Source organism: Benincasa hispida, chromosome 9 (assembly GCF_027475165.1).
Source record: "Benincasa hispida cultivar pf3 chromosome 9, pf3_genome.v1.1, whole genome shotgun sequence".
Taxonomy (NCBI): Eukaryota; Viridiplantae; Streptophyta; class Magnoliopsida; order Cucurbitales; family Cucurbitaceae; genus Benincasa; species Benincasa hispida.
This window is the reverse complement of record NC_143486.1, coordinates 21,043,641-21,115,729: the sequence shown is the minus strand read 5'-3', so window position 1 is coordinate 21,115,729 and position 72,089 is coordinate 21,043,641. Positions and strand designations below refer to the sequence as shown.

The window sequence follows — 72,089 nt, the reverse complement described above, 5'->3', positions numbered from 1 at the left end:
CCGCATGACACACGTGGGGCAAGCCAAAATTAAAGTAAGTCGCTAGGATCAACACATAAATAAATGGCCGCAACTCTGCTGCCAAGTAGGTATGAGTTTAGTCTGAGAAAGAGCGTCTTGCTCGTAAATGGATGTCCGCATGACATGTGGGGGCAAGCCAAAACGAAGGCGAGGCAATTAGATCAGTGCAAGGTTAGATAAAAATAATAATGTCAAAAATATGCAAGGATAAAAATCATTTAATATCCCAGTGAAAAAAAAAAGTTTTTTCTAAATAAATCATGTGATGTCCTAGAATCTAGTAAAGTCCTTTTGAAGGTTAAACTTGCAGTCCCTAGATTTTAGAAATATTTTAAGAAGAGACTTGAATAAAAATTAAGGAAATTTTAGTATATAGGATTTGAATGAAGTATCCTTGAGAAATCTAGGAAAAGAAATTGTGGTCGACTTTCTAAAGAAAATCTTTAGCTTATGCTTGAGGACAAGCATTGTTTAAATTTAGGGGTGTGATAACAAGTAGAAATGCACGTTATTACAGTGCTAAGTTATTAAACAATGCAGGTTTGCATTGATAAAATATATAAGATTGCGTCCAAAAAGTATTAAGTTTGTAACATTACGGTCGCATGCGTTCATCGCATAAAAACAACTTTTGTATTTTTGTGCAGAATCTGCGTTGACACAAAGCAAAAAGTGCGATCACAAGAAAGTAACGGTCGAGTGCAGCGTTACCGCAAGGCTTTTCGGTGATTTGTGCTCGCAAACATCTACTCAAGAATTATTGCCGCATAGAGCCGGCGCAACTTGGTGGGTGCATTTGGGTGAAAAGCATAATTAATCACGATGGGACAGAAAGTTGATGACGGTCGAGTCCGAATTAAGTTGGCTAACGATAGCAAGTACACTCAGCTTTTCGGTGACAAATATTCGGCGCATCAGACAGAGAATTAAAGCCATCCCATCAGTGCAATCATAAGAGAGAAGATGCCTTTCACCCCGAAGCTCTATAAATACCGAAGGCAACCTTCAGAAGAGAAGTTCGGACAGTTAGAGAATTTTCCCTTAGATAGAATAGCCTTGTTCATAGTTTTCCTTTTATTTAGAGAGCAGAGCGAGAGAAGGGAAGAGACACCAGAAGATCGCTCAGGGCAACTCGAGAGAGAACCCAGAGGCGTAGAAAAGCAGAGAGCGGGCCGACTCTCGCGAGAGAGAGACTATCTTTTGAACAGAGTAGAAAAGACAGTATAAAAGCCTTAGGAAGCAAGAGATTGCTACCAGTCTCTTTATTCTCATCTTGCATTGTTATTTTGTATTTCAACTTTATATCTATACAATGGAACTTATTTATCTACATTTGTTCACTCTCTTAAAAGCACGCATGAGTAGCTAAATTTATTGAATGGGTTGAGAAGAATTAAGCTAACATGACCTAGGACCTTCATTGCATGTGATTATCTTGTTTTATGCTGTGCCCAACACCCCTTTAGAGTTACTCGAGAGAGAGTCTAAAGAAAGAACCTAAGACTTGAGAGAGCTAGGTTAGAATCTAGACTCGAGAGAGCAAGATTAGATCTGCATAAGTAAGAGATAGGGACTTAGAGATAAGCTTTGTTTTCCAACCTGCATCGAGAGATGATATTATGTGGTCGCCTTATTTATGTGTGTCATTGTGTCCTCGCATAAATAAGAATAGAGGCTTATGTGTAGTTCCTATAGACTCATCACATATATAGAATGCGTTCTAGTATTAGAAGCCGTAGCATTTGCGTCGAGAGATGATTTGCTATTGTATGTGTGTTGCATGATCGCATAACATGAACGTATCCTAGGAAGTGTTACTCGAACCCCTTCTCAACCCATTCACCGCATACTCATCACATATTCCGTATTATCAACTCTTTTCATAACTCAGCCGCATTCGTTTATTTTATTACCGCAAACAACAACCCAAAACAACTATTTGATTTCTTGGTTACCGCAAAGTCTTCTTGAAAATTACTACCGCATACTGTTTTCTCTAGTCCCTGAGTTTGACCCTGGACTTACCAGGAAACTCAGTGGGGTTTATACTTGGATTCCGCTGAGAAAACTTGTTGCTCAATGCATTTCCATCACCGCATTCCATTCCATAATTCCATCACATAAAATAACGCATCAGGCATCCTATGCAATGAGTTTCCATAAGACAAGATTACGAAATAGTCACTTTTATTATATAACGTTGTTTACTGATAAGACTGGCTATTTCAAATCGATGACCTAGGTAAATCAATCTTAATTCTGAGCTAACTATGAACTCTTGTTTATTTGGAATTATCCTTTAATCTGCATCGATGAGAGTGACTCAACATCACCGACTCAATAAGCCTCCCACTTTAGGGGTAAGACTGGGTAGATAGCTAGGGACATAGTCCTGCAGATAGGTTGTTCTCTTGAGTGCTGACTCTAGGTCTTAAACAAGAGGTCCCGCCATTTTTAAGACCTGAGAGGGACTCGGTTTGATAGTTGGATCACACACCAATTGTTCATTAAAGGATTAGTAGGACTTAAGGTGCAAGATGCAATTACAGGGGTAAAATGGAAAATTTGATCCAGTTATAATTACGAACAACCTGTGAAGTATCAACTTACTAATCATGGTTAAATCAAGTGGACGAAAATATATCTACAGTGACGAGAGTGCAGCTACTAGGCTTTAGTGGAGTGTCCCGGTAGTTAACGAATGTTGATTAATTGGGTTAATAAGTTTAGCTGGTTAATCTCAGATCGTTGGAGCCCATGATTTGTAGATCCATTAAGTCCCCCTGCTAGCTCATAACGGACTAAACCTTGGAACAGTATGTGAGAGAATTTGAATCATTCAAATTAGGTTTATGGAATTATTAATTATAAACAATGTAGCTAAAACGTTTAATTATCTAATTAAAAGGATTTGAGAGTTTAAAATATTTAAATATGATTTACATATTATACATGAATAGGGATTCATGTTTGAGTTTGGCGTTGATTATTAATTTAATATTTTATATTAAATTAATTTTATTAATTAACTTGTTTAATTAATTATTTAAAATTAATTATTAGAATTAATTTTATTTAAAAATTGATTTTATAAAAATTTTATTTAAAATTAATTAATTAAATTAATTTTAATTCAAATTCAAATTCTTTTTTAGTTGATTTTGGAAAATCAATTTTATATTGAAAATGTGGTTAGTGGGTTTGTCCCATTTTTTTCCATATTGAAAACCTAATAATTTTACTTATTGTGTGGTGAATTTGGTGTCAATTTTATATGCAATATGACTGCATTTATTCCCCCTATAAATTGAGTGGAAATTGCTTAAACTTTTTTTTTCATGCAATTTGAATTTTAGAAGAAAATTTTTTCTTTACAAGTTTGACAAAACACACATTCAATCTCAAATTCCCTTCAATCTTACTACAATTGGGATTCCACAATCTATTTTAATTCAAAGAATAGCAGGAAAGACTCTTTCGGTTGTCCACAAATAGTGCCTAATGAGAAATCTTGAAGTGATTGCTTTAAAATTGGAGTTCTAAAAAGCTTGTAAATTCTAACCCTAATTCTATGTTCTTGAACATGCATATTTGTTTGCTAAAATTGATGTAATTAGAATGTTTAAGATCCTAATTACTTTTGCATGTTAAATGTTAACACCAACAATGGGTATCAGAGCATGATTTAAGCACTCAATTTACGTTAAATTTTGCTTGGTGGGTGTTTTTCATGAGATGAATGCAATGGTTGCTAAAATGGATACATTACAGATTCAACATGTAGATTTTCCTTCATTTATGTTGTATTTCTTGTAATTGGCTCCTTGTTTATGGGCCTTAATGTGTGAAGAAGGGTTCATTAATTTGTTAAAGTCATTAGAGTTGAAATTAGGCTGTAATTGGAGAATATTTGGAGCATGCGCATTAGGATTTGAAGTTGGTTTTTGCTTCTATCAAAAGGCGTCACGACACTGTTCTTTGTCTAACTCAGAAACGTGCGCGCACGAGGATCTGGTTCAATTGAACCTGTTCAGCTGGTTTTAAGCCCTAATGGTCCGATTTTCCTTATTTGTAGCCTTGGAGGTCTGATTCAAGCGTTCTTCAGCTGGTTCGAGCCGATTCGAATGTTTGGGAGTGGTTTAGAGTAGTATGTGATTTATTATTGTAATAATTTAGGTGTTTGCTTGATTAGGATGCTAGAGCTGGTCAATTCTAGTGTGTGTGTAATTAATTATGCATTATGAATGTATGTTTTAGTTAAATAAACTTGTTTGTTCATAAAGTATGCCATGTAGATTTAAAATCCCACCATAGGAAAACATGTTGCATCCATTGAAAGTATGTTGTAAATGTTATAATGTATAGTATGCATGTTTAGGGTTTCATGAGATTTTAAATGTGTGAAGAAAGGTTTATAAATTTGTTAAAGTCATTAGAGTTGAAATTATGTTGTAATTGGAGAAGATTTTGAGCATGCGCATTGGGATTTGAAGTTGGTTTTTGCTTCTATCAAGAGGCGTCACGGCACTGTTCTTTGTCCAACTCAGAAACGTGCGCACACGAGGATCTGGTTCGATTGAACCTGTTCAGCTGGTTTTAAGCCCTGATGGTCCGATTTTCCTTATTTTTAGCCTTGGAGGTCTGATTCAAGCATTCTTCAGCTGGTTCGAGCCGATTCGAAGGTTTGGGAGCGGTTTAGAGTAGTATATGATTTATTATTGTAATAATTTAGGTGTTTTCTTGATTAGGATACCAGAATTGGTCAATTTTAGTGTGTGTTCAATTAATTATGCATTATGAATGTATGTTTTAATAAAATAAATCATGTTTGTTCATAAAGTATGTCATGTAGATTTAAAATCCTACCATAGGAAAGCATGTTGCACGTATTGAAAGTATGTTGTAAATGTTATAATGTATAGTATGCATGTTTAGGGTTTCATGAGATTTTATATAAGTTGTTATATTAAATTATGGAATGTTGATGTATGTTATAGATTTGTCTAAGTTATAATTGTTATAAAATGAATTAGACATTTAAAATCTATAACAAAGATAAATGCATGCTCACCCAGAGTTGAAAAATAACAACTTGTTTTAATGATTAAAATATGTTGTTATCTTGTAAAACTTTTGTTATAATTTCACTCGACAAGATCTTGTCTAATGCTTGAGGTACTTAAGTTGACGATTTATAGAACACCTATTACCTGGGAATCAAACTAATTCTTGAGTCTTGTTAACCCCATTTTATGAGCATGCGTGAGGGATGTGAGATAATAAATGGTTTATTACTTAGATATCGTAGGTTAAATCCAAATATAAACGTTATACTTGGATGAACACCTAAACTTAGGATATATTTATTAGTCAGAATATACCTGAGTAAATATATACCCAAAATTGTTTAGAATACTTTAGTGGGAGATTAATAATATATATGATATATTATTTTTAGCTCTCACGTCCCTAAGAATCCATAAGAGTTCACACTGAGATTCATGCTCGGCTTTTTTTCGCTTTTACCGCAAATTCTCCATTTGGAAAGTGTTTCATGGGTCAATAGCAAGGTGAATAGGGAAATTAGTTCATAGTAAGTGGGAGAAGAAAATGTGTCAATATATCCTGCGATCTCTTCCATTAGGTTGCACCGTGAGATTCATATGTCTCGCCTACGTGTCGTTTTTAGGCGACCACCCATTTGAAGGGTTGTGATTTGAGGATTGGAACACCGCAATCTCCCGAAATAGATAGGGTCTTTTAATTTCATCTTCAACATTGTCTGCCCCTTGGTAGCTTACTAATATCGTTCTTTGAGATATGAAAATGAAGGGTTATACTTACAAGAGTTACTAAGTGTTAGTAAGTCCTTGACCGAAAAGCGATAACTAAATACTATAGGAATAAGAGTAATTATGGTATTAGTATTTAGTCAAAAATGTCTTCATTTAATGAATGAGAAATTGACTACTCCTCGGAAGGAGTTATTCTAATTTATCTGAAGCCAACAGTTGTACTAATGAACTAGTCATTCTGAAAATATAAACAAATTCTTTGTCAGAAACTACTAACACTTAGTAATTCCGTAAATACTTTTTCACTAAAGAAAGACATTCTTGACTAAATACTATCTCTAGAATAACTCATATTCCTATAGTCATTTAGCAACTGTTTTTATCAGAAACTACTAACACTTAGTAATTCCGTAAATGTAACCCTCCATTTTTAAACCTTAGAGATCGGCCCCAATGATGCTACCGAATTGGAAAGTCAAAGTTGGAAAACGATCTAAGAAATTCTATCCATTTCTAGAGTTTGAGTTGTTCTGAATCCTATGTTACAACTCTCCGAGGGGATAGTTATTGTTAAACGACTAGCTAGGGCCACTTAAAGCTAAACAGTAGGCGCAACATGAGAATCTCACGGTCCAAACCAGCAAAAGAGACCGCAGGACTCGTTGACTCATATCCTTCACCCATTTACTATGAACTACTTTCCCTATTCACCTTGATCTTGACTCATACAAATACTTTTCAAATGGAGGCCACTGCTAGGGTGACACGAAGGGTCGTATGAATCTCACGACATGAACTTTCTAGAGACGTGAGATTTGAAATCAATATATCATATATTTGATTTTACATTGAACAACTTCCCCTCATTCACCTTGATATTGACTCATACAAACACTTTTCGGATGGAGGTCATTCCCAGGTGACACGAAGTGTCACATGAATCTCATGGTGTGAACTTCTTAGGACGTGCGAATCAAAATCAAAACATCATTTTTTTTATTTTACTGTGAATAACTTCCCCTATTCACCATAATCTTGATTTATGTAAACTTTCCGAATGGAGGTCACAATCAGGGTGACACGAAGCGAAACATGAATCTCGATTGTGAACTCTTAGGGACGCGAGAGCTAAAAACAACATATCTTATATGTTATTAATCTCTCACTGAAGCATTCTAATAACATATCATATGTGTTATTAAATTCCCACTGAAGCATTCTAACAACATATCATATATGTTACTAAACTCTCACTGAAGTGTTCTGTTTGGCTTTTTGGTAAATCTTTACTTAGGAATATTTCGGCTAATTAAACAACCTAAGTCTAGGTGTTCATTCAGGTATAATGTTTATATTTGGATTTAACCTGCGATGTCTATGTGATAAACCAGTTTTAAAACCTCACATCGCTTACGTATTACTCATAAAATTGGTTAACAATGCTCAATTTTTCAGTCATAATCCCCAGGTAGGAGGTGTTTCGTAGACCGTCAACTTAAATACCTAATGACATGCAGAAATACATGTCATCTTAGGCCTTTTATTTAGAATTATGAGGGTTGTTAAGCAGAATATGCGGCAATTATGTGTGGAATTCATGAGAAAATGAGTTTGCGGCGTTCAGCATTAAGAATCTCGGCTAACCCATTATTATGCATTATTATGCGTTCAATTGTCTATTTTTGTAGCTAATGCAGGAAGTGGATGCAAACGCGGAAGCTGGGCTATCACATAGACGACCGCATGTGGAGAAACTCTCCATCGCAAACGCGAACGCATACGATCAATGCATGGGTGTTGCGGTAATCAACCGCATGCGTCCATCGCATAGGAGTTGCGATCATCAAGCGATTGCGGTCATCGTGTAGAAGTTGCAACAATCAAGCGAATGCGGTCACTACACGATTGCGACTACACGATAACCATAATAATGGGATGAACGCAAGGTTGGTGGAATGAAGGCAGCAATGCATATCCCGAGAAAACCAAAAGATGATGTTGACATTTCACCTACCACGCCGTTAGCAGCAGAGATTCAGAAAAGGACCAACGCACCGTGAATGTCAAAATCAGAGCAGGTCCATTAATGTTGTCGGTGATCAAGCTCTATAAATAGAAGCCGTTGAGCAGAATTCAAATGATCCAGGGTTTTTCGCCTGAGGCCCGCCTTAGGGCGGATCCCTGTGATCCAGACTAACGTATGAGAAGAAAGCTTGAAAGTTCTTCATCTCCTTCCTCCATTCCAAGTGACGACCGGAGCCTTCGTCGGAGTTAGATCTTGAGAGATTTAGCTCCACTGCCCATCCATGGTACCACCGACAGCCCTGACACACATCTGCTAGAAGCAAGTCATTGCTTCCAGCTTGTCATTTCATTTTCTCTTCTTTTCTTATATTGTATTGTATTACATTTTGGATTAAGAAATTAATATATTGTGTGTTCAATGCATCTCTATGTTTCCTTCTATTCCATCTCCATCTTTCTTTACTTTGCATTGCATCACTTAGTGAGATTGCTAGAGTATCACATACTTAGTCATGCGGATTAGAGATATGAAGCATGTGGCAAACCACTGAGAGGTGTGTATTGTGCGAGTGTGTGAGAAAACCTTATTTGCTTAGTGTGAAGCTGTAGCAATGCCTGTCTATAGGCGGACGCAACGCTTGTCTATGAGTAAAGTCTGCAACAACTAACTGTTCGGGAGGGTAAGTGGTTGGTCCCATTAAGCAATGTAAACAAGTATTCACTAGAGATAGGAATAATCTTACGTCAACCAAGTTTATGCGGTTGCCTTGTCATATGAGTGCATCATTCATCATTTAGGCATACTTGGAAAAGTAGTCTAAAAACCAAATCTAAGACTCAAGAGAGCGGACTGGAATGCATAAGCAAGAATGGGGAACTTAGGAATAAGCTTCGTTTGCTATTACACAACGTATGAACCCTACAGAGAGGATACTGCATGCATCCAAGAAGTATGATATGGTGGCAGTATGCAGTCATCTCGACTTTTTGCATACACATCGCATACGTCCTAGATTTAGGCTTTAGTGTGTGTAGCATGATCGCATAGTTTGCGTTGGTTGAGGTTGCCCTTGTGGTCAATCTTAAGGGTAGCGATGAAGACATCCCCACATATCTATTTTCCATCCATTTACTACACAACAACAGTTTTCGTTTCTCTACTTCTCATTCATACTTCTCATTGCGTTGTCTTTTAGTTAGGAGTAAGAGTAGTATTAGCTTATACCCTTCATCATTCTTTTATTCAACCGCCGCATACACATCACTGCATAGCATTTAGGTACAAGTCTCTGAGTTCGACCTCAGATCAGCCGAGAAACTTGCGTTTGCATTATACTTGGCGTGAACGCAAGAAAACTTGTGACAGGAACGCATGGTCATTGCATACATTCGTTAACGCATAGTTTCATTCCAACGCATGACCACCGACGCATGATAATCAATGCATACCTTAAGACATGCATCGCATATTGCGTTCACCTAATTTTAGTCATCAAGTCTTTGACGGCTAATAATTTTTCGTCACCAATACCCCCAATCTTAGATAAGATCATATACCAGTTGAGTTTGTTACCAAAAGTTTTATAAGATAACGACCTATTTTAACTATTAAAACAAGTAATTAGCCTACGTGAGCATGCAACTTATCTTTGTTGTTGATTTTAATGTCTACCCAATTTTATAACAACTTATAAAACTTTAGACATGCTTTTACATCCATAACATACATTAGATACATTGTGATTTAATATAACACTTATATTAAAACATATGAAACCCTAAACATGCATACTATATATTATAACACCTTATAACATACTTTCAATGCATGTAACATGCTTCCTATGGTGGGATTTTAAATCTACATGGCATACTATATGCACATACAAGATTTATTTAATTATAACATACATCACATGCATAAAAAATTAAACACAAACTGATATGGTTGTTAGTTTTGGCATTTTCAAGCAAACAAAAGCCTAGATTATTACAATAATAACCAAAACTAGCTCTAAAACACTTCTGGACCGCTCGAACCGCCCTAAACTACACCTGAACCTCTCGAACCGGACCATCAATGCTCAAAATTGGACTGAACCGGGGAAAAAACCATCAAGTACCATTGGGCATCGAGTACCATCGAGCATCGAGTAATCGAGTAATCGAGTAAGCCATCGACCATGAGCATTAAGTATGCCATCGAGCATGAGCATCAAGTATGCAATCGAGCATGAACATCAAATATGCCGTCGAGTATGAACATCAAGTATGCCGTGGTTGAAAAAACTAGTTTCTGCTGCTCGACCTTCTTCATTTCTTTCTTCAATTACAACCTAATTGCAACTCTAATGACTTCAATCAAATTACAGACACTTAATCACACATTAAGGCCCATCAATCAAGAGCCAATTACAAGAATTACAATGTAATTGAAGAGAATTTAATGCCAAAACTCAGAAAAACCATATCAGTTCACCATTTTCATATAACTTATGAAAAACAGGATCATGCAGCGAAAGAAAACAGGATCATTAAGCTTTCTAATTCCTTAATTTTGAAATCAAAATAAGCATGTTTATGGGGTATCAAGAGGGTTTTAACACATATCTTTGAAGATCCTCTTCAAACACGAATTTGAGCTGTAATCTTTTCCAATTGAAGTCGTGGACCACCACTAGAGCTTCTCTACTATTCTCTAGGAGTCTTAGATTGAGTTATGGGACTCAGAACAAGCTTGAACTTACGGAAATTGGAGGAATGATTTTCTGGTTTTTCAGCTTGTTGAAGAACAACTTCTTCAACTTTTAAAAACTCAACAATTCAACAACTACATGTTCTTTTCCACTCAATCAAGAGTGGTTTTACTACATGACTCTCATGCAAATTAATCACTTGAAGTGATTCCAGCTACTCCTTAAATTTGGTGGTGGAATTGTGTGTAAGAAGATGACTAACCTTCTTGCTTGAAAGTGGGAAAATCCCACATTGGTATTTTTCTCATTTTTCAATTTCCCTTTTGATTTTGAAATTGATTTTCAAAATCAAAACATTTTCCAATTTTAATTCTTTAATCAATTTTACAAAAATTAATTCAATAATCAATTTTTCTAATAAAATTAATAATTAATAATTAATTAAACACAAATCTATTAATTTAATATCAAATATTAAATTAATTTATCACCAATTCCATTACCATGAATCTCTATTCATGAAATTAATATTTAAATCATATTTATATATTAATCAATTCTTCAATTACATTTAATTCCAAAATTAAACATGTAATTATATCACATATAATTACTAATTCTCTTAATTCGAATTTGAACGTTTCAAATCAACTTATCACGCTATTCTAAGGTTAATTTCATCTGTGAGCTAGTATGGGACCTAATGGACCTACAGATCATGGGCTCCAACGATTCGAGATTAATTGGCTAAATTCTTTACACCGAATTAACTCCCATTCGTTAACTACCGGGTCACTCCACTAAAGCCTAATAGTTGCACTCCCTTCACTGTCCACTCGATATAACCATAATTAGTAAGTTAACCATTCACAGGTTGTTCGTAATAACAACTAGGTCAAAAGGCTGTTTTACCCCCGAGATTATCTCTTGTTCCTTAAGTCCCACTGATCCTTTAATGAACAATTAGTTTGTGATCCGATCATCAAATCGAGTCCCTCTCAGGCCAATGAGAGGGTGGGACCCCTTGCTCAAGACCCGGAATCAGCACTTAAAGGAACAACCTCTCTACTATCCCTGAAAGCGAGTATGAGGGAATTCCGTTCTACACCCTATGTCCCCAGCTATCTACCCGGTCTAACCCCTGAAATGGGAGGTTTATTGAGTTGACGCTATTAAGCCAACCCTTACCTATGCAAATCTAAGGATAATCTTGAATAAACAAAAGTTCATAATTAGCTTAGGATTAAGATCAAGTTACCTAGATCATCGTTTTGAAATAGTCAGTCTTAAACAGTAAACAACGTTATTAAGTAAGAGTGACTTATTTCTTGATCCGATCTTACGCAAACTCATTGCATAGGATGCACTCACTCCTCACATCACCATATAAACGAATTAGGATCACTTTGTTTGTAGCAGTTTACAACTCCTTATAACAACTACAGAGTGAGCCGCATCCGATAATGTTACCAGAATAAGGCACTCAACCTTATTCGTACACTATAGATCATTTTGATTATTTACTCGAACTCGATTCACTTTTATATCTCCACATAAAGTTCAAGTACTCATGTAATAGTCACGGATCTTTTAGTTTCTTAGATTTATTTCTAAAACGAAATAAGCAATCATATATTCAATAATAACTTTATTGATTTACAAAATGAGTTTATTATTTACAAACCACGAGTTTTAGGGCATAAAACCTAGAACGAGGCTTACCTATATATATATATATATATATATATATGAAAACCTTAATTTCTATTAAATATATATATATACACATATTTATTTATATCCTTTCCTTTCCCTTCACATAAATATATCACCCAAAATCCAAATATATATATATATATATATATATATATATATATATATATATTCTTTTCCTTCTTAACTCAAAATTCAAATTAAAATAATTAAATTTTAAATCTCAATAATTCAATATGCCCCAGATAATTAAGTTAATAAATTCAAATTTAATTAACTCAACAAATTAACTCAATTTTGGGCCTCAAAATTCTAAAATATACCTCAAGTAATGTATGGTAATTATTTAAAATTTATCTAAAAATTTACACATCACAACTTGGACATTCCTTCATGAATCACACCCACATCAAAAAAGAATTAAAATATTTTAAAAAAGAAATAAAAAAAAATTTACTCAATAAATTAAGAAAATTCTTATAAGTAAGAAAACTCCAAAAATATTTATATTAATAGTAAAAGAAAAAATCAAAAATGTTTTTGAAATTTTAGTAGAATGCATTAAAGATGAACACTACCCGAAATGTATCTAACTACTTGTCTATGGTGACGAAATGCATTGAAAAGGGTTCTCTAGGGTGACGAAATGCATCTAAATACTTTTCAACAATAAAATGGTGAAATATTTTTCGTAATAATGTAGTGTATATAAGGTATTGGAAATATTCCTGAAACTCTTTCAATTTTCCATATACTCGTGGAATCTGCTGGTAGCCAGGTGTACGGATGTGTCGCATTCATTCAGTGACATGTTAACCTCTCCTTTCGGTTTTTTCCGGGACCGCATGATCTGCCACGTGGACCAAAAATCCCCTTTAAAATTGACGCCGTCTTCATCTCCGATTTAAACCGCTTCACAGCCAAGAAAACCAGCGGCGGCGGGAGACTCTTTCCGATGGCGACAGAGGAGAAGCCAGTTATAGTGATCGGAGTCGACGACAGCGAATACGCAACCTACGCTTTGGAGTGGACACTCGACCACTTCTTCGCTTCAACGCCAAATCCTCCGTTCAAGCTCGTCGTCGTCTACGCCAAACCGTTTCCCGACATCTTCGTCGGCGTCGGCGGACCTGGAAGTAAGATCGATCGATATCGCTTCTCTGTGAATAGATTTAGTTTCAAATCGCTGATCGTTGATTTATGCTTGGTTTAGCGACTTGGTAGTGAATCCAGAAATTTGTAAACAGTGATTGTAGGATCGGCTGGAAGTTACCAGTTCCTGAACGAGGATTTGAAGAAGAAAGCTGCGTTGGTCATTGCAACTGCGAGAGGAATCTGCGAATCCAAATCGGTAATTAACAGGATCGAGTTTAATTGCTTGATTATGAATGATATAAATCGAAATGGAATTAGAATAGAATTCGATTATAAATTCCCGAGGAATTTTGTGTGAGTTTGATCAGTTTATTGGATTGATGAATTGGGAATTTGGAATGGAAAATTGCAGTTGAATATTGAAGTGAAATATGAGGTGGATGAAGGAGATGCTAGGTATGTGCTGTGTCAAGCGGTGGAAAAGCACAGGGCTTCAATGCTGGTGGTGGGAAGCCATGGCTATGGAGCTGTCAAGAGGTACTTTGTTTAACCCCATTTTAGAGGGAAAGAAAAACAAAAAAATGAATGTGGAAGCTAGCCTAAAAGCTAACTCTATATATACTTGTGAAAGATTTGGTCTCTAAAAATAAAACATACCTTCTCACAGGCGGCTCAGGAGCCGCCACGTGGCTCATCTTTATGGTGCCAGGTGGTAACCCATATCTTTTTTTTTTTTTTTTTCTCTGGCTTTACACGATTTTTATGATTTTTATTCTCTTCTTTTCACAGTTATTTTCCTTTCTTTTCTTTTCTTTTCTTTTCATTTACATGACAATGGTATTTATTGTTTTTTTAATCATTGACAATATCACTTTTGATTTTAAATTTGTATATATTTTTTATTCTCTTTTCTCATTTATACATCACTAATTATTTTCAATTAATCGATTAAAATTTTAAATTTTAAAACAATAAGGTGAAAAATATCTTTATAAGCTAAAGAACGACAATTACATAATCAATCTTTATATATATATATATATATATAAATTTTTATCTTCTTGTTTATTTTTATCACAATATAGCCTACAAAACAACATAAGAAATATGTTTCATAACAAAAAAATAATAATAATAATAATAATAAATTATTTGAACAATATCAATCTTATTTTAAACCCTAAACATACTGCATAATATCATTTATTTTCATAAATAAACAAGCAGGCAAGATTTTTGTAAATTCGAATCATTCAATCGAGATTTTCAAAATCATTTATTTCTTAATTCTTCTCCTATTTTAGAGTAATTGAGAAGTCTAATTCAAATGAATTAACAACGAAAGTCGATGAAATTCTCGATTGAATTAGAAAATATATATAAATTTAAAATCAAAATTGATATTCTCAATAATTGATTAGAGAGAAAAAGAAAAAGGAAAAAACCGTGAAAAGAAAAGAGAATCTTAAAAATGGTGTAAGACCAGGAAAAAAGGGAAATTGGTTAGCACATGGCACTATAACGATGAGCCACCTCGCGGTTTCCAGGAGCTGGTGAGTACGTAAGTTCTTCCCATAAAATTTTGCCTTATTATCCGAGCTAATTTATAAACAAAATGCAATTGAACTGTTTACTCCTAAACTCTCCAAAAAGTATATATGTATATATATTCTTACATTTTGGTTGGAACCTGTCCTCTAAGCTTTGAAAAGTTATGAAAATATATCCAAAATTATATATATATAAAAAAAAGGGTTGAAAAATACCTTTATTTAGTATATGAATAAAACTCTTTAATACTTGGTTGAAAAATAACTCTAATTTTTTTTTTTTAAAAAAAAAAACTCATTGAAGTTTCTTGAATTTGGGGGAAAATATCATTGTAATCTCCAAATTTTTACCCTAATTTTTACCCCATTTTTCTCAGCAACAAAACTTCATTTTTAAATATAAAATCTCCAAAATCTAAAATTAAAATTAAAATTTTCCTTTAAAGTTTTTTATATATGACTTATTAACGTGGTTGAAAATATCAACCTCGATAGAAATATGACCCTCATTTTATAGAAATATCAATGGAATTATCGATATCAATGAAAATTTAAGGGAATTTTATGGAAAATTGATAAAAAATTGATAGAATGAAACTTTGATGGTAATCGAAGTGCATTATAATTGACCATTTTGAATTATCATTCTTATAGGGTAAGACAACATTTAAATGTATATGGTAAAATATTTGTGTGAATGATGCATGAGCATAAATCTAACAAAGAAATGGAGAATTACAAGATAATGGAAAGAAAGAAGTAAAAGAAAAATTCTAAAAATAGATAGAGCATAAGAAAAAATGAGAGAAGAAAAAATGAGAGAGTTTGAGGTGAAAAAAATGTGAAAACTCAAGGGAAAATATTTGAATGAAAATATGTGGTTTGTTGAAAACATTTTTTTTAATGGAAAAGGGGAGAAAACTTTAATTGAGTTAACATAGAATTGCTTAAAAAAAATCGAAGTTTCGAGAAATTAGGAAATTTCTAAATTTCTAAATTTTCCCTCATCAAAATTTCGAGTTTATTAACATACATTTAAGTTCTAGGTCATTTCATTATTTTTAGAGAAATAAGATTTATTGATAGTTTTTATTCATATATTAACAATAAAGATATTTTAATAATATTATTATTATTATTTTAAGTTTAAGTTTCCAACAAAATATTTGTTTTTATGGCAATGATATATTTTTTTCCAAACTCTTTTAAGAAGTTTAAGAGTATTTATAAAATTTTTTAACACCGATTGTTCAAAGATTACAATTCTACTACTATTGTTCTTAATTTGGATGCTTTCATATAACCCTCTTGGGATTATCTCTTATCCTTGGTACTTTTTCTATATTATTAATTGAATATCAATGAAGAGTAGTGAGAGGTGATGAGGGTGCTAGATTGTGTTAATCTAGTTGGGATACGCTAGTGCACCCGTGACTAAAGATATCTATTTACTCCACGAAGTCGGGACTTCGTGGGACTCGTCCCGAAAAAGATGGAAAATCCCTGGTTGGAAGGGGAATAGGGAAGGGAGCAATGAAAAATTTCTTCCCGTTGACTAAATGGGGATGGGGAATACATTTTCCGTCCCCGACCCCGATTGCCCACATCTAATGGGAAAAAAATATATTTTCTATATATATATAAATTTACATTATGTGAGTAACATTGAATTTATTTTATTAGTTTTTTTAAATAATTTTAATCGATTATTTTAAAATGCTTCAAAGTTATATTTCTAACTCATATGCTTCGAAATATATATTTTTTAATATTTAAAATTTTATTGTTTTTAAGATCTAAATATGGTTATATTTAAGGGGAAAGTTTAGATTTATAATATTTAAAATGATTCATTTAATATATACAATTTTATAAGGTTGTGACCAAAATTTACCGAATGAATAGATTTAAAAGATATAAATGGGAAATTTTTTTCCCACGGAGAATCCGATCCCTTTCTTGGAATCCTCACCTTGATTCTCACGGAAGAATGGGGAAGTCTTTCTGTCTTTACCCGGTTCCCTGAACATCTCTATTTGTGACCCACAACACGTATCTTTTTGAAAAATATATTTATGAAATTTTTTAAGATTCAAGAATATTCTCGACACATTAAACATTTAAGGTTTTGTTATACAAAAATTTTTGTTGGATAATTATTTGATTTTTAGAAGAAGAATGGTTTACTACACTTCTTTTTATGGTTTTTGATATATTTGTTTGCACATAATTTTGTAAGTTTTTTCACATTTCTTAGAAACCAAGGAATTGGTTTTTGGAAACAAGAGTAAGGCCAGTAGTGAATTAAAGCTTAAATTAATAAATTAGTTAAGAAATAAGATAAAGTGAATGGGGTTGAATTGAAATGGATGATATATATGCAGGGCGTTTTTGGGGAGTGTGAGTGACTATTGCGCTCATCAAGCTTCATGTACTGTCATGATTGTCAAGATGCTCAAAACCAAGGAAGGTTGACTCAGTTGAATGAATAAATCAATAAACCCCTTTTCTTTATGGCTGGAATATGATATGAAATAAACAGTAGCTTTCCATAAATATTTCTCTTTTTTTTTTTCTTCCTTCCTCCTTTGGTTCTTTAAAAAGTATATTGTAGAATTATTCTCTTTTAAGTTAAGTAATGTTGTTCCATATTATACATTTTGCTAAGGTGGTTCTACAATGCCCTAATAGTTAATGCTACAAGTTGTATAATGTTACAGTAATAACATAGCTCAGAATTTGTTACACATATCTTTCTTCACTAATTTTCTTTTTCTAGTGGCCACATCGGCTTTTATCGAGCTTTTTCACCTCAAGTGAAATCATCCCATGGCAGATCTCTTTTTTAGATTTGAGGAACTTGCTATTCCTGCTTGTGGAACAATAAAACTCGAGTTGAATTTAACTGTTCCACGGTAGATTCTGTGATAAATTGATTCTTCTGTGATGTATTCGAGGGAATCAAATTTTTCGTGATGTATTCGAGGGAATCGAATTTTTCGTGGAAGCGTGTGACTGTCATACAATTTGAATTCAATTTATGTACTCTGAAAAAATAGTAAAGAATGCATGGATAAACATACGAGAAGCCTAAGCATGTTTTCTACAGAGGAATTATGGAAGAGAAGATTTACTCTTGAGGAATAAGAATTAAATTCTACGATAAGATCACGAGCAAATTCTCTCTAGAACAACTAGAACTATTCCTCCAAAAAGGATATCATCAGGTAGTAACTTTGTTATTCTCAAGGTAACGAAATTTAAATGTGTGGACTCCAAACGTTTTTGGCAGAGGGAATTTTCTAGGTATGTTGAGAGAGAGATCTTTGAGTTTTCTTGCAAAAAGTAGTGATTTTCTAAAAAATCACAGATGAGAGGAGAGTGTTACAATAACTTCTTCTCACAATCTACCACCATAATTTCCATAAAATGGGGATCTATCATTTATATTATTAAAATGATATAATTTGTATATCATATGGAACATGCATTATAGTCATATTATAATGCAACTCTCTCTTATAATTTTAATAATCACATTCATATTGAATTCTAATCTATAGTTTTTAGATAAATCTTATGTCCATATGCTCACATATTATATAGTTTTAATTATGAATCATATTTATAATTAATTATATATCATAATGTATCCATATACATTATATATTATATTAAATATATTATTATAATCAATTACTTAAATTTTCATAAATAATTTGAACCATTTAAATAACTTTCAAAACAATTATTCCTTATTTTTATCCTTAGTGATCTAACAAGGGAATCTTATGGATCTACAGATTAGAAGTTTCAATGATACGAGATTAATCAATTAAATTCTTTAATTGGATTAATCAACATTCATTAACAGTTGGTCACTCCACTAAAGACTGACAACTACACTCTTCGCATTATATATATATTTATGTATCTACTAGATATAACCAATCAACAGTTAGTTGACTTTTTACAAATTGCTCGTAACTACACCTGGGTCAAAATTATCGTTTTACCTCTATAGTTATAGTAACTCCTTAAATTTCACTGATTCCTCTAATGAACAAATAATTTATAGTCCAACTATAAACTAACCTCTCTCGAGCCAATGAGAGAGTGAAACCTCATTGTTTAAGACTCAAAAATCAGTTATTGAGGGAGCAATTTATCTACTTTTCCTATCTAAGGGAATAAGTGAATTCTATCTTGTGTAGTTGTATTTTCAGCTCTCTACTTGAACAAATTCCCAAAATGGTAGACATATTGAGTTGGTGAAATAGGTCACTCTCACCCATACAAACCAAAAGATTTCCCACATAGACAAGAGTTCACAACTCACTCAGGATTAAGGCCAAGTCATCTATGTTCATCCTAGTGAGAAGTTAGTTTCTACCAGCAACGATGTTATATTGAGAAACTAATCATTTTGTGGTCTGATCTTGTATAAATTTTTTATACATGATACTCCCACTCACATGTCTCCACATGAACCATATGAATCATATCATCTGTAACACTTAAAACTCATGTAACAATTGCACTGTAGGCCATCGGTCGTATCTGCAGTGTCACCAGGATATGACACCCAATCTTAACAATATACTGCAGAGCTTTTAAGTTATTACTTGAACATGATTTACTCGTATGTCTACACATACTATGCAAGTTACATTAAACAACCTTGGATCTTAGTTTATTGGATTGAGTTAATGCTATATAAACGTCAAATAAAATACTCCTTACTTTATTAAATAAATAATTTGTATTTACAAACTATAAACTACAAGATCCATAAGATTTAGGATACTAAGTCCAACAGTATCAAAATCTGAAGATATACCAACTTGTCATATCCCCTCCCAAATTACCCTCTTAAGCTATTAGGTGTGAAGATAGCAAACATCAACCTTTTTATGACATTTGTTATCCACTTGCTTCCTGCGTAATATGATATTTGACGATACATATTTATGCATTTACATGATAACATACAACCTCATAGGCATTCCAAAACTTCAAATAACCTATACGTGGCTCCAATATACATGAATATTTACAAATATATACAACCAGATAGTTTTTTTCTCATTCCCAACTAAAATGTTTACATGCTCGACCATGCCAAAACTATATATGTTTTAAGAAAACTAAGAGAACTTGGGTTATTTGATAACTTGATGCCATGACAGACTGGATTGAGGTAGGCTAACGTTGGGAACTTTTTCACTACTAAACGAAAAGGGAGCATTTAAAAAGAGTAAGTTGGAAAGCCTAGTGAGTGATGAGTTTAAAACAATAATGTTTGTAAACATATATAAGCATTTCATTCCATAAATTTGATGAACATTTCATAAATTCAGAGTTCACAAATCATGCTTAAGAAAATTTACTAACATCAGTGAACCTTAAAACATAATAAATCATTTTCATACTTTCATCATTCAAAAAGTCACATTAGATTTGTACCTAAAATCTTAGTTGAGGTAGAGCAAGGTCAATACACTCAACGTTAATAGCTTTAGCTACTGTCGAATAAACTCAATAAAATCAACGTCGATAACTCTCATACATGCACGCAGAAATGCATCTAAATGGCTTAGCACCCCTTTACACGGCTCAAAGCCTATTTTTATGCCAAGGTGGGTTCCAAAGACCTATATTATACTTATATATTGGACTTCCTGGATACCTTCTTCTATTCTTGATTATCAAGAACCCTTAATAGCATATCTAGGATATAGGTTTGAAAATTATTCTTCACATGCTTAAGCAAATCCATGAACAATCTTTAGATAAAGATCATGAAGAATAAGTTATGTTTCCTTTATAAACATGTCAATTCAGGAATAGGCTATCAAAGCTTAATTTAAATGAATCGTGCTCAAGACATAACATTTTTAAGATAGATCATCAAACTTATAATAAGTAAATCATGCTTAAAACTATTGCATTCTCACTTTACAAACTCATTTTCAAAGAAATCATAGTCATAAATCATGAAAATTAGATTATAACCCTTGGTTACTAGACTATCCCTTAATTCTCATATCCTTCAAATAATCCATATAGATATTCTCCTTAGATTATATTTAACTCTTAAAATATCCTTAGAATCCATACTTAGTCATTTTAAGGCAATAATATCATAAACACGCCAAATTAGCCCTACCTCCAACTTACCAATTTTAATGCTCAAGTAAACGCCTAAAATCACTAAATGACTAAGACAAGGCATTCGGGTTAATTGATGGGCAGCTAACTACACGACAAGGATTAGGTGTGGGTGCTGGGATTGCACACCAGGTAGGCTAATGGGCGGCAACTCATGCACAAGGTATCGAGTGTGCGCAGAGGCAGGATGTGCAAGCATTGGACGTCTATTGTTGTGTACTGAGTGGCTTGATGGGCATTAAGTGTGCAAGCGAGTGAGGCGTATCACTGGGCAAGTGGGCACGTGAATACAATGTTGAATGCGCAGATGGGAGCTGCTGGCTGCACGGATGCACAATGTGCGCAGGCTCAAGGCATGGACGTGCGTAAGGTGCCGAATGTCATTCAATTCATCTTGGCTCCACCACAGCTTGGTTTTTTTTTCAAATTTCAGTCGACAACCCTCTACTCAATTCCTTTTTTTTTCTATTGAAATTTCAATTCATTTTTTCTATCATTTCTAGTCATTTTAAACACAAACTTCTTTCATAAACCTCTTAAACAACTTTTAAACTGACTTACCTTCATATCTGAGCATTTAAATCCTCTCCCATGGCTTAAAATGCACCAAACACTTCATCTTGCTCAATTTTGCTCAAATTTCATACTAGTTGCTGATTTTCTTCAATTTTCATCAACTTTCCGGTCGAATTTCACTATGGCAGCTCTACTTCATCCTCCTTCGATCACTCTCTAGTTTGGTCGAAGAAATTTGAAGAGTGCACGAGTGAATTACAAAAACCGACTCAATCTTTTTCACCTTATTTATACCACCAACAACCACTTCTCTTCCACATTTCAATATTTGCCAACTCATCCTTCCTCTACTTAGCCAACAACTTTTGTTTAGCCTCTTCCTCGGCCACTTTAAACACTAAATAAATAAATAACAACTTCATTTAATTTCCACTAAATTTCATTTAACAAATTGAAACTTCAATCCCCAAATCAATAAGCCTCTCGATACTTCTTTCCATCACTAACACTTAAATTATGACTAATTCCCTTTTCCCATAACCATTCATGCCTAACAACCATTTTAACACATTTCCTTTAATTTTCAACTTAACATTTAGACCCAAAGTGAAAGAACTCTTATTCAAGAGTACCTATAAGCGGAAGCGGATCTTTCCAATTCATTGTGACAGAATTATCGCATATACATTCAAACATGTTTTCATGATACAAAAGGGATCAAGAAAACATACCAGATGAAGATTTCTTCTTCACAGCGAGTCTGAAGCCAACTGTCTACCTCGAACAGTCACCAATCGGATAGAAGGAATCGGAGAAGACAACACCACTTAGAGCCCTCAGTATTCTTGGAGTGAGAATCCAAAGTGTGGGCTTTGTTCGGATTTGGTAGAGGGAAGGAGGAAGAGAAACTGTACATAACGATCAAGCAAGTGGGAGATGCGGTCGTCTATCGCATAGACAATATGCTTGATCGTTTAGGTAAAGTATACGATCGTATAGCAAAAGTAAGCGATCGTCTATACGATCGTGTAGGAAAAGAGTGAGCGATCGTCCAAAACAATCGTGTAGGAAAAACTAAGCGATCGTCTATACGATCGTTTAGTAAATACTGGGAGTTAAACGATCGCTTAGGAAAAAGGTAAACGATCATTTAGGTAATAGCGCGCGACGGTGTAATCGGTATGTGATCGCTTAACAATATCATATATGTAAGCGGTCGTGCAGTCCCTATCGTATAGGCACTGATTTTCTAAATGATGACACTATCTTTTTCACAATACCCGCACACCCCGTCTGCTATTTATAATGCCCTCATCTGTTATTTTAAACGAAGAGGCGCCTTCCCATTTCCTTTATAATCGTCCAATGAATGTGATCTTATCACATTCGTAACTTATAAACTAATATCAAATATTAATTATAATATTTTTTAAGTTAATTATATCATATTTAATTAACTCGTTCAATTATATCATATATAATCGAACTCTCTCTTGTCAATTTGAACATTTCAAATTGATCCAAAAACTGACTCTCAACTTGTATCCAAGCTACCAAGGGGACCTTATGAACCTATGGCTCGAAGTTCCAACGGTACGTGAATAGCTTACTAAACTCTTTAGTCATGATATCTACCATCCGTTAACTGCCAGGTATTCCACTAAAGACCGACAGTTGAACTCTTCTTGCCATAGATGTATTTCTATATCCATTGGATATAACCAATCATTAGTACGATGACCCTTCAAAGATGCTCGTAATTACAGCAGGCCAATTTACCATTTTGCCCCTGTAATTACATCTTCCTCCTTAAATACCACTGATCCCTCTAATGAACAATACAACATAGTCCTATTATGTGTGAACACCTCTCGGTCCATAAGAAGGTGTGTGGCGCCACATCGTTCAAGCACTGAAATCAGCCCTTAAGGGAGTTATCTATCTACTTACCCCTACCTCGAGAAAGGAATGAATTCCATCTTATGTAGCTGAGTTCCCAGCTCCCAAATCAGACGAATCCCCAAAATGGTAGGTTTGAGTCGACGTTCTGGTCGCTCGCACCCATGCAAATCAAAGGACCGCCCTCAATGGTAGGAGTTCCCAACTCACTCAGGATTGAGATCATGTTACCTATGGTCATCCTACTGAAGTGAAGTCTCAGTTATGAACATTGTTATATAACGAAACGTTAACACTTCGTGTTGAGGTCTTATACAAACTCTTTGTATAGGACGCCCCCGCTCGCATGTCCCCTACACGAATGATCAGGATCAGACCATCTGTGACAAGTCATAACACTTGTGACCATTCCACAAAGCGAGCCGCATCCGTAGCGTTACCAGGATAAGGTTTCTCTCCTATATCCATATACTACAGACCATTTTGGTTATCACTAAAGACATGATCCACTTGTATGTCACCACATACATGCTTGAGTCACATACAAATAACCAGGTATTTTATGTTTATTGGTTTGTGGTAAAATCTAAATGTCCAAAGTTAAGTAGTGAAGTAAATATCATTTATATTATACATCATAAGTGTTCGTACAAAGTTGTTTATAAACTACTGGACACGAGACTTTAGGGCACAAACTCTATTCCTTTGTTTTTCTATTGAAATTTCAATGCATTTTTTCTATCATTTCCAGTCATTTTAAACACAAATTTCTTTCATAAACCTCTTAAACAACCTTTAAACTGACTTACCTTCATATTTGAGCATCTAAATCCTCTCAATGGCTTAAAATGCACCAAACACTTCATCTTGATCAGTTTTGCTCGAATTTCAGACTAGTTGCTGATTTTCTTCAATTTTCATCAACTTTCTGATCGAATTTCACTATGGTAGCTCTACTTCGTCCTCCTTCGATCACTCTCTAATTTGGTCGAAGAAATTTGAAGATTGCACGAGTTAGTTATAAAAACCGACTCAATCTTTTTCACCTTATTTATACCACCAACAACCACTTCTCTTCCACATTTCAATGTTAGCCAACTCCTCCTTCCTCTGCTTAGCCCACAACTTTTGTTTAGGCTCTTCCTCGGCCACTTTAAACACTAAAGAAATAAATAACAACTTCATTTAATTTCCACTAGATTTCATTTAACAAATTGAAACTTCAATCCTCAAATCAATAAGCCTCTTGATACTCTTTTCCATCACCAACACTTAAACTATAACTAATTCCCTTTCCCCTTAACCATTCATGCCTAACAACCTTTTTAACACATTACCTTTAAATTTTCAACTTAACATTTAGACCCAAGGTTCTCTTTAACATCTCAACTAAAATAATCGAATTCATCTAGAAATTGGGTAAACGTCGTACATATGAAGTTCAATTTTGAAAAAAAATCAAAACCATGGAAGAACATACAGTATTATGTACAATAGGATAAACAAAATAAAACCTACAAGCATACTTTCTATAGAGGAATGAAGGGAATAGAATAACTTACACTCGAAGAATTACTACTTCTCGAGATTTTCTCCAAAGATCACAAATACAGGCACACCTTCCCTTGAACAGAACAAGAATAACACAACATCACCTTTGAACACCACTACGTGGAAACCTTACTATTCTCTGATAAAGGATAAAGATGTGTAGGCTCTTTAGATTTTTGGAGGAAAAAATAAAAGTAAATTGTAGAGAAGATGAGAGAATTTTCTTGAGAGAGATTTTTGGAATTCCTTAACTTCTGTTCATCCACCCCCTTTGTATTCACAATACAAATGAAGAAGGGATGATGAGGGAGTTAAATAACTCCCCACGTGAAGACAAGAAAAAAAATAACTCTTCTGTAACGGGGAGTTATTAATATTATATAAAACATAATAATAATAATATATAATACTAAATATATAATTAATTAACCAAACCTTTTAATTAATTAACTATGTATTATGCATCTTAATGATATTAAATTGCAATTCTCTCTTATAATCTATAGTTTTAATATAAATCTCATTCACATTAATTTTAACCTATAGTATTTATATGAACCTTATTCATATAAATAAGATTTGAATCTTACTCCGATATTTATCTCTCACATAATATATAGTTTTAATTATAAATTATATTTATAATTAACTATATACTTTAATATATCAATTTATATTAGAATTTATATTAATCATATTAATATAATTAATACCTTTAATTTCCTCCAGAAATTTGAACAATTCAAATTATTCCAAAAACAATTATCCCTTGTTTTATCTTTAGTGAGCTAGCAAGGGGATCTTATGAACCTACAAATTAGAAGCTCAAATGATACGAGATTAATTAATTAAACTCTTTAATTAAATTAATCAACATTCATTAACTGTCGATCACTCTACTAAAGATTGGCAGTTGCACTCTTCGCAGTGTAGACATATGTGTCCACGGATATAACCAATCAATAGTAAGTTGACCTTTCACGAATTGTTCATAAGTACAACTGGGTCTAATTACTGTTTTACCCTAGTAATTACATCTAATTTCTTAAGTACCACCGATCCCTCTAAAGAACAATTACTTTTAGTTCCACTATAAAGTAGACGCCTTTTTGACAAGTGAGAGGGTTGTTGGGATGATGCCCTAAACTCTCGTGTCATGTAGTTTGTAAACACAGTTTTGAATGAACGCTAGTGATGTATAATATATGATATTTTCTTCACTACTTGTCTTTGAATATTGGATGTTTTATTTGCTTCACCACAAACCAATAAACTAAAATCTATGGTCGTCGTTATGTAACTTAAGCATGTATGTGGAGACATACAAGTGGATCATGTCTTAAGTGATAACTAAAATAGTATGTAGTATATGGATATAAGAGGAAAACCTTATCCTGGTAACGCTACGGTTGCGGCCCGCTTTGTAGAATAGTTACAAATGTTGTGACTTGATACAGATGGTCTGATCCTGATCATTCATGTGGAGACATGTGAGCAGGGCGTCCTATACAAAGAGTTTGTATAAGACATGACCACGAAGTGTTAACATCTCGTTATATAATGTCGTTCATGACAGAGACTTCACTTCACTAGGATGACCATAGGTAACATGACCTCAATCCTGAGTGAGTTGGGAACTTCTGCTTTTGAGGGCGGACCTTTGATTTGCATGGGTGCGGTGGCCAGGTCGCTGACTCAAACCTACCACTTTGGGGATTCGCCTGATTTGGGATCTGGAAACTCAGCTACACAAGATGGAATTCGCTCCTTCCCCGAAGTAGGGGTAAGTAGATAGGTTGCTCCCTAAAGGACTGATCCTGGGGCTTAAACGATGTGGTACCACACACCTTCTCATGGCCAGAGAGGTATCCACACATAGTAGGACTATGTTATATTGTTCATTAGAGGAATTAGTGGTACTTAAGGAGTTAGATGTAACTATAGGGGCAAAACGATAAATTGGCCTAGTTGTACTTACGAGCATCTATGAAGAGTTGTCGTATTGTTGATTGGTTATATCTAATGGACACAAAAATATATCTATGGTAAGAAGAGTTCAGCTATCGATTTTTAGTGGAATGCCTGACAGTTAACGGATGGTGGATCTCGTGGCTAAAGAGTTTAGTCAGTTATTCACGTACCGTTGAAGTTTCGAGCCATAAGGTCCCATTGGTAGCTCAATGGATTCAAGTTGAGAATAAGTTTTTGGGTCAGTTGAAAATGTTCAAATTGACAAGAGAGAGTTTGATTATATATGATATGATTGAACTAGTTAATTATATATGATATGATTGACATTATGTATGAGATACATTAATTGGAGGAAAATGGATATAAATATGATTTATATCTAGTGGAGGAGAAAACACTATGGTTTATATGTGATATTAAACTATAAGTTAATGAATATAATATGATTATATTTATTATTTTAATTGGATAATTATAGGATAATTGTGTCCGCCGTCTTCTCTGTAACCGTGTGTTAGTGGGAGGTTCTATTTAGTTTTCGTAACTGAAGAATAAGATAAAAATCGTTTTCATTTTGTAAAAGATCACGTAATTTGCTCAAGCAAAGTGTATACTGCCTAACGCATAGCAAACCAAGAGACTATATGATAGCTCAAAGTTACTACACGATCGTATACACACGCGCCTCTTTGTAAACAATCGTCTAGCGTCGAGCGTTTACTAAATGATCATTTATACGATCGCAGCCTATTATGTACTTTCTTCTAAACGATCAAACATTGTCTATACGATAGACCCTACCCTTCTTCCACTTGCTTGGTCGTTGTATACGATCTTCATTTCCTCCTCCCCTCTACCAAATTCCAATAGAGCTCACACTTTGGATTCTCACACCGAGAATATTGATGGTTCTAAGTGGTGTTGTCATTCCCATTGTTCTTTTATTCGTGTAGAGGCTGTTTGTGAGTAAACAACCGGTGGTTCTGGTGAACGACTGCGTGGACGTTCCAGCGAGAGCGAGAGGAGAAATCCCTGTTCGAGAGAACGAGTTTTGCTGAAGGAGAGTCTTCAACTGGTACATATTCGTTCTCTTATTATTTATTTGTTAAAAGAATGTCGGTAATTTGTAGTATATTGCATATCTATTCTATTATAATGTAAATGCGGTAATTTTGTCACAATGTATTTGGAACGATCCGCTTCTGCTTAGAGGTATTCTTGTATAAGAGTTCCTTCAAGAGTGAGGTGCCTCATTGTTCAAAACTTGGAATTAGCCCTTAAGAGAGCAATTCATCTACTTTCCCTCAAGATGGAAAGGAGTGAATTCTATCTTGTATACATATCCCCAAAATGGTAGGCTTATTGAACAGGTAAAAATCGGTCGCTCTCACCCATACAGATCAAAGGATCGCTCTCATAGACCAAAGTTTACAACTCATTCAAGATTAAGGTCAAGTCACCTATAATCCTAGTGAAATGTTAATCTCTTCAAATAACGACGTTATAAAGAGAGACTAATCATTTCACAGTTCAGTCTTCTACAAACTCTTTGTATAGGATACACTCACTCACATTTCTCTACATGAATTATCAGGATTATATCATTTGGAACACTTCACAACTATTGTAACAATTACAAAGTGGGTCGTCTTCATAGTGACACCAAGATAAGGTATCCAACCTTATCCATATACTAAAGACCATTTAGGCTATTACTTAAACATGATTCACTTGTATGTCAACCATGATCCTGTTTTCTTCCATTGCTTGTTTTTGTATTCCAACTGAAGGATCTCTTACCGAAGAGATCTTACCGAAGAGATCCATGAGCGCGTTCGGATCGCTCCAATTTCACAGTGACCGAAATATAACAATATACATTCACACACACAGTTATGCAAACAAAACTTAATTAACGACATGCTATGAACAAGATATAACAAGGGAGAGAGTGTCATAGCAGTTGAAGACAATCTTCAATCTTCGGAACTCAATGTAGTGGAACCCTCCACTCGATCAACCAACGTCCAGCAGCAGCGTCGACTACAAGAGCACGAACAACACAAAAACACGAACATCGGAGGGATGACACCATCAAAAAAGAGCCCCAGGTATTCTCGGAGTGAGAACCCAAAGTGTGGTCTTTGGTGAATTTGGTAGAGGAAGGAGGAAGCACGGATCGTGTAGGCGATAAGTAAGTGGGAGGGAAAACGGCGCTACCGCATAGCACGATGCTTATCATTTAGGAGACACTACACGATCGTGTAGGTTTTATTGAACAATCGTTTAGAAATGGTATACGATTGTTTAGCAAAATCGGTACACTATACGATCGTTTAGAAAAGCTATCCAATTATGTAGGAACTGGTGTGCGATCGTTTAGGCGCGAGGTAGACAATTGTTTAGACCCAAAGCAACTATCGTATAGGCTCTCGATTTTCTTAAACGGTCATTTTCTTTTCACCAATGCGCTCTTCTCTATTTCTTTTGGATGGACGATTGAACAAGAGATTCAAAATGAAACCATTTCATTTTTATTTCATCGATTACAATAATCAACGTTGCCTCACTAACCCACATCTAAACATGAAAAAAAATGGTTTAATTATCATATAATTAACCGATTAATTAATAATAAATATAATCATATTATATTTTTATCCTATAGTTTGATATCACATATCTACTATAGTATTTTCTCCTTTACTTGATATAAATCATATTTATATATAATTTCCTCCAAAATAATGTTTCTCATACATTTAGCCAATTATATCATATATAATTAACCAGTCCAATTATATCATATATAATCAATTCCTCTTATCAATTTGAACATTTCAAATTAACCTAAACACTGGTTCTCGACTTTATCCAAGCTACCCAGGGGACCTAATGAACCTGTGGCTTGAAGTTCCAACGGTCCGTGAATAGCTGACTAAACTTTTTAGCCACGAGATCCACCATCCGTTAACTGTCAGACATTCCACTAAAGACCAACAGCTGAACTCTTCTTACCACAGATATATTTCTGTGTCCTTCGGATATAACCAATCATGAGTACGATGACCCTTCACAGATGCTCGTAAGTATAGTTAGGCCAAATTATCATTTTACCCCTATAGTTACATTTCACTCTTTAAGTATCACTTATTCCTCTAATGAACAATACAACATAGTCCAACTATGTGTGAACACCTCTCGGGCCAAGAGAAGGTGTGTGGCGCCACATCGTTTAAGCCCCAAAATCAGCCCTTAAGGGAGTTATCTATCTACTTACCCTTGCCTCGGGGAATAAGTGAATTCCATCTTGTGTAGCTGAGTTTCCAGCTCCCAAATCAGATGAATCCCCAAAATGGTAGGTTTGAATCGGCGATCTGGCCACTCGCACCCATACAAATCAAAGGACCGCCCTAAATGGCAGGAGTGTTGAATTATGTCCTAAAACTCGTAGTTTGTAATATCATATTCTTATTCAATAAAGCTGTTATTGAAAATCTTTAGTAAAATTAAATTATATATTCATGAATCAAATAAACTAAGGATCCGAGGCTATTAAGTTTAAGTTTAAATTATATATAGTGACATAAATGTGGATAAAGTTCAAATATATAGCCAAAATGTTCTATAGTATATGAATAAAGTTGGACGCCTTATTCTGGGGACACTATGGATGTGGCCCATTTTGTAGTTAGTACAAACGATGTGATACTAAACTGTTCATGTGGAGATATGAAAGTGGGGGCATCCTATGTAAAGAGTTTACATAAGATTGAACCATGAAATAGTCACTTTTTACGTTCTAAATGCCGTTTTATGTATAAAAATGACTATTTCGTTAATTGATGACCTAGTAACTTAATCTTAATCATGAGCTAACTATGAATTCCTGTTCACTCGGAATTATCCTTAGATTTGCATAGTGAGGGCAACTCATTATCGTTGGCCCAATAAGCTTCCCATTTCAAGGGTAAAATCAGGTGGATAGCTGGGAACATAAGGTGTAAGACAGAATTCACTCCTACCTGTTATAAGAATAGTAGATAGGTTGTTCCCTTTAGTACTTAATCCAGGTCTTGAACAAGGGGCCCCACCCTCTCCTTGGCCCGAGAGGGATTCGGTTTATAGGTTGGATCTTAAACCAATTGTTCATTAGAGGATCAGTGGAACTTAAGGAACAAGATATAGTCTTAAGGGTAAAACGATTTTTTGACCCAGCCGAGATTACGAACAACCTATGAAGGATTAGCTTACTAATCATGGTTATATCATATGAACACAAATATATCTATAGTGAGGGGAGTGCAACTACGGGACTATGGTGGAATGATCTATTAATTAACGAATGTTGATTAGCTCCGTCTAAAAGAGTTTAGACAGCTAATCTCGGATCATTGGAGCCCATGATCTATAGGTCTATTAGGTTCCCTTACTAGCTCATATGGAATAAACTTAGAACAGTATGATAGAATGATTCGAATTATTCGAATTAGGTGAAGACAAATATATGTGATATAGTGGTTGGTTTTCCGTTTAGAGATACAACTTTAACGATTAAATGTGATTTAAATATCAAGAATATGAATATGTTCATATTTGGAAGCTTGGAAATAATGGAAATGGTCAAAGATGTAAAAAGTCAAAGAATTGACTTTTAACTTTGAAAAGTCAAACTTTGACTGGCCTTATATTTAAATGTGATTTGAATTTCAAGAAAATGAATACGGATTCATGCTCGGGAGGTCAAAATTAGTCAACACGAAAAAAACATAAAAAATCAAAATGTTGACTTTTCGGTCAAAATTTGACTTTGACAAAAGGACCATTTTTCCCTTTGACTAAAGTTAGTGGGAAAATCTAAATTTTGTTGGATAGTTCCACTAACAAGATAGTGGACTAGGTGTTGGCTTATAGTGGAGACATCAAGCCCACTTAGATAATGAATTTTGAGGTGTTGGGTTTTTATAAATTTGTTTCATACAATTTTTGCATGGCTTTTTTCTATAAATTTGGGCTTTCAAATTGGATAGAAAACTTTTGCAATTTTGTCAAAACTTGTTTCTAAATTGGGCTGAAAAAAACCCAAACCAAAAAGAAAAATCCTTCTCCTATTTCCATCTCTTTCTCTCTCTCGATTTCTTCATCCATCGGGTCCCACAATCCGATTCTGAGTCCAGAAAATAGTAGGTCAGCTCTAGTGGTTGTTTGGTTCGTGTTCAGGCAGAGATAGAAGCGTTTCGGGAGCTTTAAAGGTAATATTTCAAAAAACCCTAATTAATTAATTTAGGGTTATATGTTATTTTTGTACAATTAGAGTAAAATTGATCCTTTAATCCACTGCGCGTGCCTATTTTTCCATCAAGGAGTTCCCAACTCACTTAGGATTGAGGTCATGTTACCTATGGTCATCCTAGTGAAATAAAGTCTCTGTCAGGTGTTATATAACGAGACATTAACACTTTGTGGTCAGGTCTTATACAAACTCTTTATATAGGACGCCCCCACTCACATGTCCTCAACATGAATGATCAGGATTTGACCATCTGTGACAAATCACGACACTTATGACCATTCCACAAAGCAGACCACATCTATAGCGTTACTAGGATAAGGTTTCCCTCCTATATCCATATACTGCATACCATTTTGGTTATCACTCAAGACATGATCCACTTGTATGTCACCACATACATTTTTAAGTCACATACAGATAACCAGGGATTTTATGTTTATTGGTTTGTGGTAAAGCAAATAAAACAAGCAACTGAGCAAAAATACAAGATGTAAAGTAAATATCATATATTAACAACACAAACGTTCGTACAAACTGTTTACAAACTACAGGACACAAGACTTTAGGGCATCAACCCCAACACTAACAAGGTTGCTGTCGGAGCACGAATGTTAATTGCATGAAGGTGGTATTAAAGTTGGTTGTCGGAGTTTTTTGTCAGAGGTGATTGTCGAAGCCCCGAGTGGGTTGTTGAAGTTGCTCGTTCAAAGGTGGTCATTGAAGGTGTTCTTCATCAGAGTTTATAGTCGGAGGTGGTTGTCAAAGCGTACGAAGATGGTTGGAGTTGGTCATCAGAGTTTGTTTTCGAAGCCTGAAATTGGTCATTAGAGTTGGTAGTGCGAAGGTGGTCGTCGAAGTTGAGTCAACGGAGGTGGTTGTTGAAGTTCGGAATTGGTTGTTGGAGTTGGTCGCGTGAAGGTTGTCAAATCCCAGAGTTGGTCGTCAAAACTGTCATCGGAGGTGGTTGTCTAAGCTCAGATTTCGTCTTCGGAGTTGTCATCAGAGGTGGTTGTCTTCGGAGTTTTCATAGTGGTTTTCGAAGTCTAGAGTTAGTTCCTGAAATGTGACAATGGCCGATGGGTGAAGCTATTGAAAACATTGAAAGAAGGAAGAGTTGGTAAAATATATCAACTCAACTCCACCAACATTTAAAGTTGGTGGGCCAAACAATGAGTTGGTATATTATACCAACTCAACACAACTCATGTTCGTGAGCCAACACCCCCTTACTCTTTCTTGTTTATATTGTTTTATAGTTTAAATATAATTTAATTACATAATATAAAAGGTAGATAACTTGTATTAAAATATTAAGAAAACAATTATAAAAAATTATATTATATAATAAAAATGAGTTTGGATTTATTGTATTGTTTCTATCCTTCAAATATTGTTCAAATTTAATTAATAATGTTATTTGTCATCCGAGTCATTCACTTTAAATAATGTTTGATTCAAATTTAATTTAATTATATCATTTGTAAAGGTGATGTTGACTCAAATCTATTCTAATTATACTATTACGTAGTTATAGTAGTTGTTATTATGTAAAAGTAGAGTGGTCGTAAAATATTAAATTGAAACTAAATGCATATTCATGTTTTAGTAAGTTTATATATGGAAAAATTTTAATGGGTTTCGAATGTATTAAACCTAAAATTTTAAATTAAAATGATACTTATCCATGTATATTGCATATTTAATGGAAAAATTAAAAGAAGAAAAAAGGAGAAACATGTTTTAGATTTTGAAAACAATAAATGAGATGAAAAAATGAGATAGAAGAGAGGAAATAAAATGTTATCAAACAAACCTTTAAAATATCCATAAGTATTTCTATAAAATTTAAACTTCGTGCTAGCTAGTGTTTGATTGACATAAAAACAGTTTTCTTGTTTTTTCTTTTTTTTTTCTTTTTATTTTGTTATTTGATAATTAATTTAAAACAATAATATAAATTAATTATAACTTTTAGCATGTATGAAGGTTGCAACAAAAAAGAGAGGAAAAAAAACTAAGCATTAACTCCAGAACGATGACAACTCAGCATTGTCCCTTTTACTCTACATTAGTAAGGGGGGAAATTAAACAATGTGACAAATATATGTGAATTCAGTATATTTTCACAATAATAATATACAAGTTTAATTTCATAGCACATGTAATATGTCTTTTTTCTCTAATAAAATTATGCCAATTGAGTCGTGTTAGGCTAAAAAAAAGAAAGAAAGAAAGAAAAACGATCACGAGAGTGTTGTACCATCTTTTTTCACGCTAAAATTTTTCTTCCATAAACATTTTTCTAATGCTAATACATTCGAACTATTTTTTTAAAAAAAGTATATTGTGACTGATAAGCAATAAATCATTACAGTAGGGTGAGACCGTTTGTTTTGTAGAATCCAAAATTCTTATAGAATTAGCATTTGGATTATTACCTTTGTTTCGCGATAATTTAAAATGTTTAGGCATCTCAAGAGATTGTACAACACAATTACATATATCCAAATATTGTTAAATATCTGTAAAAATAATACACACAATAATAATACTAATTTCATATATATTCTTTAGTTTTTTTAATTTCATTTCATAATATAATTAACTTTAAAAATCTATTAAAATTATAATAAAAAATTAAGACATTTTTAGTTATTAATTTATTAAATAGAACAATAATAATAATACTAATTTGTAACCTAAAATGTTTACAATTTCAATATAAATATCAATTTTAATTGATTTTTGATAAAATACCAATTAAAAATGAAAATATAAACATACAGTTTCTCCGTGGACCTGTTTCCCTTCCTGAATGGAGATTTTTCGACCCGACTCTGATTGTCCAAAATGGAGACAAGAATGGGATAACAAATCTCCATGGGATGGGATGGAGAATCCCTCCGCCCTTCTCTAATCCCATTAATGAGATAATTTGGCGGAATGTATAAAAATATATGTTCTCATCGGGAAAATTAAAAGGATATTGTCCTTTTAGAAACTATTTAGGAAAATATTGTTGTTTTCAAACTATTTGTAAAAATATTGTTGTTTTTTTTTAAAATAAGTCGAGGGTTGAAAATTCGACCTAGATAGGTTAAATTTTGAACCCTCAACCTTCCTTTCACTTGTACATTGAACTTTGAACCCTCGACCTTGCCCTTCCTAATATTATTATTGAGTCTGTTTAATTATCATTCCAGAGACCTTCCCCTATCATGTATTTCTAAATTTTCATAAGGTCCCCCTGGAATTCCTTCCAAAGCTTGTTGAATAATTTTTACTGATTATAGCAAGTCTGACTAAATAACGAGCTAATGAATCTCCTTCTTTTTGCCACTGAACTTCCCAATCAAATTCGAGAGCGAGATTATGAGAGAGAGCGAGATTTTGAGCGAGAGCGAGAGCGAGATTTTGAGCGTGAGCGTGAGCGTGAGCGAGAGCGAGAGCGAGAGCAAGAGCGAGAGCGAGAGCGAGAGCGAGAACGAAATAGCGAGATTTTGATAGAGAGCGAGAGTACCGTACAAATTTCCCCTTTTTTCTTCATTTTTAATTATTACACATTCCACTTCTTCTTTCTAATCCTTTTTTTTTAATTTTCTATTTTATAAAAACAATTTCTAAAAATATTTTATTATTTTATTTAAACTCTAAAAAGAATAAATTAAAAAAAATAATAACTCATAAAAATAAAAAAAATGTAAATTAAATATCTCATTTATATAAAAATAATTACAAAAATCAATGTGTCCCACAAGGCGGACGTCGTCGATTTCGAGCTGATTGTTGTCGTCGACTTCGAACTTGAGGTTGCTCGGGTTCTTCTTGATGTTTCTCTCGTACCTCTGCAGGCGCTTCTTAATATAAATATTCATTATGCTCTCCACGACCCCAACCATGTCCATGCACGTATGAAGACGAAGGACCAGCCTCTGAGTCATAAAGTCCTGAACCAAATGTTGGCATCATCATCATCGAACTCACATAATTAGTTTGACTCTGCGTCTGCGTCATAGGGGGCAACTCTTCCACATTATGTGCAACCTCATCAAACTCATCCTCTTCCCGAACAGGTTCTCTACGTCTAGGAGCTGGTGGAGGAACAATAGGTATATCGTACATATAATGAATTTCTTCCATATAGCTTTGGTTGTCACTACATATAGCAAGAACCTAGTTTGGATCATTTGCAACCTCACGGAGTCTACTGTTGTTCGATCTTTGTGAATTATAAAACAATTAGACAATATTTAAAATAAATTTAAATTAAAAAAATAGATAATATTCCTTCATTTACCAGATGACCCACAACTGCTCCCGAACGAGTGACGTAGTGCCTTGATATTATTATACCAATGAATATATTCTGGAGTGACATCTGTATCAAACTGTTCAAGAGAAACCCCCACTGCAATAAACCTTGCACAATAGTGCCATCGCACTACCAAATGTGCAACTTTTTCAGACCAATCTTCAGTCATTAAGTCAATATCATGCAGTACGGGTTCAGTATTACAAGGCGATGGGACATTCTACTGAAAATCGAATTGTCTCATCACCCTGTCAGGAAGATGTCACTCACCAATGTGAAAACATATGAGATGACTCATCGTCCGCCATATGTTTTGACCATTCGTACAAAAATTAGGCAAAGTATGCACAATAATTTTGTACGGCTCCCAAATAACCTGAAATACAAAATATTATATTAGAGAATATTAAAGAAAAATATAATAAAAATGTGAATAAAATAATCAATTAGGTTTAGTGTAATGTACCTATTCAGGTTGAAGCAGATCAAACATGTATCTATACTGGTTGGCTATATGTGTGGCTGTCCTAGTCACATAAATTTTGTCTCTCCACCGAAATTTTTAAATTGATAATTTAGAATTTAAATTAACTAGATCAATGATATAAAAATTAAATTAAATTAAAACAACATACCGAGAACCGTAGGCTCGTCCAACTAACTGAGCATCATTAACACGATGTAGTTGTGGAGCCATTGTTGGAAATCGCTCCCAAGCCTATAGTTGCAAAAGTATGAGAGACCCAATTATCTCTCGAACCTCAGGTCTTGTTGCTTTGCATAGTTTTCTATACAACCATGCCAAGCATGCTCCACCCCACGAATACCGCCCTGCATCATGGAGGTTTGCTAACAGTGGCAGGAACATCAAGTGAACAAAATGACTTGATTTATCTGAAAACAAACTTCCACCTATCATTTGTAGTATATATGCTCGCGCATATCTTATAACGGTTTCCTCGTCTGCATCATCTGTGAGCTCACGAAATTGTGTTCATAACCATATTAAACTTAACCTCGATCCTTTAATCTTGTCGGCAGGTGGGGTCGCACCGAGGTACAGTTGACAAACTTCTAACCAGTCATCGTACATCACTCTGGTGACCGGTTCATCGTCAACAGGTAACCCCAACAACACTTCTATATCATGTAGAGTGATAGTGCACTCTCTAACAGACATATGGAATGTATGCGTCTCGGACCTCCATCTCTCGACCAAGGTTGTGATCAGATGCCAGTCCAACTGAATAAATCTTGCCTCTCGACGTCTGCAAGATATTTCTCCAGTAGTACGATCTCGCCATACAACATATGATCGATGAATGGACTGGTCGTACAAAACATCAGGATCAACAGGTCCTAGATTTATCTTGACGCTCCAATGCATCCCTTATTTCTGCTATTCTTTTCTCGAAATTGTTCACGCATTTGAAGAATGTTATCTGAACAAGAGCATTTATAGGCAACATTCAAGCTCCTTTGAGGACTCCATTTATGTACTCTGATAGATTTTTCGTCATCCACCCATATCTGAATCCTCCATCATGTGCTTGAGCCCATTGCTCTAAACTAATATTGTCAAAAAAACTTAGACAGCTCCGATTTATTCCTTTGATATCTTCAATTGCTTTGTTGAACTTTTGAATTTGAAACTGGCACCCGACACGATAAACATAATTTTTCAATGAATTAAATTTATACTTTTTATTGAAGTTGTTGACGATATGTCGTAAGCAAAAACGATGGTGACATTTTGGTCCCGTCCAACCATTTGCTGGGTTGTTCACTACTGTGATTATACCAGCATGTCGATCTGAAATTAAACACATCTCTTCATGTGTTACAATTTCTCTCAGGTGTTTCATACTTAGTGATCTCGAACAAGCCATCATACCGAGTGGTACTGTTCATGTAACAAGTGGCAAGCATTCGGCATTCCATGCTCGATTTTATGGCTGTTTGCTCACATTTTAACATGAACTACAAAGATTTTATTGAGGACTACTATAAATTGTCAATGTTTGCTGAATGTTACTCTCCTCAATTTCAACCTGTACCGCATGAAGATTACTGGATCACGCACCCTAATATGCCTATCTTACATCCTGATCCATTGTTGTTGAGAAGACCTGGTAGACTGAAAAGTTCACGTTATCATAACGAGATGGATTGGACAGAACCAGCCACTCGACAATGATGTGGATTTTGTAACCAGTTAGGACATAATCGAAAGAAGTGTCCTTCGTTACTATGACGGGCTCCAGATAGTTAGGGATTGAATAATAAATAATTTTTTTATTATATATTCATTTTATTGTATATTCAATTTTTTTTATTATAATTTATTGTATATTCAATTTTTTTTATAATAATCTAATTCAATTTGTTGTCTAATGATTATTCAATTATAGTATAATAATCTAATATATTCAATTTATTGTCTAATGATTATTCAATTATAGTATAATAATCTAATATATTCAATTATAGTCTAATGATTATTCAATTATTGTATGATTATTAGCTCTTTTTTCTCTTTTTTTATATATATTTCTATGGAAAGTTCAAATAAAGTGAAGACTCTCGCTCTCTTAGTATCGCTCTCTCCTAAGATCTCGTTCTCTCACTCTCACTCTCGCTCTCTCCTAAGATCTCGCTCTCGCTCTCTCACTCTCGCTCTCTCTGTTATTGCTGTTATTTTTCCATTAATGATTACTAACTTTCATTTCTTCTGGAACAATCACAAACACTTTTTTTTTATTATGGATCTACTACCAGAAACTTAATGCATAATCATAGCATTCAATGTGTATTCCTGAATAATCTCATTTTTCAATTATTCAACCATTTCATTTTACAAGTTCAATGTTAGTCAGATTAGTCATCTCGCTCTCTCCAACATTCTCGCTTTGAATCTCGCTCTCTCCTAAAATCTTGTTTTAAATCTCGCTCTATCCTACTATCTTGCTTTGAATCTCGCTCTCTCCTGAATCTACTTCAGCCCACTTATCTCCTTAATCGCTTTGAAGTTTCGACATGTGTGTAACCTTCGACAACCTAATATACAAAATTTTGTTCGTAGACAATGCTAATTCGGAATTGTCTTTCATTCCAAAGCATAACTTGTATCCATGCGCTTCATATTCGTCTGGAGTTCGCTCTTAGAAATATAGTCATCCCCACCCTCTCAATCCCACAAGCCTCCGTCTAATTCGAAATGATAAAAAATGCATAGGTTGTTAGAAACAGCTCGAGTACACAGATACATATAGTATACCATCTCATTACTTTATAGCAAGATTCGCGAGATTTCCCTTGTCGGGGATTGAAGTTTTGGCCTACGTATTGTTTCCAAGTTTTTCTTTATTCATCGAGTTCTCAACGTTCGACCTCCACATTAGTTGAGTTTTCAACGTTCGACCTCTAGCCTCGAACTCCCAAAACAACAATATTTAGTTTCAAAACAACAATATTTCTCTATAAGTTTTGAAAACAATAATATTAATATTAAAGGTCATGTCCTCATCCATAAAAATATTTTTCTTTTCCATTTAAAGGAAGGAGAACCAAGGTTTTCCTGTCACCTTATAGCTGCAGTTACGTCACGTTGGCAGAGGTGTCAAAGTATTTCATTGACATGTAAGAGGCTTTTCTGTTTTTATGACTGCCTATTGCTGACAAGGCCAGCCACGTAGACAATCTCACTTCCAAAAACCAAAAATCGAAAGGAAAAAAAAAAAGGCGCGGTGGTCTTCTCTTCTTTCCCAAATCAAACCGCTTCACAGAGGAATCAGTTCAATGACGGCGACGGAGAAGCCAGTGATGGTGATCGGAATCGACGACGGCGAATACGCAACCGGCGCTCTGGAGTGGACATTAGACCACTTCTTCTCTTCAACCATAAATCCTCCTCCCTTCAACCTCATCCTCCTCCACGTCAAGCCCATTCCCGAAGTCTTCGTCGATGTCGCCGGTCCAGGAAGTAAGATCCATCGATCAATCATCCTCTTCAATCTCTGCTAATTAATTACTTATTTTCAATTTTCAACCAATAATAATCGACGATCTATTATTGTTTTGGAAATTATATAATCAGTGGTTTTGGGGTCTGCTCCTGGAATATACCAAGTTTTGGACCAGAATTTGAAGAAGAAAGCAGAGAGAATCAAGGAGAAAGCGAGAGAGATCTGTGCGGCTAAATCGGTAGACAAATCAACAAAACGATTGCGTGCGGTCAATTGAATTATTGGAGGCTTGATTAATTGGATGAAATTGCAGGTTTTTGATGTTGAATTCGTAGATGAAGAAGGAGATGCTAGGTATGTACTGTGCGAGGCGGTTAATAAATACGGTGCTTCAATGTTGGTGGTGGGAAGCCATGGCTATGGAGCCATTAAAAGGTACTTTACTTTATATTAAATGAGGATTTTGATTCTTTGAATATCTATTCAAATGGTGTAAATAATTATAATCTTTCGCTAGGGTCCTAAATTTTTATAAAAAAAAACCTTAAATATGAAAGATTAAATTGTAATATTTTAAAACTTATGGATTAAATTGAAACTAAAATTTTATAAATGTTAAAGGGTGTTCAAATGATTTAATAACTCGAACAATTCGGGCTATCCAACCCAAATTGTAAAAATTGGATTGGGTTAGTTTTAATTTTGGATTGGGTTATGTTGAATTTTTTATATTTTTTTCAATTAGATTTTGATATTTAATTTTATGAAATTTTAATTATAGTACGTATTTATACACAAATTTAAGTATTTTAAGTAAATAAAAAATATAATAAAAAAAAAGAAAAGAATAAATAACTCGACAATCTAATTCAATCCAATCCGAATTTTAAGGGTTGAGTTGGTCTAAAAAAATCGTCATAATCCAATCCAACCTATATACATCCCTAATAAATGTAACATTTTTGAAATATTTAGACCAAATGGGTATTAGACCTAAAACTTTTAAGGACGGACAAGTAATTCTCTTTTTAAGTTAAAAGATTTCACTTGGGTTCATTGTTACACAGTATTACACATTAACATTATTCCTTTACTTAAACAATTTTGGGCGAAACTGAAAAAGGAAAAATAATTGTTTCTGTTTTTAAATAATTTGTTAAAATTAGAGGTGAAGCTAAAAATCTTCTTTGGAGCAGCAAAATTTTATATTTCAATATTTTATACGCGGGAAAATTAGCAAAAAGTTTATCTTTTTTTAATTAAATTATTTTTTTTCAAATAGGTTGAACTAAAAAAAAACTCTGTAATAAGGTTTTGGACATATCAATTAAAATCTTTAACTAATATTATATCAATTTAAACGTTAAAATTTCATAAATTATCAATTTATATATTATTTCGTTCAACCAACACCATATGAAATTTATCAATTAAACTCTAAAATTTTTATAAATCAATTTTCGTAAGTCCACCGATTACATTTGAAAATCATTAATGGGTTATCAAATGTGTGTTAGACTCTTTAAATATCGGTTTTACAAAATGGACGATATTAAATAAATTACATGGATGATTCTTATAATAAATTTTGATTAAGAATCTCAATTGATTCATTTATGAAAGTTTAGGGGTTTAACTAATTTAATTATAAGTTTAAATTTTCTCATAAAAACATAATGAAGGAGGTAAATTGATAAACTTATAAAAGTTCAAGATTTAAATTGATATAATTATTAGTTCAGCGTTTAAATTGATACATCCTTAAAGTTTATGGGCATAAATTGATATTTTCCTAAGTTTTTCAACTCTTGATTTTGTATATCTAATAGATTTTTAAACTTTCAATTTGATGTCTAATAGTTTCTTGATTTATTCGACAAAAATTGATAATGTTACTAAACACAAAATTGAAAGTCTAATGTCTTATTAAACAATATTTAATTTTATGTCGAATATATTTCTTAATTAAAAAAAAAAAGTTAAAACTATGGCAAGGATATAACTTTTTTTTTTTCAATACATTTTGGTGTGTACTTAGGCTATTAGGTATAAGCACGAAAGTTCATTAACTGTACTTTTTCTTTTGAGGTACAACATAGAGTTCGAAAATTCAAACAGAGACTTCTTGATCCTTAGCATATTTTTTTTGTGTTAGGCTCAATTTGACAAAATTATAAAATTGTTTTTTTTAATCTTTTATATAATTTTATCTTAATTTGGGAGAAATCATGATTTTGTGCAGGGCGTTCTTAGGGAGTGTGAGTGATTATTGCGCTCACCATGCTCCATGCACCGTCACAATTGTGAAGCCTAAACCCAACACCTGAATAATAAATAAAATCCCAAGTTAAGTTGCTTCTTAGTATATATTATAAATAAAATAAATGCATATTTCTTTACTCTTTTTTCCCCTTTCTTTGAGAAATATATCTTTGTAAATTATTTAGAGTATGTCTATAATAATAATAATAATGAAGCAGCTGGTCAAGGTTTGTTGAATTCAGTCAAAATCTTAGAATAGCTCAACTTGAATAAAATTTGTACTATTAGTTCTCGAGATTAAATGTTCAATTCTCTCATCCACATAATTTTTTAAAAAGTAAAATATTGATATACATATACAAACATTTTAGAACTATATTGAGAAGGGCGATTAAAATGAATAATGTACCAACATACTTTAAAAGAATTCAAATCTTTTAAGGGAGGGGTAAAACATGGTAGAGGAAATAATTTTAATTTTCAAAAATCAAAATAAAAAATTGAATGGTTATCAAACTAGGTTTACATTAGGAGTGTAAGTGGGCCAGATTTTGTACAGACGTTAACCGACCTGACCCGTTTCATTTTCGGTATGAAGCGAGTCGAGTTAAATGAATCTCAAATTTCTATCTTTTCTTTCAAAGTTAGTTCATTTTGCATATAGAGGCAGTGAAGTGATTTTCAATTTCGGGTCTAGAGGTGGTAAAGCACTGAAGTGATTCTGAGTGTGTCAGGGATAGACTTTAAGGATGTGATGTCGGTTGGCAAAAAACCTTAATCTAACTTAACTTAGCTATTTGGTTCATCAAACTAGGGACCTAACTGAACCAAATCTTATTTTGGTTCGGTTCGATTTCATTCTAATTTTAATTAAAAAAAAAAAAAAAAGTAACCATAACTTAACTAGTTTGGCCCATTTGGTTCAGTTTGAATTTTGGCACTCCTAGTCTAAATTGTAACCAAACGAGGCTTTAAGAATTAATTAGACACTAATTTTGAGTTTCTAACTTTTTGGTGGATAATATATACTTCAATCAATTAAGTTATATTCAAGTTGGCTACCATATATGAAATTACCAAAGACAAAATGTGCTACACAAGTTTTAAAGTCTACTTGGATGCGGTTAAAAGTTAATATTAAAATTTAATGAGTCATCATAGGTTGCCCTAGTAGTTGATAAGAATCATGCAAATAATAAAGAGTTTAGACAAAATGAATTAAATTATAGTTGTGAACTTTAAAGAGTTATAATATGTTTACAACTTTAATTTTGAAAACATAAATTTGAAAGTAAGGAATTAAATGGAAACGAAATTGTGTTTTATGATTTCCTATATATGTTTGGTAGCAAATTCTGAAATTAGATTCTACTCTAAACAATTGTATAAATTGTATTTCATGATTTCATATATATGTTTGGTGACAAATTCAGAAATTAAATTTTACTTAAACAATTGTAATAGTATTTATAACTTTATACTATATCTATAAATCATAAAACTAGTTGGAGTTAATAAATATTAGGTTGACTCTTAAAATATTATTAATTAATTTAAGAACATGTTTATGTAAGAATCTGTATAATTATTATTTTTGTAGTATTATATAATTTATAATACATTATATAATAAATATTTTAATTTAAAAAAAGGAATTGAGTTTATAATATGTCAGACGGTATTTCTAAGAAAATTTGCTATGAGCGAAAAATTTAGAATGTGTAATTGTAGGTATGTCTTTAATATATGAAAATTTGTGGATATGACAAAGTCATCAAATTTGATGTTTTGTTTATTTTGTATTACGATTTTGCATTTTTAACAAATCTCTTTTATCCCTCTTTGGCTGTGACAAAGAGAGAGAAATGGAAAGAGAAATAGATGAGAGGAACCTTATTGGCGGTGATTCACGCGATGATGATGGTTGACATTCGGACATGCGACGGGGGTGGTGGGGCGGTGGTGGGCGACGAATGGTGTGGACATTACAATGATTGGCAAAAGAGAGATGGGGGAGAGGTTATGTTGCATGCGAAGAAAAGAAATTTGGATTTTTTTTTTCTTTTTTCAATTGTTAAAAATAGTATATCAATCAAGTGTATCAACAGTATAAATGAGTCAATTATTATCAAGTTTATCAATAATATATTGGTCGTGTGTATCAACTATATAAAAGAGTGCATCATTATCAAGTTTATTAGTAATATATATACAAAAAGTATATCATTCAAGTGTATCAAGTTTTGTAGTATTATATTAGTCAAGTACATCATTATCACATACATAAGTATATTAATCAAGCGTATCAAGTTTATAAAAAATATCAAGGAGTACATAATTGACAAGTATATCAAATATATCAATCAAGTATATTATTATCAAATATATCAATCAAATGTATGAATTGTATGAATGTCTATTTCTATTGAATAATAAGAGCAGATATTTTACATTTTTATATGTGGATTGAGTTTCATTTTTTGTCATTTTTGTTAATAACAAATGTGTTGACTACAAGCCTAATTATCGTTGTTTATTTTGACTTTTTTTTTTTTGTAAGTGGCCTTATTTCTAAATATTTTTATCTTAATTATAAATATTTTGTTTCATTTTTTAATATTTGAAAATAACTCTATAATGGAAAATTATTTCAAATGATAAAACTATTGAAAATATTTACATAATATAGTAAAATTTTTTAACTATCAATGATAAACGCTGAATCAGTGTCTATCGATGACTATCAGTATTTATCAGCTTCAATCATTGATAGTTCTAAAATTTTACTATATTTTGTAAATATTTTTATTCATTTTTTTATATTTAAAAACGGCTCTAAAATAAAATATTTTATTTTATTTTATTAAAATATTTTATTCTCTTTTCTTTTAAAATTATTAAAAATTAAAAAAAAAAAAATCATCTTTCCCTTCTCCTCTCAGTCCCCCGGAAACTCTCTCTTCGTGAAAACCCACCAGCCCCCTCTCCCTGCCGCCGGCTCGCCGATCAGCTCCTCCCTCAGCCGCCGCTCGCCTTCCGCCCGCCAAAGCCACCCACGCGTCGTCCGCGCCGCCACGCCCGAGCCGCCTCGCCCCTCGCCTTCGTCTGCGCCGCCCACGCCTCGATTCCAGCCGCGCCCGCGACCTCAGCCGTCCCACTCCTCCAGCCAGCCAGCCGATCAGCGCCACAGGCCGCCGCCAGCTTCGTCCGGCTGTTTTGTGGATCGCCGTCGGCCTCTGTCAGCGCCGCCGGTCGCCGCCAAACATCGTTCAGCCGCCGCCGGTCTACTGCCCTCACATGCCGGGCTGTGGATTTCGATTTCCTACTAAAGTTTGGTAATTTTTGGATTTATGGTGAATTAGGAGGTTGAGACCGAATTATTGAGAAATTTAAAGCCGCTGTCCAGCGGGTTTAAGCGTGTAATTTGGCATTAGAGTTATTTGGGGTACATTGATTTTGTAGCTTGAGGTATATTTGGAATAACACATTTCGGGTATGACTATTTGTTTAGATAAACTGATGAATGAATTTAGGCCTAAAGGTTTAATTAAATTTTGGCTCATGTTTTGGGATTTGCTTCAAGGTTTTCTAAGAGCCTAGGTGGAGTTCAGTTGGTTGAATAAAAATACGTGAACAGAGTAAGTAATCTTACTGGTGGAAGTGCCTATGTGTTAGGGATGAGATTTAAGTTTTTGTATGAGATTCTAAAGTTGTTTGTATAGAATTGCATGAGGATAAATAAATTGTTCTAATTATGTGTGAAAATGTCATGAATGCTAGCATGTACATCAGTATTGTTGTTTATATGAAGTTTTGAATGATCTATGAGTGTGATGAGATGTATTTACATGTTATGGGCTATGTCATGATGCATGTGATATTTACGATAGTAATAGTTACCTTACCGATAGTTAATTGCCCACTAGAGGTGGTGACCTCCTTCGGAGTTCACCAGAGGTTGTGTTTCTTTCGGGATTTACTAGAGATTGTGTCTTATTCGGGATTCACTAGAGGTGGTGTCTCCTTCGGGATTCATCGGAAGTTGTGTCCTTCGGGATTCACCAGAGGTTTGTGTTTCCTTCGAGATCCACCAAAGGTTATGTTTCCTTCGGGATTCACTAGAGGCTACGGTAGGATAGATTTAACTATTCATTTATTTATTGTTCCATGAAAACTAGAGGATTATGTATGTCACACTAGAGGATGGCGTCTAGAGGATATAGATGCTTAGCCTGACCCCGGTAGTGGGGTTACTTACCGAGTATTTTATACTCATCCAGGTAAGGGTAAGGACACGCCGGCGAATGATAAGCGGAATCCGTGATCGAGCTACTAGGACCAGTCATATGCTTCCGTGCATGTTTTCAAGATTTTTCTATGTTTTAATTTCTTGATTTGACATTTAGAACTCACAATTTTGGTATTTGCATTTTCTACTTTTAAGAAAGTTTTCTAGATTCGTTTTATGGTTTTTTTTTTTTTTTTGGGTACCTTGTTACTTGAATTTTCAGTAATTTAGTTTTAATGAAATTATTTACTTACCTTATTTATTTGGTTTTATAAGCTATGAAAAGATGTCATTTTGAATTTCATGCATGAATGTCTATAGTTACGGCCTAGCTTGAGTCTTAGAGAGTTGGGTCGTTACAGTTTTTTTACAATCTAGTTAGATGTCTCTAATGTCTTGGTTTAGAAGTTCTCAATGTTAAATGTTTATAATTGATCAGCGTCGGTTTGTGTAGGTCAATACGTAGAATTCCAATGTTTTGTAGAAGACTACTGAATCTTGTGAGTGAGCAAGAGTTGGTTTTACAAAGATTTGTTGGAACCTTGACGAATTCAAGCAAGGGTCCCTTTCTATGGTACTCAACAAGGTCTAGCTCTGCAGCATTACTGCAGAGGCCAAAGAAGTCAGAGAGGAAGCCATTGGTAACGAGTATAAACAAACTCAAACGTGAAGCAAGATTGAGAAAGAAGGAGAGGCAGACTGTAGAAGAGATCTCTTTACAGCCTCCAGCCAATGGTCTGCTGGTCAAGGGCTTGATTCCAGTTGCCCATGAAGTTTATGCTGCCACTTCTGAGCTCATTTCTTGTGTTTCAACAGTGATCAAGAGAAGCGTGGTATATTATTGCAAGTAAGAGACAATTGTTCATATAAAAGACGGAAATTGATTGTTATTTGGGGATTTGATGAACTATACAAGTACATTTCCACCTAAGTATCTTGATTTCTTATTTGTCTTGTTCACTCTTTTGTATAGAGTCTGTGGACAGGTTCATATTGGTCATCCACCACATAAGATTAGAACATGCAATGTTGCAGGGAGCAGACCAAACAAAGAACACACATGGGAAATTGGGGGAATGCAACATGTGCTTCCTACTGTGGAATCTTTCCATATATATGATCGTATTGGGAGAGCGGTTTCACATAATGAGCAGCTCCGGGTAGATCGAATTACAGCATTAGTAGAATTGTGTATTCAAGCTGGTGTTGACATCCCTGAGTACCCTACAAGGCGAAGGACTTTTCCCATTTATAATGTTGCTGGTAGGACACTCGACTTTGAGAAAAGGTTTCCCAAGAATTTCACCCCAAGGAAAGACATTAACGCGTGTGGGTTTTGGAATGATAGAAAAAGATCGAATGAGGATATGACATCCATAAGTTGTGATGATATGAAAGGTCAGTATTGTTTACATTTACAGTTTTCTTTTCACTAAATCTAGTTACTTATTTTTTTCGTGTTGGACCTTGGTATGCTATATTATAACACAATTTATGTTTATTCAATCCTTTCATCCAACTCCTACCATAGCACGAAAGTTTTGAATGGTCATTCAGGAGTGGAGGCTGGATTTCATTTCTCTGATTCTTTTACAACCTTATGCACCTAACTAGCTATAATTTGGCATACTCACCTAACTAGCTATAATTTGACATTCTTGACATTTCAGTGATTGCTGTGAGAGGCATGGGGTTATGGGATAAAATGATTTCAGGAACAGAAAAACTCATGGAAAAGTATGCTGTACAAACATGTGGCTATTGTTCGGAGGTTCAAGTTGGGCCTAAAGGTCACAGGGTTAGGAATTGTCATGCTTACAAGCACCAAATGAGGGATGGGCAACATGCGTGGCAGGAAGCAACAGTTGATGATTTGATTCCCCCAGTGTACGTTTGGCATGTTCAAGATGTGCATAGCACTGAGCCTCTACTGGATAATCTGAAGAGGTACTATGGTATCTTGCCTGCAGTGGTGGAGTTATTTGCTCAAGCCGGAGCTGATGTCGGTGTGAGATACACTAGTTTGATGAAGAAAGATGTTGTAGTACCAGAGTTAGATGAATTGAAATTGGTTGTTTAATTGTAAAGTTCAATGGTCAACTGAAATTCTGCGCATTCTGCCAGGCAAAGGGGGATCTGAAATTGTGACGTGAGTTATATCATTTGGTGCCGAAGCATTGCTCTTCAAACAAAGAAAAATGGACTGATGGAATAACTGAAACTCGTGTGAATGCTATTATGAATGCACAAGGATTACATAACAGAGAAGCATTGTTGTGGACTGTGGAAAGAGTTTAGCTTGGCGTCCATGGTTTGGCAAAGACAAAGGGAAGGACAAATGAGCAGGGGGATTAGTTTTGGTCGCATCGCATTATTTGCATCTTTGTTGAATGTCCTGTGGCGTCTAGTGGAAACATCCCACAAGTGACTTTAAACTCTAAATATGGGTTGAGATGTGACTGTTACGACCATCTGGCCTACATAACCTAATGGAATTGGCTTAGTTAATGGAAGATAAAAAGTTGATCCTGCTGTGGCAATTAGGTGTTATGGAAGAACAAGTCTAGAAAGGCCACTAGACTTTGTAGATATCAACTCCAAAGCAAATTCGAGTCCAGTGGCGTTTTGTTCAACAACAATTTAGATTTTGAAGTAGGCATGAACGGCGATCATAAAGGCTAGGCTTTGTTGCCACTTAGACTTAATGTCATGCTATGTTAGATGACCTGAAATTCCAGTTGAAAAGGACTTGACAGATGAACCACATCACAGTGATATGGTTATTCTTACAGTTATATATAACATTCTGTGGCAGCAAAGGAGCAAACGAAAAAAAGATTAGCTCTAAGATTCAGTAGTTAGAACAAAGGAGGTTGCACACCTTTGTTTTTTAGCTCTTGAGGTTCAAAGTGTATCAAATCAATTCATTTCTCATTTTTCTCAAAACGTTGGAAAATATCTCGGATTACATTCTTCAGCCTTTAATTTGGATTTTATTACGTATAAAATTCACTGCGTGAGTTTAATTACATAAGCTCAAACTAAAAAATCAAAAACAGAATGATCTCAAACAAAACACTTTGACAAATGAAAACACAAAAACAGAATACAATCTTCTTCAATGCCATGATTATAATAAAGTATATTCCACCTTATTGTTTTTTAAATATATAAAAAAAAATCGTTTGTTTTTTTAATCTCGTGATTTCAATAGCTTTTAGACCCGAGGGATGTACGTACTAAATGTTTAAAGTATCACAAATTTCTAAGTACCATTCAAGAAGGAAGCTAAAAATGTGAATGAAGGAAACATTTCAAAACATCTCACCTGAGAACATTCTATAATAAGAATAGCACACATGAAAAGTCCAAACTAAACATAGATACTATTAAGTCTAATAAGAGTCTATTACAGCTAGGTTCAACAGTTTAATCCAACTTCACTCCACGGCTATAGAAATCAACAGCTCTGCCCTCCATCTTCATCTGTTCAAACAGACTCAAAGTCAGAACAAGGGATTGAATCAAGAAATGTTCCAAACAAATTAGCATTATTATTAAGGTTAAATTACAAATTTAGTCCCTATAGTTTGTAAAGAGTTAGTTCAGCCCCTGTGATTTTAAAAGTTGAAATTTAATCCTTATGCTTGGATGAAACCTCGTAAATAGTCCCCATAGTCTGATAAAATCTTCATAAATAATCCTTACCGTAGGGACGACTATTTGTGAAGGTTTTATTGAACCATTGAGACTAAATTGTAACTTTCTCCAATTCATATGAACTAAATTTGCAATTTAAACTATCAGTAATAAAACGTAAGATAGATCAATGACGTTTACAGTGTCCCTGTAAAGACTACGATTGACTGCAGAAATTAAAAACAAAATCACTGTAAGTTCTACCGGGAAGGACTCTTGCTCTTGCTTTTGCTTCGGCTCCTGCTCCGGCTTCTGCTCCTGCTAGGGCTTTTGCTAGCATCACGCCTTTTGGGACTTTTACTAGTCCGTTTCTCACGCTGCCATGTAAATCATATTCATATGCATACAGACACGATATATCAATTAAAATCTAAGGGATTGACAAAGGAATAGTCATGTTGCCCTACAAAGCCACGTATAGCATTTGGGATGAATGCTAATACCACGTCTAGCAATGACTAGTTCATAACAGGGATCACTTACATTGGGCACTGGAGACCTGGATCTTGATCGCGATCTGCAAAAGGTCCAGAAACAACTCAAATTTAAAATCCACGTCTCTTTAACCAAATTTGATCCAAAAGCCTGACGCCTCATCCAGAGTGTATAAGTAGAGAAGGGAAAATAATATTTTAGCAGTTCAACTATGAAGAGTATATGCCAATTCAAAACTTAAGACTCCAAAAGCCAAGACCTAAAATTAGAAAACTTTAATCTCCAGGAAACTATATATTATAGACACCAGTGGACGGGAGAGGAGCATTCTTCCCTACTGTGCCTCAAAAAGTCCACAATGAATCCAGATAGTGCGTCCTATAGCTTGGCAAATCTTGCAGCAGAAAATGTAAATGAAAGTGATGATGACTTCCAAGTCCAAATAGCACTTAGTTCAAGATATCCAGCTCTATTATGGCAATCCATGATCTCCTTTGATCCCAATCTAGCACCCATGGACATTGCATTGCTAAAAGCATTAGAACAGAGGTACCAGAAGGTTTTGAAAGCTGCCCATCTAAAAAACAGCATACCTTCTCAACCAAAAGCATTGAAGGCAATTGAATCATATCCCATCAAGATCCTAATATCCAATCCCCAGTATGCTGCATATTTCCATATCTAAAAAACAAACAAGTAATTTTCACACACAAAAAGGACAATGAATGAAAGAAATCGATTCATTTCTTAGCTATCCCAGTTGTTGAACAAAAATATTCACAATTGATAAAGGGGAAGGCCAGGACGAAGTGTTATTAAAAAGAAAATAGAATCAGATGTAAAATAGTAATAACTTGAGTCAAATAGGATAAAGTTTACCCAACATTCCAATAGAGGGTCCCACACATTGCCAGACTAATTTGAAGTCTGTCCAGTATTCATCTCCACCATTCCAAGAGTGCATCCAAGACTTTGGAAGAAAGTGGGTTTCACATTCAAGAGAATTGTACAAGCCACAATACCGCATGCAAACACATAGCATCCAGAAAGGTAATATCAAATCCATTGATAAATTTTAAACCAGTTGCTGACCCGTGCTTGAGCAATACAAAAGAATTAGTTCACTTTCAGTACTTTAATGTTGTTTATTTCACCCAGTCTAACATTCTGGCCAATGAAAGACGGGTGCAACAAACAGACCCTGCTTGAGTGACAACAAACTCAAATATATAAATATAATAAACAATGGCTGCAGTTAGATTTTATTTAAAATAATAATTAAAAAATAAACTTACGGATCACAAGATAAATTATTATAGTTAACAAAATGAGTGTACATACCCTGAGAGAGATGATGACTTTGATCGTGAGCGTGCAGGGGAAGCAGACCTTGATCGAGATTTAACAGGGGACCGCTGGGAAGATTTAGCTTTTGGAGACTTGCTGCTCATAAAGTTAAGAGTAATTAATACAAGATAGAATATGCCAAGAGCCCAAGACCAATTTAATGCTAAAAAAATATACCAACCTCCTGCTGTGGCTCTTGCTCCTACTACGGCCTCTACTACGGCTGCGACTATAACTCCTCCCTCTAGAGTATGACCGCCCACGACTGGGACTCCTGGAGAGATCCCTCTTTGAATCATATTCTCTCACCTACCAAAAATAAAATTAAAATAGATGAGAGAAAAGAAGGCAGTCAAAAATAAATAATAAATAAATAAATAAATAGTTCATAGAACAAGAAGGTATAGTTCATACACGAACATATGCCCGGGAAAATGCATTCCGGAACTCAGAGTCATCAAGTTTCTTAATCTGCAATAACAAGTACAGAAATAACTTATCACCAAACCAAAGTTAAGCTCTTGAAGCAATAGTGGCAATCTAGTATGCCAGGTGATCATGAAACCTCAATATTTCAAACATCTTAGAACAGAGATAAAAACAACTTACAGCATACTTCATGTCATCGTAGTTGGTGTAATCTACAATCCCTGTGGTCCCTACCACAGATTGAAATGGACAGCTATTTAGTTCTCAACTCAATATCACATTATAGAGAATTTCAAATCAGCTTCATCACTAGGTATCTTACCACTACCATCACGAAACACTTGGGAGAAACAAACGTCCCCAGCTCGCCTCATGTGATCCTTCAACGTTAAAATATGGTGGTCAGTGTCGATCAGAAAAACTAGACTGCCTGTGCACATACACTTCATATCAAATAGAATGATGCTTACCTTTAAGTCTTGCCATGAAGCAGAAGAAGGTAATCCTGTGACTAATACTGCAGTTACAAAAGAACACATATTACAAAATCCAATGTTCACAACGTCAAAACATTGTATGGTGCACCTAAAAATGATCATATACCACGATAATCAGAGCGTCGAGATACTCCACGCCCACCTCGGCTGCCTCCATGACTACTGTAGCGATCACTAGATGATGAATGACCACGACCACCATGAGCAAGTTCCACCTAAAAACACAAAAAAACAATGCATAAATTACAACTGTAAAGCAATGAAGTAGAAAAAGACCAATTTTTGTAACAATAGAAATAGACTAAGTTAGTGTCTCACGCGCAATCTATGGCCATCAAAATCATAGCCATCGCGACCACGAATCGCATCTTGAGCATCTTCGGCATCTTCAAACTACATTCACTCAATCCATATTGATAAGTTAAGTAATAAACATTAGAAAAGGAAGAGAATATATAGTACTTCACGCACAAAAAGCTCACCTCAACAAATGCATAACCAGGTGGTCTAGGTGGAACCTTGAGATCAATGTGGGCTATGCGACCATACTACAATACAAATGTCAAACGATATCAATTTTAAATTAATTAGTTCCATAAAAAATAGAACTCTAAAATTATTTTTAATCCTGTCTCGAATTATCTTGAATCTTTAAGAAAGAAAAACCACATAAGCTACGTCAACAATTCTTTTGATAAAGAACCAAACATTCATTGAGAGAAATCCTGATTAACATACAAGAGCGTGAAGAAAAACAACTAATTCCAATAAAGGATCCCAATAAAAAAGAATATTGCAAGTTGAGAATTAGAAAAATCTTGACTAATGCACCCACAAAGAAGAGTTGGATCTAATCAATCCCCGAATCTCCTTACGAGACTCACCATCCCTTTAAAGATTCTGCTGTTCCTCTTCCTTTCATGCCAAATGCTCCACATAATGGCAAGAAAACAAGCCTGCTATGGACTCATCTTTTGCCATGAAAAGGACGCTTCATGAGATTAGCATCCTCTATAACAATGTTAGAACCCCAAAGGTCATGAAGTACACACCATTGTGGTCGCAACACCAAAGAAGAGTCTCTGGAGATGATCCGAGTATTCACCTTCCATTGCAAAACTTGACATGTAAAGAATTTCACTTTCTTAGGAATTTTAACCTTCCACCAGGAGGAGAACGCAGAGTCTTTAAGATAGAGAAGGGGCAAAGGACGTCTCTAATTTAAAGGAGGGAATCACTCCCACATTTGTATGGTCGCCTCGCCACATAAGTTACAAGGTCATCACAATTATCGAAAGCAAAACATTTAGCATTCTATGCTTGCCCTCTTACTTACATGAGAGCCACTTACAGTCTACTGAAGAAAGAAAATGGATCAAACATAACATGCAGCACCAAAATGACAGAAATTTACGCGGTTAACGCGCTGGCCATAACAAACGCGTAGTCAAATACTCTAAAAAAACTGCAGTCTACCTAAAAACTCAAACCATAAAGACAACAATATCCATACGGGCGCCAAAACATCGCATGAATACAAAAATTACGATTACCTTGTAGAACAAATCTTCCACTTCTTTTTCACGAATATCACCCGGAAGATTTCCGACATAGACTGTTCTGCTAGCACGGCTACTCATTTTCCCTAAAATTATGAAACGTAGAACTGAATAACGTTACCGATTATATCTCATAAGAAACGAAGAAAAACAAATCAGAAACTGCGAAATTCAACCCTCAAATAAGATTAAACCTGTAGAGCTTTGTGTATTCGAATAATTTAATCAAGATTCGGGGTTTTGATTGAAGGTTACCTCGAATTCGATCTGTTGAGGAGGAAACGCAGAGGCCACCGAAGTGTGAATGTTAGGGTTTCGAGATCGAAGGTTGGTAGCACAAGTAAATATATGGTACGGTTACGATAATCTGTGTCGCGTTGCACAGTAATCTGCTGGATATTATATAATAGGTTGCAATTTTTTTTTTTTTTTGCCTCCCCCTTCAATTTTGTACTTATTTCATGTAACACCTCTAAACTCTTCAATATTCTACTTTAGTCTCTCCAGTTTAAGTATTATGTTTTAGTTTTTTTAACCTAAAACGAGAGTTGTTCAGTTATCTTGCATATATGCTTCATTGTTCCGAACATGAATATTTTGTAATATTTAAATTGAATAATATGTGTTACAATATTAAAATATAAAGTTTTAAAAATCATAGTCAAACATTTTAATAATATTTTGACATATAGAATGTTAATAAAATGAGCCTTTAAAGTTTAGTTACCTGATGAAGGTCCACTCTCTAGCTCGATCGAAAAGAAAAATTGAACAAGTGAAGGGCAATGTGCCACATTACTTTTCTTTTTGATATGGTAAAAAGACTATGAAATCTATAAAAAGATTACAGAGGTGACCTAATGGTTCTGTCACTTCTCTCCCACTTTCTCCTCGGTGTTTGTTGAAACCCTCTTCATCCTCCTCATCCTTCTCTTGTAAACTTAGTTTTCTGATGGATTTCTTAGCTCAAATCCAAGGTAAATTGAGCATGCAAAGCAAGAAATGAGTAGAGTAGAAGAACAAGAACAAGAACATGTATACTGGTTCGGTTTTCACCTACATCCACTGTTAAAGCTCATCAGAGAATTATCTTTTATTCTCAAGAAGAAGATAAGTTCCTTTTCCCTCTTTTTTACAGCTATATCAAACGTATCTCACTCATTTACATATATAGCTCATTATTCAACAAAGAGTGTTTACAAGAAGGTCATTTTGTTTTAACTAACTTTTAATTTGTTTTTCTGTTTCAGAGGCAATCAGTTACAAGGAAGGAAGCTCCAGTTTGGCTCACTCTAACAAATCTCCACCTTGAGACAAAATGGTCTCTGATGCTTCTTCTTCTTCAGGTATTTTATTTTCCAGCTCGATCTACTACATTGAGTAGATTTAAACAGTGTTCGAACTTGGCTTTTATTACTAACTTTGTAAAAAAATCTACTACATTCTCTTCTAAACTAACATTTGTTACTGCTACTGTACCCTTTTCAATTATGTCTCTAACGAAGTGAAGTTTTACATTTATGTGTTTGGATTTGTCATGATATTGCTGATTTTTAGTTAGATGAATTGCACTTTGGTTGTCACAGAGTAGCTCTACTAGTGGTTGTTCATTGCCAAGCTCAGTAGTTAAACCCCTATAACCATAAGGCTTCTTTAATAGCCTCTGAAGTAGCTATAAACTCTGCTTCGGTGGTTGAAAGGGCAACCACTGATTGCAAGTTAGACTTCCAACTTATCACATTTCCTTCAAATAGAAAGGTAAACCCTGAAAGAGACCGTCTTCTATCTAGGTCACTTGCAAAATTTGAGTCCCATAGCCTTTAAGTGCCAGCTTTGTGGTATTAGGAGATTTATAGAGTAAGCCTCTATTTATGCTTCCAACTAGATCGCAAAAGACCCATTTAGTTGCTTCCCAGTGGGCTTTACCTGGATTGCTCATGTATCTACTAATTAATCTTGAGTTGTAAGCTAAGTCTGGTCTTGTACAAACCATTAAGTACATTAAGTTGCCTGTAGCACTTGATTAGGGTACTTTATTCATTTTCTGAATATCTTCTTCTAGTTTAGGAGAATCTTTAACAGATAGCTTGAAGTGTTGTGCCAAGGGTGTGCCAACTGCTTTGGCGTTCAACATGTTGAATTTAGTTAGAATTCTTCTGATGTAGTCACTTTGGGAGATAAAGAGTTCACCCTGGGATCTTCTTCTCTCAATGACAAGAATTCTCTTAGTTGGTCCTAGGTCTTTCATCTCAAATTCATAACTTAGTTGTTCTTTAATCAGATTTACTTCCTCAACATTTCTCCCTGCAATGAGCATATCATCAACATAGAGTAGTAAATAGACTAGACTTCCATCTTTAGCTTTTCCAAAGAACACACAAGCATCATACTGACTTCTGGTGAAGTTGATCTTTTTCATAAAATCATCAAAATGTTTATACCAACATTTAAGGGCTTGCTTGAGGCCATATAATGATTTATCCAGTTTGCACACTAGACTTTCTTTGCCCTTAACTTCAAAGCCCATAGGTTGATCTATATAGATTTCTTCATCTAACTTTCCATGTAGGAAAGCTGTAGCCACATCCATATGTTCAAGTTCATAGTTTTCACAAGCCACATCCATCTATTCAAGTTCATAGTTTTCACAAGCTGTAGCCACATCCATCTATTCAAGTTCATAGTTTTCACAAGCTACAATTGCAAGTAGCAATCTGATTGAAGTGTGTTTAACCACTGGGGAGAAAATTTCAGTGTAGTCTAGACCTTCCTTCTACTTAAAGCCCTTGGCAACAAGCCTGGCTTTGAATTTTATTCTCTCTGAGCTGTTGTCAACTAATTTTCTCTTAAAAATCCATTTGCAAGGGATGAATTTTTTATTTGGAGGAAGAGGCATTAAGACTCAAGTGTTATTCTTCTTTAAAGAAGTCATTTCAACTTCCATGGCTTATAACCACTTATCATTTTCTTTGATTGACATTGCTTCTTCGAAGTTCTGAGGTTCTTCGTCAAGAATGCTTTATGTAATGTTGGCAACGTCTGATATAAAGTCAGTATTCGAATATCTAGCTGGTAACCTGATTTCTCTTCTTCTTCTATCTCTTGTTAGTGTGTAATCTATTAGGTTCTCTAGTTGAGAACTTTGTTCTTGTGCTGTCTGTTCACATGCTACAATTTCAATGGTCTGAGGGTTTAGATCATCACTTTATGTTGAGACATTTTTATTTTAGGTAATAGCTCCACTTAAAAGTGGTGAGATTCTTATTTGGCACTTCTCCAGTCAACTGTTTTTCCTTTTCCATCACTGTAAACATCTCATCTTCTCTGAAAATAATGTCTCTACTCACAATACTTCAATTAGAACTAAAGTTCCAAAACTTGAAGCCTTTAGTTCCTTCAGGATACCCTATAAACATGCATTTTAGGGCTCTAGGTTCAAGTTTACTTTGCCTCACATGTACAAATGTTGTGCACCCAAAGGCTTTTAGGTTTGATAAGTCTGAAGGTACACCTGTCCACATTTCTTCAAGTTTTTTCATGTCTATGGAAGCGCAGGGGCTTCTGTTAATAGCATAGGTAGTTGTTGCAGGAGCTTCTGCCCAGAACACTTCCTTTAGGTTAGCCTATGAGAGCATGCACCTCACCCTTTCCATAAGAGTTCTGTTCATCCTTTCAGCTACCCATTTTGTTGGGGTATATAGGTAATTGTTGTATGTCTAATTATTCCATGCTCATTACAAAAGTTAGTGAACATATTATTCATAAACTCAATACCATTATCTGTTCTCAGAATTTTTACTCTTTTTCTCAGTTTGATTTTCAACTTTTGCAATCCATTCTTTAAATTTGTCAAAGGCTTGATTTTTAAATTTTAGCATAAGAGTCTATACTTTTCTAGAGTAGTCATCTACTAAAGATAGGAAGTACCTTTAGTCTATCCTTTGAAGTATGGATTCCTTTTGTGAATTTGAGTCTATAGCAACTCACAAAAGCTTAGCCTCTTGGTTCCTTTAGGTTGTATTAGCCCCTATTTTGTTAGTTCAATCAAGCCTCGTTCACTGATATGTGAGAGTCTCTTATGCCATAACTCTAGGCCTTCTGATTTGCTGTCCTGAGATAGTAAAGCAATGTTAGGAAAAGACACAGGGTAAAGTCCCCATTCCCAATAAACTTTTCAACTTCATACTTTGTTGATCCCATTGATACTTTTCTGACTCTTCTTGACAGATTATTCAAGAATCTTGGAGGTTTCTTGGCAAATTTTGGATAAACCTAGTTCTGATACCAGTTGTTAATAAAATGGGCCTTTAAAGTTTAGTTGCCTGATGAAGGCCCATTCTCCAACTTGATCCAAAAGAAAAATTAAACGAATGAAGGGCAATGTGCCACGTTACTTTTCTTCTTGACATGATAAAAAGACTATGAAATCTGTAAAAAGATTACAGAGGTGACATAATAGTTCTGTCACTTCTCTCCCACTTTCTCTTCGGTGTTTATTAAAACCCTCTTTGTCCTCCTCATTCTTCTCTTGTAAACTTAGTTTCTTTTATGGATTTCTGAGCTCAAATCCATGGTAAATTGAGCATGCAAAGCAAGAAATGAGTAAAGTAGAAGAAGAAGGCGAAGAACATGTATAGTGGTTCGGTTTTCACTTACATCCACTGTTGAAGCTCATCAGAGAGTTATCTTTTATTTTCAAGGAAAAGATAAGTTCCTTTTCCTTCTTTTTTTACAGCTATATCAAATGTATCTCACTCATTTACATATATAGCTCATTATTCAAAGAAGAATGTTTACAAGAAGGTCATTCTGTTTTAACTAACTTCTAATTTGTTTTTCCGTTTAAGAGGCAATCGGTTACAAGGAAGGAAGCTCCAGTTTGACTCACCCTAACATAGAATATTATTGTTTTTATTTGAATACTCCAAAAAAGATTCTTAGTTAAATTTAAATTATATTGGAAACAACCCGTTTAAACTTATATTTTCTTATATATATATATCTATCTGGTTAAAATTTTCTTAAAAAAAATATAGTAGAGAACACGATCTTCACAAAATTTTATAAAGAATTTAATGGAGATGAAAATTTAAATGAGGTGGAATAGGACAAGAGGTCGTCCCTCAATTTAAAATAAGTCTTTAGAGTTAGTTTAATTATTTTTATTAATAATGTATCAATCACCTAAATGAGTGTAGAAACTTTAACACTAGACTTTCTACATGTACTTTCAAATGCATATCAATTAAATAAATTAACATGCTATTTGAATAAAAATTAATGATTATAACTAAAAATAACTTTTGAATGAAAAACTGTAATGTTTTAGCATAATATTTGAGTTTTTATCAACTAAAATATAATGGGTGGTCGGACTAGTGGAAAAAAGTGTGAAACTTAAAAATTCCTATGAAGGTCAAATACTTTATATGGCAAGCTTTCTATAATATTATTCCAATGGCAATAATTTATGGGAGCATGGGCAAGTTGGGGTGATAGAGATAAATTGGTTCATATGGGAGCAATCCCTTTGATGATTGGCTTCCTTTTCTGGTTTTTCTGTTTGCAGGTACGATCTGAATTGGAGAGAGAAGCTGCTTAATCCTTTTAATGATTCGACCTTCAGTGTAATGTATGTTCATGCTGTTGGGATTGGTGTCCTAATTCTCCCAGATTCTAGTTGTTTGTAATGATACACATTGTTTTATGAATAAAATAACTGTTATTTCATTTTGACATTTTCCATATCCAATAAACAAAGCTCTATGGTTATCTTATGTAAACTTAAGCATGTATATGTGATATACAAGTGGATAATGCCTTAAGTGATAACCTAAATAGGTCTGTAGTATAAGAATTAAGGTGGGATACCTGATCCTGGTGACACTACAGATACGTCCCGCTTTGTAGAGGTTTCCAAGTGTTATAAACTACTACAGATGGTAGATTCTGACCATTCATGTGGAGACGTATGAGCGAGAGTGTCCTATACAAAGAGTTTGTATAAGACCGGACCACGAGATGACTAGACTCTATATATAACCCCATTGATACTAGAGACTTACATCTCACCTAAACGACCATAGGTGACACGACCTCGATCTTGAGTGTTTTGGGAACTCCTGCCTTTGAGGATGGTCCTTTGATTAGTATGGATAAGAGTGGCTAGATTGCCAACTCAACATGCCTACCTTTTGGGAACTTGTCTGATCTGAGAGCTGGGAACTCAACACACAAGATGAAATTCACTCATTTCCCAAAGTAGGGATAAGTAGAGAGATTTCTCCCTTAAGGGCTGATTCTGGGACTTGAACATAGTGGCCACAACTTCTCTTTGGAAGAGAGGACTCAGTCATAGTAGGACTATGACTTATGTTCATTAGAGGGATCAGTGGTACTTAAGAAATTAGATGTAACTACAGGGGATAATGGTTATTGGTTGAGCTGTACTTACGAGCGATCTGTGAAGGGTTGTCGTACCGTTGATTGGTTAATATGGACACATAATATATCTGTGGTAAGGAGAGTTCAGTTATCGATCTTTAGTGGAGTGCATGGTAGTTAACGGATGGTGGATCCCGTGACTAAATAGTTTAGTCAGTTATTCACGTACCATTGGAGCTTCGAACTACAGGTCCATAAGGTCCCCTTGGTAGCTCAATGGATTCAGTTGAGGATCAATTCTTGGTGTTGATTTGAAATGTTCAAATGTACAAGAGGTAATTCGATTATATATGATATGATCGGTATGATGTATGAGATATATCTAGTGGAGGATTAATGTAAATGAAGTCATGGAATAGAAAAAGAGCTATGGTTTATATGTTTCATAAGATGAAATATTAAAACTATAGGTTATAAATATAGTATGATAAGTTGGTTATCATTTATATTTATAATAATATTAATTATTGGATAATTAACTCTTTTTCTCTAATAACCAATTGAGTGGGAGGTTATTGGTGGTTTCATGGTAACCGTGAGATAAAAGGAAAAATGTTTTCCTAATTTTAGTAATGTTAAATTTTGTAATTTTGAGATTTCCTCTCTCGAAAATATTCTCACAAAAGTTGTCAAGTAAATAGGATTTACTTAGCGACAGCTTGGAGTAAGGTAAACGATCGTGGAGTGTTTGTAGGTGACAGATACTTAGCTAAGCGATGAGTTAAATGATCGCATAGCTTTTGTTAGACGATCGCTTAGCTTTTTCTAAACGATTGGGCATCGACCTATACGATAGGTTTTGCCATCTCTTACTTGCTCAATCATTTACACGATTGTTGTTTCCTCTATCTTCTACCTCAAACAAGTCCACACAGAGCCCACCCTCTGGATTCTCACACCGAGAATACTAAGGTAGCCCATTGGTGGTGCCATACTCAATTCGACACTGTCGATGTTCTATGAAGGTCGTTCGGGGTGTTCGTGAGCTAAGAGATCGCTAAGTTCGAGTGTGCGGTTTTCGTGCTGTGTAGCGGTCGTGGTGGACGAGCGTTCGGATGTTGTTGTGATCGAGCGTTCGTGATCAAGGAGTTTGGCGATGAGTCTACAAAAGTGTGTAGCTTTCGTCCTTGATCTTATGTATTATCATGCTAAAATTTATGTAATTAATGCATAACCGTATGTTTCTATTTATGTCTGTAATTGTAAAGTTCATATACGATTGTAATTTGGAATGATCTTTCTGCTGCTCATGGAAATCCTCGTCTTCGATTTCCTTCAGATTCGACCTGTCAGTTTGATCATTTCCTTCGTGCAAATTGAGAGATCAGTTTCAGAAGACCAGTTTGATCATTTCCTCCGTGCGGTATAAAAAGAGGGCCTGAACTTCAAAAGATCAGTTTGTTCATTTCCTCCGTGTAAATTGAGAGATCTTGATGTTGTTAGAAACTCTGAGAGTCTAGTTTTAGAAATGACACTGTCGGAAGAAGGTCTCACCAAAATAAGGCCGGAGAAGGGAAAAAGTGACCAGAGGTCCAGTTTACGGGTGAATCCGGGCCATCGATGAAAAATTAAGGCTTCAGGACGAACCATGAAGAGTTTGAAGCTGAAATGTTAAGGTAAGCTTCATGAGACAATTCTAAATAAGTTTGTAGAATAAAATTTCTTGAGATGAGCTCTATAATTTGAGTTATTAATTCCGTAATTTGAATCTAGAATTTCATGAACAAGCAGGCAACTGCGTGGGTTGAGTAAGTTGGTAGCTCAAAGTGATGTTCGGGCATACTTTAGGCTAAGCACTTCATTTGACCTGCTGTGTGGGTTGAGAAGAGCTTGCGTCGAAGTCTTGGATGCATAGCAGCCTTTGTGGACGACCATGTGCAACTAAAGGAACACTTAGAGCAAGTGTTGGTTGCACAAGTGGGTTGCGTTTGTGAGATGCAGTTGGAAGCATTGCAAGAGCCGAAGTCTTAAGGAAATTTCTAAGTACTAAATCTACAGCAAGGTATGCATTGAGTGAAAGTCTTCTAGGTGAATGCTAAATGCAAGGCTTACTTAAAAGTTAGTCTCAAAAGGGAGACCAATGTTAGTAACTAAATATATGCTTTTGTGTCCATAGGATTGACACCAGTGTTAGAAGCATATCGACCCTTGAGGAGTAATCCTAAAAGTTGTGAGTGACTAAGTATTTACAATATTTTAAAGAAAGATTATTCTCATGCTAGCTAATTTTACAAAGTAGTTTCCAAGCAAACTATGAGTTATGTTTTAAACGCATGCCATGTATGAAAGTTTATTGAAAAACTATTTATGTGTGTTTAAATACACAAAGCATGTGTTAGTTCCTTTAAAAATATGTTTTCTATGTGTTTTGCTTTACATTCTTTAAAGAGAAAGTCATAATACGACTAGTATTACTTGAAGCTCGATAATGAGGGACATTGAGAAGGTATCTAAGCAGGAGTACCTAAGGTATGACGGTACTTATCTATAATCATGTGCACGTAGATAGTTTAAAGTCAGAGATTAAGCAAAAGGGTTCCCTTTTGACTAAGTCAGAGATCGAGCAAAAGGGTTCTCTCTTGACTAAGTAGTTGACGTTGGGATTTAACCATAGCAGGGTTATTCTCAACTAAGGAACAGCTTAATGTTTTATGATGAAAATAGCTTTACATGTTTTATACTTGGAAAATGTTTATATTTCAGTACAAGGTTACTGTAAAGATTTATATTTCAGTATGATCTCTTTATTGAGACTTATGCATAAGAATCGGTTTTCTTTCTTAAGTCACTCAATGGGCTAGCAAGCTCACCTTAATTTCAAATGTCTTTCTTTTCCCTAGGTAGCGGTCAAATCCTCAGAAGGTAGTTTTGCATATGCTCTGCCACTCAAAGACGAGAGTTATTGTAACCCGTCTGCTAGGTGGTTACTGTAAATATTGTACACATGTTATAATTGTTCATGTAAGGACTAAGAGTTTGGGTGTTGGGACTTATGAAACTTGTACTGTAATCTCTGTAAATGTTTCGTGTTTAATAGTTAATGTTTATTTTGGCAATTGATGAAGAGCACAAAAGCACATCATTATAGGCCTTTTATTTAGAATTATGAGGGATGTTAAGTAGAATATGCGGTGATTATATTATAAATTCATGAGAAAATGAGTTTGCATCGATCGGCATTAAGAATCTGAACTAACCCACTATTATGTGTTATTATGCGTTCAATTGTTTATTTTTTGTAGCAACCGTAGAAAGTGATCGCATGTGCGGAAGGCAGGCTATCGCAAAGACGACCGCATGTGGGGAATCGCTCCATCGCAGAAGCAAACACATACGTCCATCGCATAGAAGTTGCAACTTTCGAGCGAATGCGGTCATCGCATAAATGTTACGCCCATCAACCACATGCGTCCATCGCGTAAAAGTTGCGGCTGTCAACCGAATGCGATCATCGCAGAGAGATTGCGGCTATAGAGAATAACCATAATAGAAGGGCGATTGCAAGATTGGTGGAATGCAAACATGAACGCACAAACTAGGATTATCAAAAAGATGATGTTGACATTTCACCTACCATGCCGTTAGCAGTAGAGATTCAGAAAAGAACCATCATGTCGCAAGTGTCAGAATCAGAGCAAGTTCATTAATGTTGTCGACGATCAAGATCTATAAATAGAAAACGTTGAGCATAACTTCAAATAATCCAAGGTTTTTCGCCTGAGCCTCCTTGCCTTAGGGTGGATCCTTGTGATCCAGACCAAAGCGTGAGAAGATAGCTTGAGAGTTCTTTATCCCCTTAACCATTCCGAGTGATGACCGGAGCCTTCGCCAGAATTAGAGCTTGAGAGAGTCTACTCCACCGCCCATTCATGGCACCACCAGCAGCCTTGACACACATCTGATGGAAGCAAAACATTGCTTCCATCTGGCCCTCCATTTCCCTTTCTACTTTTTTATTGTATTACATTATGCTTTAAGGAATTAATACATTTTGTGATCAATGAATTTCTATATTTCCTTTGATTCCATCTCCATCTTCATTTACTTTCATTGCATCACTGAGTAAGACTGCTAGAGTATCACATACTTAATCATGTGGCATAGGGATATGAAGCATGTAGCAAACCACCGGGAGGTGTGCATTGCGCGAGTGTTGTGAGAAAACCTTATTTTCTTAGTGTGAAGCTGTAGCAACGCTTGTCTATAAGCGGACGCAATACTTGTCTATGAGTAGAATCAATGGCAACTAACTGCCCGAGAGGGTAAGTAGTTGATCGCATTAAGCAATGTAAGCAAGTGTTTACTAGAGATAGGAATAATCTTACGTTAGCCATGTTGTATGCGATCACCTTGTCTTATGTATGCATCCATCACCCCTTTAGAGCTACTCGAGAGAGAGTCAAGAAAGAACCAAAGACTTGAGAGAGCTAGGTTAGAATCTAGGCTTGAGAAAGTCAGATTAGAATCGCCTAAGCAAGAATGAAGACTTAGGAATAAGCTCCGTTTGATATTACATATCGCATGCATCTTCGTCAAGTGTGTATAGCATGATTGCATAAGCTTGTGCTGGCTGGGGTTACCCTTGCGATCGAGTTCATTAATGCGATGAAGACATCCTCGCCTTTTCATCTATTTTCCATGCATTTTAATACGCGTTAACAGTTGTCGTGTCTCTACCTCTCGGTCATACTTCCACCGCTTAATCTGATAATTAGGAGTAGGAGTAGTGCATAGCCATAACCCTCATCATTTTTTTTATTTCTTCGCCGCAAACACACTACCGCATAACATTTAGCGACAAGTCCCTGAGTTCGACCTCGAAGCACCCGAGAAACTTGCGATCTCGTTATACTTGGCGAGAGCGCAAGAAAACTTATGACATGAACACATGGTCATTGCATATGAGATTAATGCATACTTCCATTCCAACGCATGACCACCGATGCATGGGTATAAACGCATAGCTTAAGACATGCATCATAATTTCTTTCAACAAATTCTCATCACCACGTTTTTGGGCCGTTGCCGGGGACTTGGCAGCTAATAGTTTGTTGAGTTTTGTGTTTTCGCAGACAACCTTTTTATCTTGGGAGTACTGTAGCTTGTGCGACCAAGCTGCAAACAATATTGAAGTGCAGGTGATGCGCCGAAAGCCAGTATTGACCCCAAGATAGAAGGGAAATCAGTCGCATGAGCTGAAGGTAGTTCTAAGCACATGGTGGCCAACATGCGCCCAACAATTGCTGGAAGTTCTAATATTTAGGACGAGCTTCTTGACCTAAGCAGTTGAGATCAATCTCCTGCATGGGAGACTTCTTGCGGTGACTTCACTCCAATTTCTCCAGGAACGTCTTCTACTCTATCTTTACCTTGCTTACCTAGTTAGTTTATTGTTATTTTGGATATGCGGTTGCTTCCTTTGTTGTGGTGCATTTGCTCCTTGTAGGTGCGGCAATAATTCTCTTCGGTGCGCAGTTGCAACAGAATAATCCTCTCCATCATTGAACGCATGGCTTCAACCGCATGAATTCTAAAGCATGGTCGCAAGTGTTATTCTACTCAAGGTTCTTTTCTTGTTATCTTTTATGCATTATCCTTTTGAAATTCTCTTTGTCCAATTGCCTTTTTTTGCGATGCATCTATGATGGTACGTATAATTCACTACAGCCGCTAACTAAACATCACAAAGCTCATCTTACTTTTAATAGCTTCTTCAAAATTTGACAGTCTAAGTTTTATTATGTGTAAACCTCTGCTCAAACATTTGTTATCGCATTCTTGGTGAGTTTGTCTTTAGCTTTGCGGCGAGAACGCTACCAATCTCTAAGTTTGGGGATGGCAGCGTTCCCGAAGAAATGTGTTCACCATATTGCGATGCCCCTAAAATAATTGGGAATAACAACTCCACTGTCAGCGCAATGGGGAAACCTATGCTGATAAGAGCTAAGTTATGAAGGGCGCTTACCCGTAGTTGGATGTCCGCATGACACCCGTGGGGGCAAGCCAAAACGAAAGTAAGTCGTTAGGATCAACGCATAGGTGCAACTCCTCTGTCTGGCGCAAGCCAAATTAAGCCAAGATAAGAGTTGAGTTGAATATGGCACGCAACCGAAGTTGGTTGTCCGCATGACATGCGTGGGGGCAAGCCAAAATGAAGAGCATAACCAGGTTCATTGCCGCATTCTAATAAAAAAAAATCGCAAAGCTTTGAATTGTTTCCACGAATGCATTCTTAAAAGCTAAACGCAAGGTTGCGAGGAATAAGTAAAAAGTTTTTTAGCAAAGGCTTGCCAGATTTAAGCGTAGAAAATATCTCTTTGAAGAAGTAGCCGAAGTGGAGGAGAGCATTGCGACCATGGTTAGAGGTATGAGAGAATTATATTCTGAGAGGCTGGTCATTGCAAAGGAAAGCCATGGGGTGAATATTGAATTTCTTGAGTATAAAGCATGCTTGAGGACAAGCATGATTCTAAGTTTGGGGGTGTGATGACGGGTAGAAATGCACGTCATTATAGGAATTTTATTTAGAATTATGAGGGCTGTTAAGTAGAATATGCAGTGATTATATTAGGAATTCATGAGAAAATGAGTTTGCGTCGATCGACATTAAGAATCTTGGCTAACCCACTATTATGCGTTATTATGCGTTCAATTGTTTATTTTTTTGTAGCAACTGCAGAAAGTGATCGCATGCGCGGAAGCCAGACTATCACAAAGACGACTGCATGCGGGGAATCGCTCCATCACAGAAGCAAATGCATACGTCCATCATATAGAAGTTGCGACTGTCGAGCAAATGCGATGCTCATCATTGCGTAGATGTTGCGGCCATCAACCACATGCGTCCATCGCATTAAAGTTGTGGCTGTCAACTGAATACGATCATCGTAGAGAGATTGCGGCTACAGAGAATAACCATAATAGAAGGGCAATCGCAAGGTTTGTGGAATGCAAACATGAATGCATACAATGGAATTATAAAAAAGATGATGTTGACATTTAACCCACCACGTCGTTAGCAGCAGAGATTCAAAAAAGGACCATCACGCCGCAAGTGTCAGAATCAAAGCAGGTCCATTAATGATGTCGGCGATCAAGCTCTATAAATAGAAGTCATTGAGTAGAACTTCAAATAATCCAAGGTTTTTTGCCTGAGGCTCCCTGCCTAGGGCAAATCCTTATGATCCAGACCAAAGCATGAGAAGATAGCTTGAGAGTTCTTCATCCCCTTAACCATTCCGAGTGACGACCGGAGCTTTTATCAGAGTTAGAGCTCGAGAGAGTCTACTCCACCGCTCATCCATGGCACCACTGGCAACCTTGACACACATCTGATGGAAGCAAGACATTGCTTCCATATGGCCCTCTATTGCCCTTCTATTTTTGTATTGTATTACATTATGCTTTAAGGAATTAATACATTTTGTGATCAATGCATTTCTATATTTCCTTCGATTCCATCTCCATCTTCATTTACTTAATATCCTTTACTTTCATTGCATCACTGATTAAGACTGCTAGAGTATCGCATACTTAATCATGTGGCATGGAGATATGAAGCATGTAGCAAACCACCGTGAGGTGTGCGTTGCGCGAGTGTTGTGAGAAAACCTTATTTGCTTAGTGTGAAGCTGTAGCAATGCTTGTCTATAAGCGGACGCAATGTTTGTCTATAAGTAGAATCAGCAATAACTAACTGCCCGGGAGGGTAAGTAATTGATCGCATTAAGCAATGTAAGAAAGTGTTCACTAAAGATAGGAATAATCTTACGTCAGCCATGTTGTATGCGATCACCTTGTCTTATGTAAGTGTCCATCACCCCTTTAGAGCTACTCAAGAGTGAGTCTAAAGAAAGAGCTTAAGACTTGAGAGAGCTAGGTTAGAATCTAGGTTGAGAAAGTCAAATTAGAATCGCATAAGATAGAATGAAAACTTAGGAATAAGCTCCGTTTGCTATTACACATCGTATGTGTCTTCGTCAAGTGTGTATAGCATGATCACATAAGCTTGCGCTGGCTGGGGTTACCCTTGTGATCAAGTTCATTAATGCGATGAAGACATCCTCTCCTTTTCATCTATTTTCCATGCATTTTAATATGTGATAACAGTTGTCGTGTCTCTACCTCTCGGTCATACTTCCACCACTTAATATGATAGTTAGGAGTAGGAGTAGTGCATAGCCATAACCCTCATCATTCTTTTATTTCTTTGCCGCAAACACACTACTGCGTAACATTTAGCTACAAGTCCCTGAGTTCGACATCGGATCACCCGAGAAACTTGCGATCTCGTTATACTTGGCGAAAGTGCAAAAAAACTCGTGACAGGAACGCATAGTCATTGCATACAAAATTAACGCATACTTCCATTCCAACGCATGACCACCGATGCATGGGTATAAACGCATAGCTTAAGACATGCATTATAATTGCGTTCAACAAATTCTCGTCACCAGCCATAAAGGCAGCCACTGTGTATGAGATTGCATGTTGGTATCAGATTTATTCTGCTAGAGTTAGTAGGCAGTAAGTGTCATAAAAGGGTTGACAACTACTGCAGTCATGTCCTTTCCTAGGCTAAGAGAGTAGTCTTGGAGGGGATGTGACAATTACAGCTGGGTCAAATTACTATTTTACCCCAGTGGTTACCTCTTGTACCTTAAGTACCATTGATACTTTAATCAACAATTTTGTTTATGATCCTAATATAAACAAAGTTCCTCTCGAGCCAATAAGAGAGTGAGGTCTCATTGTTCAAGTCCCGAAGTCAGCACCCAAGGGGACAATCTGTCTACTTTCCCTAAAGTTAGAAATGAGTGAATTCCATCTTGTGAAGCTATGTTCATAACTCCTCACTTGGTATCATTTGCAAAATGGTAGATATGTTGAGTCGGTAGGTAAGACCACTCTTGTTGGGATTGGTGTCCTAATTCTCCCAGAGTCTCGTTGTTTGTAATTATACACATTGTTTATGAATAAAATAATTGTTATTTGATTCTAGCATTTACTCATATCAAATAACAAAGTTCCATGGTTATCTTATGTAAACTTAAACATGTATATGAGATATACAAGTGGATCATGCCTTAAGTCATAGCCTAAATAGGTCTGTAGTATAAGGATTAAAGTGGGATACCTGATCCTGATGATACTACAAACACGACCCACTTTGTAGAGGTTTGCAAGTGTTGTAAACTACTACAGATGGTAGATCTTAACCATTCATGTGGAGACATGCGAGCGGGGGTGTCCTATATAAAGAGTTTATATAAGACCGAACCACGAGATGACTAGACTCTGTATATAATGTCGTTGATATTGGAGACTTACATCTCACCTAAACGAACATAGGTGACACGACCTCAATCCTGAGTGTTTTGGGAACTCCTCTCTTTGAGGGCGGTCCCGTGATTAGTATGGGTGAGAGCGACAATATTGCCAACTTAACATGCCTACCTTTTTGGGGACTTGTCTGATTTGGGAGCTGAGAACTCAATTACACAAGGTCGAATTCACTCTTTCCCCGAAGTAGGGGTAAGTAGATAGATTGCTCCCTTAAGGGTTGATTTTGGGGCTTGAACATAGTGGCCATAACTTCTCCTTGGAAGAGAGGACTCAGTCATAGTAGAACTATGACTCATGTTCATTAGAGGATCGGTTGTACTTAAGGAGTTAGATGTAACTACGGGGTATAACGGTTATTGGCCGAGCTGTACTTACGAGCGATTTACGAAGGGTTGTCGTACTGTTGATTGGTTAAGATGAACCCATAATATATCTGTAGTAAGAAGAGTTCAGTTGTTGGTCTTTAGTGAAGTGTCTGACAGTTAACGGATGGTGGATCCCGTGACTAAAGAGTTTAGTCAGTTATTCACATACCGTTGGAGCTTCGAGTCACAGGTCCATAAGGTCTCCTTGGTAGCTCAATGGATTCAAGTTGAGAATCAGTTTTTGGTATTGGTTTGAAATGTTCAAATTGACAAGAGGTATTTCGATTATATACGATATGATCGGTGTGGTGTATGAGATACATCAAGTGGAGAGTTAATGTAAATGAGATTTACATTAAGTGCAATAGAATAGAAAAAGAGTTATGCTTTGTATGTTTTATGAGATGAAATATTAAAACTATAGGTTATAAATATAGTATGATAAGTTGGTTATCATTATTTTTATAATAATATTAATTATTTGATAATTATCTCTTTTTATCTAATAACCAATTAAGTGGGAGATTATTGGTGGTTTCATGGTAACCGTGAGATAAAAGGAAAAATGTTTTCCTAATTTTAGTAAGATTTGAAAAACGTTGATTTGAGTTTTGTACTCTCGAAGAATTTACTCACGGAAAAGGTTGTCAAGTAAATCAGATTTACTAAACGACAGCTTAGAGAGACTAGACGATCGTGGAGTGTTCCTACACGATAGACACTCAGTTAGATGATGAACTAAACAATCGCATAGCTTTTGCTAGATGATCGCATAGCTTTTGATAAATGATTGGGCATCGACCTATACGATAGGCTTTATCTTCTCCCACTTACTCAATCGTTTAC

At 35.2% G+C, this 72,089-nt stretch overlaps 4 protein-coding genes across 15 annotated transcripts; 3 read left to right on the top strand and 1 right to left on the bottom strand.

The window, feature by feature from the left end:
* Window positions 1-13,082: 13,082 nt before the first annotated feature.
* LOC120086804 (universal stress protein PHOS32-like) lies at window positions 13,083-17,554 on the top strand. The gene is made up of 4 exons (XM_039043595.2): window positions 13,083-13,386; window positions 13,498-13,601; window positions 13,758-13,882; window positions 17,280-17,554. The coding sequence occupies exons 1-4, from the start codon at window positions 13,206-13,208 to the stop codon at window positions 17,368-17,370; spliced, it is 501 nt and encodes a 166-aa protein (XP_038899523.1). The 5' UTR covers window positions 13,083-13,205; the 3' UTR covers window positions 17,371-17,554.
* Window positions 17,555-40,264: 22,710 nt separating this feature from the next.
* Window positions 40,265-43,130, top strand: LOC120086581 (universal stress protein PHOS32-like). The gene is made up of 4 exons (XM_039043308.2): window positions 40,265-40,590; window positions 40,705-40,811; window positions 40,887-41,008; window positions 42,816-43,130. Exons 1-4 carry the CDS (start codon window positions 40,407-40,409, stop codon window positions 42,898-42,900), a joined length of 498 nt encoding a protein of 165 aa, XP_038899236.1. The 5' UTR covers window positions 40,265-40,406; the 3' UTR covers window positions 42,901-43,130.
* Window positions 43,131-45,731: 2,601 nt separating this feature from the next.
* On the top strand, window positions 45,732-50,069 carry LOC120086276 (APO protein 3, mitochondrial-like). Of its 2 annotated transcripts, none has more exons than XM_039042831.2 (4): window positions 45,732-46,170; window positions 47,578-47,970; window positions 48,097-48,521; window positions 48,794-50,069. In XM_039042831.2, the coding sequence occupies exons 1-4, from the start codon at window positions 46,133-46,135 to the stop codon at window positions 49,201-49,203; spliced, it is 1,266 nt and encodes a 421-aa protein (XP_038898759.1). In that variant the 5' UTR covers window positions 45,732-46,132; the 3' UTR covers window positions 49,204-50,069. The 2 variants fall into 2 exon arrangements, with proteins under 2 accessions (XP_038898759.1, XP_038898760.1); XM_039042832.2 differs by having other exon boundaries at window positions 45,754-46,473.
* Window positions 50,070-50,435: 366 nt separating this feature from the next.
* Window positions 50,436-55,484, bottom strand: SR34 (RNA-binding (RRM/RBD/RNP motifs) family protein). Of its 11 annotated transcripts, none has more exons than XR_005484178.2 (16): window positions 55,345-55,484; window positions 55,084-55,175; window positions 54,013-54,078; window positions 53,849-53,923; window positions 53,637-53,745; window positions 53,504-53,550; window positions 53,356-53,413; window positions 53,214-53,263; window positions 53,019-53,075; window positions 52,786-52,913; window positions 52,599-52,700; window positions 52,137-52,458; window positions 51,851-51,938; window positions 51,306-51,762; window positions 51,027-51,139; window positions 50,436-50,609 (listed from the first exon to the last, which is right to left on the bottom strand). XR_005484178.2 is itself a non-coding variant. In XM_039042834.2 (14 exons), the coding sequence occupies exons 2-14, from the start codon at window positions 55,168-55,170 to the stop codon at window positions 50,606-50,608; spliced, it is 930 nt and encodes a 309-aa protein (XP_038898762.1). In that variant the 5' UTR covers window positions 55,171-55,175; window positions 55,345-55,484; the 3' UTR covers window positions 50,436-50,605. The 11 variants fall into 11 exon arrangements, 3 of the variants coding, with proteins under 3 accessions (XP_038898762.1, XP_038898763.1, XP_090174170.1); XR_016532260.1 differs by having other exon boundaries at window positions 51,306-51,339; XR_016532262.1 differs by having other exon boundaries at window positions 53,214-53,254.
* Between the last annotated feature and the right edge of the window lie 16,605 nt (window positions 55,485-72,089).

Coding starts and splice junctions, on each gene's coding strand:
- SR34 (XM_039042834.2), bottom strand. CDS start 55,170: ATGAGTAGCCGTGCTAGCAGAACAGTCTATGTCGGAAATCTTCCGGGT. Junction 52,701..52,785: donor AGCAAGAGCCACAGCAGGAG/GTTGGTATATTT, acceptor CTTTATGAGCAG/CAAGTCTCCAAAAGCTAAAT. Junction 51,340..52,598: donor AAGTCATCATCTCTCTCAGG/GTATGTACACTC, acceptor GACCTTTTGCAG/ATCGCGATCAAGATCCAGGT.
- LOC120086804 (XM_039043595.2), top strand. CDS start 13,206: ATGGCGACAGAGGAGAAGCCAGTTATAGTGATCGGAGTCGACGACAGC. Junction 13,602..13,757: donor GAATCTGCGAATCCAAATCG/GTAATTAACAGG, acceptor GGAAAATTGCAG/TTGAATATTGAAGTGAAATA. Junction 13,883..17,279: donor GGCTATGGAGCTGTCAAGAG/GTACTTTGTTTA, acceptor ATATATATGCAG/GGCGTTTTTGGGGAGTGTGA.
- LOC120086581 (XM_039043308.2), top strand. CDS start 40,407: ATGACGGCGACGGAGAAGCCAGTGATGGTGATCGGAATCGACGACGGC. Junction 40,591..40,704: donor CGATGTCGCCGGTCCAGGAA/GTAAGATCCATC, acceptor TTATATAATCAG/TGGTTTTGGGGTCTGCTCCT. Junction 41,009..42,815: donor GGCTATGGAGCCATTAAAAG/GTACTTTACTTT, acceptor GATTTTGTGCAG/GGCGTTCTTAGGGAGTGTGA.
- LOC120086276 (XM_039042831.2), top strand. CDS start 46,133: ATGCCGGGCTGTGGATTTCGATTTCCTACTAAAGTTTG. Junction 47,971..48,096: donor AGCGTGGTATATTATTGCAA/GTAAGAGACAAT, acceptor TCTTTTGTATAG/AGTCTGTGGACAGGTTCATA. Junction 48,522..48,793: donor AAGTTGTGATGATATGAAAG/GTCAGTATTGTT, acceptor TTGACATTTCAG/TGATTGCTGTGAGAGGCATG.